This window comes from Gossypium hirsutum, chromosome A12 (genome assembly GCF_007990345.1).
Source record: "Gossypium hirsutum isolate 1008001.06 chromosome A12, Gossypium_hirsutum_v2.1, whole genome shotgun sequence".
Lineage (NCBI taxonomy): Eukaryota > Viridiplantae > Streptophyta > Magnoliopsida > Malvales > Malvaceae > Gossypium > Gossypium hirsutum.
The window spans coordinates 3,040,887-3,112,975 of record NC_053435.1 but is presented as its reverse complement, the minus strand read 5'-3'; the positions used below and the strand labels follow the sequence as shown (position 1 = coordinate 3,112,975).

The 72,089-nt window shown below is 32.5% G+C and overlaps 4 protein-coding genes and 2 pseudogenes across 6 annotated transcripts; 3 read left to right on the top strand and 3 right to left on the bottom strand.

The window, feature by feature from the left end:
* Positions 1-9,670: 9,670 nt before the first annotated feature.
* Positions 9,671-11,425, top strand: LOC107938110 (scopoletin glucosyltransferase-like; annotated as a pseudogene).
* A 14,242-nt stretch (positions 11,426-25,667) lies between these two features.
* On the top strand, positions 25,668-35,693 carry LOC107922606 (low-temperature-induced cysteine proteinase-like; annotated as a pseudogene).
* A 644-nt stretch (positions 35,694-36,337) lies between these two features.
* LOC107938121 (phosphatidylinositol 3,4,5-trisphosphate 3-phosphatase and protein-tyrosine-phosphatase PTEN2A) lies at positions 36,338-42,622 on the top strand. The gene is made up of 13 exons (XM_016871191.2): positions 36,338-36,610; positions 37,417-37,844; positions 37,999-38,100; positions 38,176-38,232; positions 38,995-39,060; positions 39,611-39,787; positions 39,909-39,995; positions 40,105-40,169; positions 40,242-40,318; positions 40,850-40,896; positions 41,459-41,589; positions 41,684-41,753; positions 41,868-42,622. The coding sequence occupies exons 2-13, from the start codon at positions 37,434-37,436 to the stop codon at positions 42,414-42,416; spliced, it is 1,839 nt and encodes a 612-aa protein (XP_016726680.2). The 5' UTR covers positions 36,338-36,610; positions 37,417-37,433; the 3' UTR covers positions 42,417-42,622.
* Positions 42,623-43,103: 481 nt separating this feature from the next.
* On the bottom strand, positions 43,104-45,655 carry LOC107922611 (DNA-directed RNA polymerases II, IV and V subunit 3). Its single transcript, XM_041082492.1, has 3 exons — positions 44,833-45,655; positions 44,495-44,732; positions 43,104-43,714 (listed from the first exon to the last, which is right to left on the bottom strand). Exons 1-3 carry the CDS (start codon positions 45,276-45,278, stop codon positions 43,442-43,444), a joined length of 957 nt encoding a protein of 318 aa, XP_040938426.1. The 5' UTR covers positions 45,279-45,655; the 3' UTR covers positions 43,104-43,441.
* A 1,436-nt stretch (positions 45,656-47,091) lies between these two features.
* LOC107938132 (cyclase-like protein 2) lies at positions 47,092-49,507 on the bottom strand. Of its 3 annotated transcripts, none has more exons than XM_016871221.2 (7): positions 49,053-49,507; positions 48,865-48,909; positions 48,433-48,505; positions 48,128-48,225; positions 47,734-47,804; positions 47,506-47,644; positions 47,092-47,350 (listed from the first exon to the last, which is right to left on the bottom strand). In XM_016871221.2, the coding sequence occupies exons 1-6, from the start codon at positions 49,372-49,374 to the stop codon at positions 47,519-47,521; spliced, it is 735 nt and encodes a 244-aa protein (XP_016726710.1). In that variant the 5' UTR covers positions 49,375-49,507; the 3' UTR covers positions 47,092-47,350; positions 47,506-47,518. The 3 variants fall into 3 exon arrangements, with proteins under 3 accessions (XP_016726710.1, XP_016726693.1, XP_016726689.1); XM_016871204.2 differs by having other exon boundaries at positions 47,092-47,358; positions 47,480-47,644; positions 49,053-49,500; XM_016871200.2 differs by having other exon boundaries at positions 47,092-47,358; positions 49,053-49,485.
* Positions 49,508-49,910: 403 nt separating this feature from the next.
* On the bottom strand, positions 49,911-53,499 carry LOC107938153 (D-3-phosphoglycerate dehydrogenase 1, chloroplastic). Its single transcript, XM_016871229.2, has 4 exons — positions 52,631-53,499; positions 51,063-51,550; positions 50,879-50,974; positions 49,911-50,757 (listed from the first exon to the last, which is right to left on the bottom strand). The coding sequence occupies exons 1-4, from the start codon at positions 53,181-53,183 to the stop codon at positions 50,086-50,088; spliced, it is 1,809 nt and encodes a 602-aa protein (XP_016726718.2). The 5' UTR covers positions 53,184-53,499; the 3' UTR covers positions 49,911-50,085.
* Positions 53,500-72,089: the final 18,590 nt, after the last annotated feature.

Genomic DNA, 72,089 nt, shown 5'->3' with positions numbered 1-72,089 from the left:
AGTATTTTTGATGGTTTATATATATTTTAAAATTATATAAAAAATAATATAAAAATTAATATGGGCGGGCCGGGTAGGTCCCGAATTTTAATATTTTTATTCGGGTCGAGCTTGGATAAAATTTTAGGCCTATTTTTCGAGTCGAGTCGAGCCCAGGCCTAACAAATGGGCCTAAAATTTTAATTGGACCCGACCCGGCCTGACCCATGCACACCTCTATTATACACTTAAGAAGCAACCTTTCATTTCGTTAATTAATAAATTACAATTCTTCGAATTGTTAGTAGAGTGTTAATCAGACTCGAGGAATAGTCGGGAATTTAAGCAAAAAGTTTCTTTTAATAATTTTAAATATTGAACTATTAACTTGAAAATAGTTGCAATTGAATATTAATTGCTAATTTAATTTCCCAATTTATTTTTCGCTTACTGCATTTAATATAATGGAGAAATTATTTGAGTAATTTGATTTTTGTTGATTATGAAGATAGGTTTCGAAAAAAATAATTGTAGTTATTTTTATATTGTTTATTTGTTAAGTCAATAATTAAAATTTTAATTGTTTGTACAGATATCGAAATGAGTTCTTTAATTATTGTAGAGGAGCACACAGTAAGGGCAATCCATTTTCTAGTAAAAAAATGTTCTAATGTTGCACTTAATTTTTTTTAATTGTGAGATATTAACCAATTTTGCAATTTAATATGATTAGGGTGCGTACCGCACATTGAGGTCACGAGACCATGGTCCAAGTTATCGGCCGGATGAACAAATTATGGCCTATGTAGATGTCTCGGGATTTGGATCAATGACATTAATCTGTGTGTTCGAGTTGAGGGCCGACTTAATATCGGCAATGGTTGAGCGGTGGCGCCCAGAGACGCACACCTTTCATTTCCCGTGTGGCGAATGCACCATCATACTAGAATTAAGGCTCCCTATGGACGATGATGTGGTAACCAGTTCAAGCCACGTAGTAGATCCTACGGCGCTCTACTATGACTTGTTTGGTTGCTCTCTCGGTGATGGTACAACTAAATTTATAAGTTTAATACTTTCGTGGTTAAAGGTCAATTTTGAAACAACATTGAATTATGCGACTGAGATAGAGAAGATGTCCGCTGCTCTGGCCTATATACTGTAGCTTAAAGGGGGTACTTATGTTGGATTCCAATAATAATAGAGTCAACTTGATGTACCTACCCTTACTAACTGATTTGCAAGGTGCCCGTTTTTACAGTTGCGTCTCAACAATACTAACGACTCTGTATCGTGAGTTTTGTCGAGGGACAAAGCATAGAACATAAGATATAGGAGGTTGCCTGATACTGCTGCAATCCTAGGCGCTATACAGGATGTCATTTCTGGCATCAATGGTTCACCAAGTATATGTGTTCCCACTTGTGAATAGGTGAAAAAATTTGAAATTTTGATCAAGATTTTTTTAATGAAAATATCTTCTTACAAGTTTGGTTTATTTTTTTAGATGGTATACATGTTTGAATATCGAAAAGTCAAAAACACTCATTGTATATCGATAGATGATTGAGTATTACACCGACAATGGGGTAATTTATTCTCATAAAATAAGATTATAGTAATGCCACTTAATTACTTTATTTATTTCATTATGTTGTTATAAATATTTTAATAATGTTACTGTAATCATTTTATTAATTATGCAGTTCGTGTAGATGTCATATAACGCGCCGAATGTTGTTTTAATTATTCCTTCGTCTATTAACGCCCACGCACTCGTGAGGTGTATTAATACACCTGTGATCAATTTTCAAACGGTGGAGTGGTACGCTATGGATCAGGTGCTTCGTCAATCCGGGTACCGTCAACATATTTTAGACGTTCCTATACATTTTCCTGATAACGTCCATAGAATTGACAAGAAGGGGAAACATGCAAAGAATTGGGCATTAGAGCATCAACCGTATATTGTGTTGTGGAACGCCTAGTTGAAGAGAAAACTTTATTTGGAATCATGTTTGCCTGATTTCACTTCCATGAGGGAATACATGTAGTGGTACATACGGAATAGGCTGCCCTACTTATATAGTGGAGAATTGATGGTAGTCCCTCCACACATGGAATGACGAGTTACCCTACAAAGACGACTTCGTCAACCGTCTCCTCTTCCCCCACCTGAGCCGGAGCCCAAGCTGGAGTTTGAGCCTGAGCGGACACCTTCATTGTCATATACGCAATCGATCGGTAGCTCCTATCATTCAGAGTCGGGGGTTGCAGTTTTGCCCCGGAGTACTCGGGTTTCGCAATACACTCGAAAATGGGCAATTACAGTTCTTCTTATCAGCAACCGAACTCACTAATGATGTTTGACATATTTAGCCCATTGCCGCCCCAGATGTAGTTAGTTGGTTGTCCCCACCGCTACAAAGTTCTTTTCCCTAGATGGGGTTGGTTATCCCAGTCGTAATAAGGCAGCGTATACAACTCAACGATAGTCCCTGAAACATACTCTTGCATTGCGGCTATCCACTATTAGAGTTCGTTCTATGATATATTCCAATCTTTGTACAACTGATCTATAGCCATTTGTTTAGCCAACCATGCCTTCTAATATAAAACTCGATACTGGAATTGTTCTTGCATTTCAACAATTAGCATCAATATAGGAATGGTGTGCATGTCTTTAACCATTTCCAATATGTAGTTGCAGATGGTTTTGAATCAAACTTGCCATGGTCTTGCGTTATACATACAAAAGTGCATGTATGAGACCTAACTTATTTTCATATCTTCCACTATTGGAACCTCTAGATAAATACAGCTCGTACCTGCCACCTGCACCCTTCTGTCAACTTCCAACACTCACCAACATAGGTCGTCGGTTTAGAGTCAACCATCCTGTAGTTGATAAACACCTTCATACTATAGCGCTTGATGACACCGAGACATTTGTCTTTGCTCGTGAATGTTTGAACCACGGATAACTTTTCTAATTCAAGATCTAGTAACATCAAGTGAGCAAGTATTATGTTCAGGTACTTAGGGAACTCGGAAGCATGCGCTGCATCAGGATCAACAATCGACATATGGGCTCTAGGATATTTGTGTATGACGATGCCACGACTCAGATTTTCGACTGAAAGGGCATTACTATTTCCATCATCTGGTCTTTCGTCGTCGATATCATTTGGGACATCGTCTAAATAGGGTCACTAAAATCTATACATTTGTGATCAGAACAACCATTACTATCGAATCCATCTTCACCAAACAAATAGGCTTGTTATTCAAACTAGATGTATCTGTAATCCACCACCGTACTGATCTGAACATCCAATGTTGAGATCAATGTCAAAACCGCACACAAACAACCTCCTATCAATGGACGCTCTGGGAACCTCTGTACGCGGTTCTTCAACTCCATATTGTTGACTTAACTAAGTTACATTTTCAACGGGCTCCGCATTTGCTAACTCAGTAACTAACTGAACCGTTTCAGTGTTCACCTTTCGTGATTGGCAATATAATGCGACTATTGTGTCGATGTTGTCATCGTCTAAAAGTTCCATTTCGGTAAATTTGATAGGATTTGACGAAACTGGAAATTTGTAGAATAGTTTCGTTATCCTCCTTCCACAACGTTGGGAATTTTTTCACTGACCTTCTCTTTCATATCAACTATGAACACATTCTTATCGAATCTTATTTTCTAGCAAGTTTCAAAAATACAACAAACAATTATTTCTAAAATAACACTATCGAAATGAATGGTTGCAAAAAAATGATTCTCCATTTTTTTTGAAATTGCAAAACTAAAACCAAAGATCTTAATAAACAAACAATACAAAGAAAACATACACAATTATAATAATTTTCATAATTAACATACATTAATACTAAATAAAATAAACTTTTAACACAAATAAACTACTACTAAAAAAATAACCTTAATAATACTAATTAACTAATTATACAACCTTTAGTTGGATCTTTTTTTTTTCCTTTGGTGTGGTGATTGATTTGTGGAGAATAATTAGCATTAACCTTTTTTTTAACAAAATAACATGCCTTAATACTAAACTACTACTAATATAACTAATTATACTAAGAAAAAATTAAAACGCATACCTTCCTTTTGATTTTCGAGGTGGGACGGACCTTCAGCAACTCTTAATATTTTTCCTTTCGATTCATATTTGTGGGGGGTTGAGGATCAAACCAACCCCCTTTTACAATAAAAGAAAATAATATAATAATAAAACTATTTTTTTAAGTTGGAAAAAACTGGTATATTAAATTTCAGGTATTGGTACTTGGACCCGTGATTGACGGGTCATATCGGTTGCATGCCATCAACCACGGGTCTAGATTTCAATACTCAAAATTTAATATAACAATTTTTTCAGCTTTAAAAAAATTATAATAAAATAATTAAGTGTTGCCTGACACATCGACGACACCAATAAAAAATATTGTTTTCCTTATACATGTACAAAAAAAGGTGCATTTTTTGTGTGAAATATGGGTTCCACCGATTGATCAGGTTACACCCAATTTTTTTAAAAAAAATTAGTGATTCAAGTGGCAGGGGAGAGGGGTGCTGTTGATTGGTCAAACGACATCGATTTTCACTGTTAAGTTTGCCTAGATTGGTAAATATTAAGGCCCTTACCTATTTCAATATATATTTTATTTTTTTATATTATTTAGGTAAAAACCCCCCATTTTTACCATAATTTTAGAAGGTTATTTTTTTTATAAATAAGTTGTTATAAAAAAATTATAATATTTTTTATGAATAAGTATATTGTTTCTATAATATATAATACAGATGCATAAATAAGTTATGTCCATACTTCTTAACTATAACTTTTTATAAATAAATATATTATAATATTTTTATAATGTATAAATAAATTTTTATAATAAATTTTTTTGGTATGACTTTAGATTTTTTTATAATTTAAATAATATATTTTTTAAAAATTTATATTATAAGAAATTTTTTGCCATAATCATCCCAAGCATTCATACAAGTTCATGCTTATAATATAATTTTTATAATTTGTATAAAAAATTTAAAATTGAATTTGGGTGTAATTACTACATTCTCACCCTCCTAAAAATTGAAAAATGTAATTGTGGAGCTCTAATTACACTCAATTTAGTTGGACCCACCAATTACAATGGTTATTCAAACATACCTGTACAAGCCCAATTTAGCCCGGGGCCCATAAATAGAAATAAACTAAACTAACAAGCTCAAAACTAAAGCCCAAATTTTAGACCCAACTACCTTAGCCTAATACAGCCCAAACCTTAACAAAAAATAAAACCCTAGCCCCCCTAACACAAGCGGCGCCGCAACTTACCCTAGCCACTGCCTCTGCCATGCCGCCGACGTCAGCACCTCTGCCACCACCTGCAAGATTTAATGAAGAAGAGACAAAAAATAATAATAAAAAGTATTCAAAATGGCTTTAAAAAGCCAAGCCAAAATCATTTGTAACATTCGGCAATTTTATAAATACAAGCAGTAGACATTTTTAAGAAAAAAAAAACAACAAGCATTGAAGAAAAAAAGCAAACTCAAACGTGCCAAGTTCCTTTTTTTTCCTTTTATTTTCATTTTTCAAAACTATACATACATATAAAGATTTCATTTTTTTATTTTCGGTTACATATATATATAACATAAAAAGGGGAGAGAGATCGTACCTATTTTGGATAGCCTAAAAGTGGGCATTTTTTTGGGCTCCGACCCTCGAGTACAGTAGTCGCCGGAAGTGGAGCCCACGGCGGCGACTTGCCGGAGTTTGGACGGAGGGAGAGAGGCTTCAAAGAAAAGGGAGAGGGAGAAGTTTTTTTTTTTTTTAAAAAGGGTGCTGAAGTGAAAATTTTTTGGGAAAATTTGCTTAAATAGAGGGCTAAAACGATGTCGTTTTGGCCTGGGTCCTTAAACCCTAAAATGGAGTCGTTTTGAGCCTTAACCCACGACCCGACTCACTCCAGGCCTAGGATCCGTGTGTTTTCAATGGAAGGGCTAATTGCACTTTTAGCCCTTCTGCTTTTTTATTGTTCTGCAATTAAGTTTTTTTATTTTTTATTTTTACCCTGTGATTTATTTCAATTACATTTGGTCCATATTTAAATGACGCCGTTTTGGTGGGTAGGGATTATTTTCCTTTTGGACCTTCCTTGTTATTCACGTGTTCAAATTAACCCATTTCCTTTTTATTTATTTCAGATTTGCCCCAAAACTTTATTTTTAGATTCAATTTTGTCCTTTTCATTACTTTTGTTGTTTTATTATATTATTACTATTATTATTATACTTGTATTTATATTTATTTTATTCTAATACCATTATTATTACTACTTCTATTATTATTATTATTATTATTTTACTATTATTATTTTTCGTACATATATATTATTATTTGTATTTTTATTAGAATTAACGCTCTTATTATTACTATTATTATTCCTTTTACTATTACTATTATTATTACTATTATTACTATTTTTTTATGTTCATTTTTATTATTAATATTATTATTATAATCTTATTTTATTACTATTATCATTTTTTTAAATTATTGTTACTATTATTCTTTTACCATTTAATACATTATTACTATTTTTGTTATTGTTATTATTACTATTTATTATTACCATTATTATTACTATTACTTTTACTTTTATTTACTATTATTATATTATTATATTATTATATTATTTTTATTTTCTATTACTATTATCATTATTATTACTAATATTAATATTCTTATTATTACTATTATTATTATCATTAGTATTATTATTTTTTACTATTATTGTTATTATTATTAATATTATTATTATTGTTCTCATTATCATTGTCATGTTTTTATATTTTTTATGTGTTTGCTTATTTCATTTTCCTTATGCATTTGTTTTATATTTTTATATTACTAGCCTTGCTTTTATTTCATCTTTTTAAAATTGCTCATATTATTGTTATTGACACTGTCGCACCTATTATTATGCTATTATACGTATTAGTACCATAATTTGCTTTTATATTTCACTATAAATCACGTCATATTTTTACTCGATACATTAAAATGTTGTTTTAAATAAGAAATATTTCGTATTTCGAGATTCGAGAAAATCGTGCCCTAACTTACTGGGTTTCAATTTTTCTCATTTAACCTAAATAGCGGAATATGCTTTTAAAATAGCAATACGAGTTTTGAATAAAATACTTATTCTCAGAAATATGAAGTGTTGTGCCCTAACTTACTGGATATGACATCTTGTTACCTCGGGATAATATTTTTTTTATATAAAGGCAATTCGATATTTGGAAGTTCGAGAGATCGTGCCCTAACTTACTGGGTTTTGATTTTCCTCGTTTACTCTAAATAATCAAATATCCTTTTAAAAAGTTAAAATACACGGATTTTAAATAAAAGGCAAGCTCACTCTCAAAAGTTCGAGATGTCATGTCCTAACTTACTGGATGTGACATTTTATTACTTCGAGACGAGAAAGTCTTTAACATTCAAATTTTTTTTTACAAAAAGAGGGATCGTATTTTAAAGTCTTTCAAATTTTCAATTTTCGACACTAAGACACTAATTAATCAACTAGGTACCAATTTTTGGGCGTTACGAGGGTGCTAATCCTTCTTTGTGCGTAACAGACTTCCGAACCCGTCTTTCTGAATTCCGTGAACCAAAATCGTTGTTTAAATAAATCAAACCATTTATTAAAAACAACCACTTTTACGAGGTGACCCGATCACACATCATCAAAAAGGATTGGTGGCGACTTCTATGTTTGTTTTCTTTTTCAAAACCAAGTCGACCCCTTTTTTTCAAAATTTAAAATGGTTTCGACAATACCATCTTTGTGTAATTATTACACTCAAATTCAATTATTAGCGACTTTTGAAACACTAGCTTAATATCCGAAATGCAATGAAGCTCTATCTAGTTTCTTTTTTAAAACTAATCCATTATAATTGCCATATTAAGATTTTCACATAACTTAAGTATAATACAGTGTAATTTTCAAAAATAATAACCAAGTTATGATTTAAAAATTATTCAAATAAAATTATGAAAAAACAATCCTAAAATATTTATGAAATATACTATATATCTTTTGAAATTACCTTATGAGTAAAAAATACCATATTAAAAGAGTCCTCTAAAATAAAAGAATAAGATTTAATAAATGTAATAATCAAAATATAAATAATATTACCTTAATTTTAGACAAATTCATTCTATAATTCAAAATAGATGTCAAATTATAATTGAGAATCCAATTTTAATATATATATATCATATTTTATATATATAACAAAGCAAGAATTTATTGTCTTTTTTGAAATATTAAATTCTGGACTAAGGTAATATGGTATTTTACAGTATTAAAATATAATATATTTAGAATATATTATTTAATATTATTTGTTAAGAGTACTGATTTTTTTTAGATAAAAATAAAACATAAAATAAAGATATAAATTGTTTCCAGATTTGTGAAATTCCATAAAAGAGTTTAAGAGACTTTCAAAAGAATTTAATATTTATAATCAAAGCATTATAATATCTAATTACAAAAAATACTTAAAATGCGTATTAAATCATTCAACTTAATCTAAATTAAAAAAGTTATTAAATACAAATTAAGACATTAAAACCTAACTTAATTATTATTAATTTAATCTTGATCCTAGATAGGGGCGGATTTAGGAGACAGGTAAGTCCAACCTCTATTAAAATAAAAAAACTTTTTATTTAAATTTTTTATAATTTATAAAATTTTAAATTAATAATAATAAAATCATATTTTCACCAAAACACTTAAACTTATCTCTTCTTCTTGAACTGTCAAAAGTAAAATAATTAACAAGACACAAAGGACAAAGATATGAGTTGATGGCAAAGATACGTTTTCTTCTTTTTTTTTTATTCCTTTTGGCCAGGACTGACAGAGATTTTGTTTTGGAAACGACAAATAGTAAGAAATGGACCTTTTTTCTTTTTTTAAAAGATTTGATGATTATCTAATCCATACCTAAAAGTTTGGGCTCCAATTTGAGCATTTAGCTCTTTCTTTTTTCTTTTTCCCTTTTTGTCATAAGTAGATAATTATTTTAGGGTAAATTTTTCAGTTAGTCACTTAATTTTTAGGACGCTTTCATTTTAGTCACCTAAATTTTAAACCTCTAATGACATTATTTGATTGTACACATCGCATCATGTTCACACTTTTATTTTGGTTACCTAATTTCCATATCACTTTTATTTTGGTCACAAAAAAATCTTTTTAAAGTATTGGTCGGGGTAAAAAAATAAAAGCGAGTTAATTAAGTTGATTTCATTAAGGATAATATGAAAATATAATATTAAATATTAAATTTTATAAGGAGATTAAATTAATTAATTTTAATATTATAGTAACAAATTGGCTGAATTATCAAGTGATAATTTTTTTCAATAATTTATTTAATTAATTTTGATGTTTTAAAATTTAAATTTGAAATATTGAAAAAGAAAGAAATTTAGAACTTTCAACAATGGGATAATAAACAAGTACAATTTGAAAATATTTAATGCATTATTTTAGGTTTTACCGTTTTTTCACTTTAATCCTTAATTTTTTTTTACCTCGACCAATACTTAAAAAAGATTTTTTTTAGTGACCAAAATGAAAACGCTGTAAAAGTTAGGTGACTAAATTACAAGGAGCTAAACTTGGGGGACAAAGTGGGTAGTTTACCCTTTTTTTAGTGAAAAAGATGATGAACCTAAAGTTCCATAAGTTCCATACCCATATCTGGTCTCTTCATCAGTTTCTTACAATCCGACTTTTCTCTGTGTGCTGAATATGGATGTTGACGCGACTGAGAATCCTAAGCTTCATGTTTTGTTCTTTCCTTTCATGGGCCACGGCCATATGATACCCATGGTTGATATGACCAAGCTGTTCGCTATGAGAGGTGTAAAGACAACCATCGTCACCACTCCACTCAATGTTCCTTTCATCTCCACCACCATCGAAAGAAGCAAGAATTCAGGCTTCGATATCCACCTCAAAGTCCTCAACTTTCCTTGTGTTGAAGCTGGATTGCCCGAGGGCTGTGAAAAACCTTGATTCCGTCCCAAGTTCCCAAGGAGTCAACTTGGATATGATTGCCAAATTTTTCAAGGCCGCAGATCTGTTTCAACAACCCTTTGAGCAGCTCATACAATAATGTAAACCAGATTGCTTGATCGTCGATATGTTTTTCACTTGGGCCTCTGATATTGCAAACAAGTACGACATCCCCAGGTTGATGTTTAATGGTAGCAGTTTCTTGTCGTTGTGTATATCAGATTCTGTTAATGTATATGAGCCACAGAAGAAAGTCAAATCAGGTTCTGAACCTTTTGTGTTTCCTAACGTTCCTGGTGATATTAAAAGCACAAGAGATCAGATGGCTGTTATTTATACACAAAATGAAGACGATAAACTTACCAGGTCGGTTAAAAAATGGAGAGAAGCAGAGCTGAAAAGCTATGGGTTTATCGTCAACAGTTTCTATGAGCTAGAAGCCGCTTATGTCGATCACTACAGGAACGTTTTAGGAAGAAAGGCATGGCATGTTGGCCCTGTTTCACTGTGCAATAGGGCCATTGAAGATAAAGTAGATAGAGGGAAGAAACCATCGGTCGATGAACAAAAATGTTTAAACTGGCTTGATTCTAAACAACCCAAATCGGTGGTTTACATATGTTTTGGAAGTGCAGTCGATTTCAATGCTGCTCAGTTAACGGAGATAGCTTTTGCCATTGAAGCCACAGGGCAGCACTTCATTTGGGTAGTGAAGAAAGAAAAGAGCAACAATGAAGAGGATTGGTTGCCTGAAGGGTTTGAGGAGAGAACGGAAGGCAAGGGGCTTATTATAAGAGGATGGGCACCACAAGTGTTGATTCTTGACCATGAAGCAGTTGGAGCTTTTGTGACTCATTGCGGATGGAATTCAACACTGGAATGCGTCTCAGCCGGTTTGCCGATGGTGACGTGGCCAGTGTTCGCGGAGCAGTTCTACAATGAAAAACTGGTGACACAGGTTCTGAAGATTGGGGTGGGAGTTGGAATGAAAAAATGGGTAGAAGTGGTGGGGGATTTTGTGAAAAGAGATGCGATAGAGAAGGCGGTGAAGGAGATAATGGTGGGTGAAAAAGCAGTGGAAATGAGAAGCAGAGCCAAGGCAATAGGAGAAATGGCTAAAAGAGCTGTTGAAGAAGGAGGTTCATCCTTCCGTGATTTGAATGATCTGATTCAACAACTCAGCTCCCGACGCCGTTAAATGAATCATGAGTCACGCATATCACATTTGTAGTTCCAGGTTTAGTTGTCATTTCCTTCACCATTATGAATAAAGCTCTCAGAACGTTCAGATGAATTGAATAGGACTCTAATGAAATAGAATTGTAATCAATAATCTAATTATTTAGTTGAATGGGATGGAATAGAACTCTAATCTTATTTTTGAGTTTGGTTGAATGGAATAGATTTGTATTAGCATAAAGAAAAAATTGAAATGACCAAAATACCCTTAGCATGTAATATCCCGAAATAGGGCCTAAATGGAATAGTGGTTGCGAAACCACAAATCTGAGGTAGAAAAATTTATTTTATTATTATTTTGAGGTTCATGGTATGATTGCATGATTGTGTGAAAATTTCGTGATGAAATTCTATGCATAAAGTGCTTAAGTTGAGGTTAGGGATTAAATCGAATAATTTACAAAACTTGCATTCTAGAAGTTTTTAGTATGAAATTACTTTGGAATATTAATTAGGAGGGTTTAAATAAGAATTTGACCAATTTTAAGTTCATGGACAAAAATTAGGACAAGGAAGGAATTTTTGAAAGTTTAGTAAGGAGGGGTAATTTGGTCATTTGGATATTAAATGAATTAAAAGGGGAAAAATAACACAAAAATGGTCATCTTCTCAATTAGTTTCTGCTGATTTTTGCCCTCCTCCATAGCTGAGGTTTCTTCAACTTTCAAGCTTCATAGTAAGTGATTCCAAGCCCCGTTTTTAATGATCTTTACGTTTTTGGAGTCCCGGTAACTTGATTAAGCTTATTCTAGCAATAATTCAACCTAGGGTTCATATTTGAAAAAATACTCATGGCTGAAATTTGTGTATTTTGGTGTTTTATGATAGAATATGAGGTTTTAAATTATGTTAAACAACTTATGCTACTCGGTTCTAAGTGAAAACGAGTAAAAGGGCTTAAATTGGAAAAAAATACCAATAGTCATAAGTATATGTTAGAGTGTGATTTTGATATTGCCATAGAAGGGAAAAATGATCAACATGTCATAAAACATAAGAAAATAGGATGAAGTTTAATTTACGAGCCTTGGGGCAAAAGTGCAAATATGTGAAAGTTTAGGGGTAAAAATATAATTTTGCCAAAGTTTGGGTCAAGGACTGTTTTAATAAATGTGAATATTAAATAAGTTAAATTTTCTATTATAGATCAAGAAGAACGAAATTTGGGAGTAGATCAGGGAAAAGAAAAAGTAAAGGACTAAATTGTAAAGTTTAGTCACATTTTGTATCAAGGTAAGTTACAGTAAATAAATGCAATATTCTTTTATTTTACACTATTATTGTCAATTTCCAGCATTTATAAATTTATGTTATGAAAATATTTAAAGTCGAATTTAAGGTGAAGTGACAGAGGAAAAGTGTTAAAAAGCCCCGGTTGAACCCTAGGAATGTTAGGATATTAGGGTTGACAGGACAGAACAGAAATGAGCCATGTAAGTCCATATTAGAAATATGGCTTTGGAGACAGGATTGAGCCATGTAAGTCCATATTATATATGGCATTGGAGACAGGAATAATTTATGTAAGTCCATGTCAAAGACATGGCATTGGCAGGATATTGATAGACAGGAACGACCTTAGTATCCTTAGTATTTCGAGTGGTTCAACGGGTCAAGATACGAGTTAAATTACAGTGAATTAACAGCAAAGGAAAATTAGATTATACTTATGAAAAAGGAAAGGTCAGGTAAGAAAGAAGGTAAGGGAATAAAGAAGAAGATAGAAATTGAGAAGTAAAGAAATTTATGATGTTAGATGATATTATGCATAATTATCCATTATGTTGAATGTTGTAATTTATTTGCTTGTAAGCTTACTAAGCCTAGTGCTTAATCTCTTTATTTTCTTCTTCTTATAGTACTTATCTAGTCACTCGGGGATCGAAGGAAACGTCGGAGGCCGATCACACTATCAAAGAAATAACTCGGTATAATTAGACGTTTGGGTATGGCATGTATAGAAACTTAGCTACTTTTGGTATAATATGAACAATGAATGATGTGTAAATACTTGCTAGTGATTAGCTAATAAAATAGCCGATGATATACATGTTTAATAATATGTATGATTGAATGGTGATTATCACATGAAAATGAAAATTATGAAAAATGTGAAAGTAACCTAAAAACAGATTCAAGTAACAGAAATGACGTAACTTTGAAAAATCACTAAAAATTTTAGAAACATAGTTTGAAGATGAATAATATATGAAATTAAAGCTTATATGTATATTTTCTTATGGAATAAGCAAAACAGGTAAAGGTATTATATTTTATGAGATATCTGAGTTTTAGTGAAACAGGGTCAGAGCGATTTCTGGATCCTCTGTTTCAACTTTGGAAATTCACCATAAATTGTAAAAAACTAATCAGAAGGTGTACTTTATATGGTTAGAATCCTTGTTGAATCTAGTTTTATAAAAACAAACAGTTAGTCATGTGAATTTTGTACAGGAAGAAACATGGTTCGTAGTAAGAAGAGGTCAGTGCAGTCGAGTTTTGAAACAGGGGAAACTTTAACTAATAAACTGTACTAATTGGCCAAGTCAAAAATTCTAGAAAAACATTAGTAGATAGATATATGAGTCTAGTTTCAGGAAAAATTTACGGATCTTAATTTTGAGTTTTGAAACTCGAGAAATGAATTTTTAAGCAACCATGACGCAGAAAAACAATTTATTCCGAAAATTAAAATAAGTGGTTTAGAGTTGTTTAAAAGGTAAGATAAGTTTAGTAACACCTCAAGCTTGACTCCGGTGACGGTTTCGGGCGTGGGGGTGTTACATAGCAACCCTTGTTACTATTATTTTGTTAAATGGAATGGAATAGAGCTGTAATCTTATCCAAAACATTTTTTAAATTGTGCTTTGAACTCGGCATTGGCAAAATGACTAGCAAGATGTTGTTTAGCATTATTTGAAATGTGCCACATGCATAATCTATGAGAAGATTTTGGGAGGACAATCTCTACTACTTCATCATTGCTTGATCTTGATCAGTAAAAATACTTTTCGGTTATCGATTGTCCATGGCTTCTAAAAATGTTTCAAACAATCAAGTAAATGACTCAGTGGTTTCATCCGATAAAAAAGCACAACCGAACAAAACATTATTCCAATGATTGTTGATTCCAACAAATAGAGCACAAACCAAATTATACTTATTGGTTCTATACGTGCTATCAAACATAAGAACATCTCCAAAACAATCATAATCCAAATTTGATCTTCCATCTCTCTAAAAAAATTAGCTAGTCAATTATTCTGGTCCACTTGCATTAAATAGAAAAACATAGGGTCTTTAGCTTGCTTATATTTGAAAAAATTGATAATGCTCTGTGCATTCCCAGGTTCAATCAGTTTCTCTCTTTCAATTCGCAAGAAATTATGATAATCTCGTTTAGTAAATGTAATATTTTCAAACCCAATCTCCTTCCTAAGAAACGAATATAAACTTGTTTGTTTAATTCCTGTAGAAACCATTGAACGAATAACATCTCCATGTCCTTCCAAAATTTTTCTTACTGATCTTAAATTAATTCTTTTTTCTGAAGTTGCTAAGTGGTGATTATGATAATCATTTAAGTAAGAGACAACCCAAACACCTTTTTCTATTGTAAAATGAATTTTAGCTTGACAGCCTGTCTTTGTCTCTAGACGATTAAATTTTTCCACTTTGCCAACATCTTCGTGTTCATGATACCCAGATTTCGAGAATAAAAATTCACGTTGTCTTATAGGTTCAGTCATACTTCGTCTCTTATTTCCTTTTCGAATACTAAACCCCTTACTCAAAGCAAACTGATTATAAAGATTATAAACTTCTTCTTCGGAATGCACTTTTAGTCCCACTTTTATTTCTTCAACGGAATTATTTTTTTTCTCGACAAGATGAACTATTTCATCTTGATTTGTCTCTATAAAGGAAAATTATAAATTAACAAAACCTGAGAATAAATTTTAATGTATAAAAAAATCATGATAATACAAGAAATCGTTAAAAAATTTAAAAGAACAATTAAAATTTAATAAAAACACGGCTCGAAAATCATAACAAAAAATTTCAGTACAGTAAGTCATTATTATTAAAAATCACAATTATTTCAAAGATTCTAAATAGAACTATATTTCAAACAAATGAAAATCAAGTGGAAATACTTAACATCCCAAACTAAATCACCCAATCAGCCTTGAATAACCTACCATATTGATCCAGTTGAGCATAATGCTAGAATTCACTAATTTTATCTAAAACTATTTAATTATATTATATTACATGAAAATCTGCCTAAAGATTAGATCTTTGTTTTCTGCTCAAGAATAGTTTAACCTATTCATTTAATTGTTAGGAACTAGCATTGACTTTCTTGCTCTCCTATCTATTTTAGCATAATAGAAAAAAATAACCTCACTTGTAAAATCAATTGCAACAGCCACATCGAAAATACAAAGCAAATCAGTAGGGGTTGCAGAAAGACGTGAAGAGGCAGCAAAGTAGTTGCCGAAAAAAATATAATAGCAGCAGGGGTTGCAGAGATACGTGAAGAGGCAGCAAAGCAGTTGCAAAAAAAAAATAATAGCAGCAAGGGTTGCAAAGAGACGTGAAGAGACAGCAAAACAGTTACCCAAAAAAAATAATAGCGGTAGGGCAGAGATGTAAATGACATGTAAAAATTAGCTGACATGTCATTAAATGATTAAAAAATCTAATTAAATGAGGTGTAAATGATATGTAAACATTAGCTAACATGTCATTAATTGGTTGGGAAGGGACACGGATGACATGGCGTAACTGTTTCATACAATCCTTTCCTCACCCTCAAATTCTCTCCCCCTTGCACCTTGAAAGATGAACTGTTAATCTTTTTTCCAAAAAATCATCTTGTTTCCTTTTTTTTTAAAATTCAAACTCTCCCTTTTCCTTTTGAAAGATAAACCGTTCATCTTTGTTTTCAAAAAATCATCTTCTCTAGTTTCCTTTTTTTAATTCAAACGAAATGTTCATTGTTTGGCAGAAAACATTTTATTAAAATCCAGATTCTGGCAACGATCGCCATCGCCTCTGCCACCACCCCGATTGATCACAATCCAGAAGAATCATCCAACTCTCCTCTTTTTCTTTCCCATCTTAGTTTTTTCTTCCCTAAAATTCATCACAAAAGTTTAGATCTACAGAACTTACTTGTGGCTTTCACCACTCTTTTTTGCCGTCATCTGCTGCTTTTATGTCGAAAATTTCTTCTTGCATGTTGTCATATGTTGCCATCAATTGCCAATGTTCACTCTCCTCTCTCAAGTCTCATTCCATCAAAAACCCAAAAAATAGAAATTCTTTTTTCAGTTTCTGGTAGTCAACCACCATGCTCATCGTTTCCATCCACCATTCACCACCAATCGAATACCCAGAAATTTAAAGAACTTCCATCTGCAATGACTATGGATTAACTCAATCAGAGTTTTTCTTCAATTTGCTGCAAGTTTCCCTCGTGGGGATGTGTTGAATGATTTTTGTTATTACCATTTTTTCTTTTCCCTTCTGGGTTTTGGTTGGGTTAAAATGGAAATAATAAAAATATATATATTCTGAGTTGCTTGAAATAGCCATTCAGAGGATGAAGTAAAGAATGACTATTCAGGGGCATTTGGCCAACCAAACTAACGGAGAACAATTGCCCTCAAAATAGACACGGAACCGGTTGGCTGTTACAGCCAACCAAACGTGCTATTAATTTTATAATATTATCTCATTTATAATTAAATATACAAAATTTAAAATATTAAATAACTTTATAACTACTTTTTACATAATATTAAAGACAGCCCCTTTAACCTCTCGAGCAAATCAACTAATTAATATATTTTCACAGCTTTTAATAATTATAATCATTGTATTAATTGATTTCAATATTATCTCTAAATTGGGTAATTCATCTTAATTCCATATTCTCATCCTTTTCTCTACATATAAATAAAATACATTCAAATGATATATATATATCATAAGATAGTGGCTAAATAAAAAAAAATGTTCATGTTCACATTACAATTTTTTGACATATAATACACTGTATTTCAAGTATTTATTTTTAAATTGAATAAATTATTCTTTTACTCATTGCCTTCTAATTTTTTAAGTTATTTCACTTTTTAAATTTATTTTTTAGCATTTTTATATATTAAATATAAAGTTTATTTTAAATATATTATCTCTTGCCGATTGGGTTTTTTTGTAATATATAATTTTTTTATGCCGATTGGGTATTAGTTTAATTGGTATGGGCATTGTTACCAATGCAGGAGGACGTGGGTTCAAGTGTGCTAAAACATTGTGTCAAAAAAATTATTAATTTTAAGATATAGTTTTAAAAGGACATATATTAATAGCATTTACCAAAGATAATTATAAAATATCAAATTTTAACATTAAAACAAATTCCCCTATCCCCTATCTTCAATGTTGTATAAAAACATTAAAATAAATTAATTTACCAATATATATAAAATAAATAACCAATAAAAATATTAATAATATTATTTACATTATATTGAATTATATTATTATTCAAACCATAATAAAATTTTGTATTATTTTAATATTAAATATTTTAAAGATTAAATAACATTAATATAAAAGATTCTAAATTAGTTATATATATTTAAAATATTCTGTAATTAAATTAATTTCTCAATTTATTAATAATTTTTTTTGAATACATTCATTAATGATGTTAAACAAAATTTAATGTTAAATAATTATAAAATTAATATGCACAATTAAATCGTGCACCGCACAGAAATAAAAATTAATTAAATTTATTTCAATAATAATATGGTTAATCTAAATGGGATAATGGCTTCCACATCAAACCTATACATAAATGAAAGCATTGAATGAAACCTTATCCAAGTATAATAATATGAAAAAAGCGCTTTCAAAATATAGGTGGTCATGGGTGGGTGGTAGATTTGTCCATGGGTGGGTGGTAAATCTATTCATGTCCGTGAGAAGGTTTAAAAAAAAATATAGGCCCAAAAAATAGGCTTGAGTTTAAGAATAAGGCCTATTTTAAAAATGAGTCAGGCTTAGGGTAATCATTTTTTAGCCTGGGCTCGGCCTATTTTAATAACCTGAAATTTTTACCTTTATTCCCACTTCCTAGTAGACCCCGTCCGGATATTCCCCTTTACCTTTCCAATCCTTATTTCCCCCTAATCATTGATCCTTAATTTTTTTGTTACTTCTTGCTTGTTTCTTGCTTCTCCTTCTTTTGCTGCTTTTCACTTGTTTTTTCGCCACTGTCGTCATTGTTGCTTCTCTTCCTTTTATTGTTTTTGCTTATTGCCTCTTCACCAGTCATTGTTGTTGGTTTTCACTTCTCTGCCTTTGCAACTTTGTTGCTGCTCATTTGACTCCAATTATCATAAAAACATCATTTTTAAAATTTAAATACAGTGAAAATACTTTTTGTATCATTATCAACATTGTTAAGAATATCACGATTCCATTCACATTTAAACACTTTCAGTCATTGTTTATCTTTATTTATTTATTTATTTATTTCCAGAGTCTTTTTATTAATTCATAAAATTATATAATTTTTCCTTTTTTTCACAAGCTAATTTCCAACTTTAATTCCAGATTGAAAAAAATTATTTGGTTGATGCTTGTATTGAACTACATCAATCATGGTATTATGCTTAGATGCTTGTATTAAACATTTGAATTGCATTAATTATGTTTTTTTTTACTTAAATCCTTTATGCTAACTCATTTTGCATCGATTATGATATTATGCTTAAATGCTTGTATTGAACATTTGAACTGCATCAATTATGTTTTCTTTACATAGATGCCTTTGTGGTAACTCATTTGCATCAATTATTCTATTATGCTTAGATGCTTGTATTGAACATTTGAGCTGCATTAATTATGTTTTTTTTTACTTAGATGCCTTTGTGGTAACTCATTTGCCTCTTTTTAATAAGTTCTCATCCAATTTTTAATATTTGTTAATACAATTTAATAATTTTTAGGAATTATTTGTTTTAATTTTCTAGTTTATTTGATATGTTGTTTTTTAAATTTATTTTATGTAATAAAATATTTTTTAAAAAATGGGTCAAACCGGACATGGGTTAAGCATATATAATATAGGTCGGGCTTGGACAAAGATATCAACCCATTTTTCAGGCCTGGCCTACCAGTTGAGCCTAAAACTTTAGTTGGACCCGGCCCAAACCTTACCTAAAATCGGCTCGACTCGATCCATAGACACCTCTAGTGGGTGGATAACGTTGTGCTACTGCCAAATCATGACAGATACAAAACTCAATACTCCATTTTCAACACAATTTCCTTCTATTTCTTTCCACTCTTTTCTCATAAATAGATTATAAATAATCCTTATCTACCTCAACCCAAACCCTAACCTTAACCATGGCTCTTCTCCATAAACTTTCTTGTATTTTTCATTTTCTTTCTAATAACCCCATCATCTGCGTTGGAAATTTCCATAATTGACTATATTCTTGGACATGGTGGACAACAATGGCAAAGAACTGAGGTTCAAAAAAGGGGAATGTATGAAACCTAGCTGATGAAACATAGCAAGGTTTACTACGCCTTCCGAGAGAAGGAAAAATGTTTCAAGATTTTCAAAGATAATTCCAATTTAAGAAACGAATAAGTAAAACAATGAAGAAATTGAAAAGATTGAACCCAAATATTTTATGTGGAAAAACCCCTCCGAAAAAGATAAAAAACCACGGGTAAAGGTAATTTCACTAAAATGACATAAACGAAGAGTACAAAAGATGGAGATAAAACTAAACTTCGAAACCTGGAATAAGAACCCTCAAAACATAAATACAAAATTCTTTGAAAGCTTGTAAAACTTAATACCTAAATGTGTAATGAGTTATTTTTCTAGGTGGAAAAAGGGCATATTTATAAGCTAAATTTGTAGGTCAAATAATATTAAAATAACCTACATTAATCAGGGTTTAAGTGGGAAACTAATATTAAAATAACTTACACTAATTAGAGTTTAAGTGGAAAACTAAAAACAGAGTTTAATTAGGAGAAGAAAAGTTGAAAAATACGAGGTATAACTCCACAAATCTCCATCTTGACTCATATTCCACAATGTCTTCTTTACCAAAGTCTGCCACGGGCTTATCTCGAACTATACAGGATATTAATTGAGTCGAAGTTGTTCTTAGAAGCTGAAAGACTTCTAGTCTTCGACTTGTGCACTGTTAAATCAAAACTGACCCGGGTCTGATTTCCACGAACGTAGTGCCCTATCTTTTCAAAACCTGCACCCAAAAGAGAACCTCTCTTATATGAAATGGTCATACTTTTTCCTTCTTATGACCAAGTTGTCTCTACTTCAAACGAGTCAACTTCAATTCCTTAACAAACAAGGGATGCCCTATTTCACCGGTCACCGTTGATCCTTCCAGAACATAAAGACTGTCAATCCTGTTACTTTTCATCAAAATGAGAGCTCCATGTGATACCTTAATGCCGTTCGACTTGATGTTAACTCTATTACCCTTCAAGTATGAAATTTCCTAGGAGATGAGATTTTTCTTTAAGTCAGGCACATGCCTGACATCTTACAGTGTCCTAATTACCCCGTCATGCATCCTAATCTGAACAGTACTAATACCGGTTACCTTTCTGGGTGAACCATTCCCCATGTGCACAACCCCACCTTCAATTGAACTATATATAGAAAACCAGTCCCTGTCAAGATACATATGGAAAGAACACCCTGAATTCAGGATCCACTTGGATGTAAGCTCGAAGCTTTTACTTGTTAACACCAACAAGAAATCATCACCCTTGTCATTAGCCAAATTAGCACTAGCTAAATCTTTCTCGTTGTTCTCAATAGCCCTTTTATTTCACAGTTTGTAACAATCTACCTTGACATGACCTAACTTCTTATAATAGCAATATCTCTAGTCTCGCTTCCTTGATGCTACCAAAATCGAGGTTTGCCTATCTGAACCAAATTCATTGTCGAGTTTGTCTTTACTCAACAAATGACCCTTCACATCATTGAATGAGAGATTATCTCTGCCATAAATCAGAGTCTCCCTGAAAAACTTGTATGAAGAGGGTAAAAAGCACAATAATAGCATAGTCTAATCTTCATTGTCAATTTGAACACCAACATTCTTTAAATCATTCAAAATAGTAATAAATTAATTGATGTGACCTCTAAAGTGTTCACTTTCGTCCATGCGAAATGTGTATAGATGTTGTTTCAACACCAATAAGTTAGCTAGAGACTTTGTCACGTAGAGGGTTTCTAACATTTTCCATAAGATGAATTTCGTTTTCTCCATTAAAACCTCTTGCAGTAAATTATTTGTTAGAAATAATTGAATCATTAATAGAGTTTTTTTATCTAACCTATCTCATTTTAATTTATCCATGTTTGCAAGCTTCTTCTCTATAAAGACCTTCTCAAGATCGCTTTGAATCAGAATTGTTGTCATCCGGACTTGCCACAGATTGAAATTTGTGATGCCATCAAACTTATCAATATCAAACATTATTATTGCCATCTCTGAATAAGTTGATTGCAGAAATCGAACTAGCTCTGATACTAACTTGTTGGGGATAAATATGATTTAAGCAACGAACAAGTAAAATAACAAAGAAATTAAAAAGATTGAACATAAATATTTTACGTGAAAAAAAAACCCTCCGAAGAGGATAAAAAATCACGGGTAAAGATAATTTCACTAAAATGGCATCAACGAAGAATACAAAAGATGGAGATAAAAATAAACCCCAAAACTTGAAATAAAAACCCTCAAAATGTAAATACAAAATTCTCTAAAAGCTTGTAAAAGCTAATACCTAAATGTGTAATGAGTAATTTTTCTAGGGTGAAAAAGGGCCTATTTATAAGCTAAATTTATAGGTCAAAAAATATTAAAATAACCTACACTAATAAGAGTTAAAGTGGGAAACTACAAACAGAGTTTAACTGGGAGAAGAAAAGCTGAAAAATACGATGCATAACTCTACAAAATATATGTAATACCCCTAACCCTCTCCGTTATCGGATTAGGGTCACGAGCATTACTAACAAATCAAAACAAATAATCAATTATAATTAAACATGTAAGCTAGCCATTAGCATTATAATATACGGGGCAGGTCACAACAATCTAATACTTTCATACTGGAATATTATACCATCGTATAACGAGTCATGCTATGCAATGCTAATTGGTCTTCCACTATCTACACTCTTATCACTATTTATCCTTTCTTGAATGCTAGAAGTTGGTCACATAACAAGAGTATTCCAATTATTAGCATTAGAGTATTGGTCCATACTCCGACTTTTTTTCCTCTTTGATGATGTTAGTAGAATGCACTTAATTTAGGTTTGCTAATCCATCATAATCCAGAGTAAAAATTACTCTTACAGCCCCTATTTCGAGTCTACAGGACCCTAAACATAGTTTAAAAATATGCAGGGACTAATTTGAAATAATTTTAAAAGTTTAGGGTCATTTTCAAAAATTCCTAAAAATAAGGAACACATAGTCGTGTCGTCAAGCCGTGTGGAATGCCTCAGGTCATGTGACTCTCGAAGTTAAGACACACGGCCATGTCCCAGCCTGTGTAACTCACTAACTTGGGTCACACACATGTGTGTGACACACGGCCGTGTGGTAGACCATGTGCTCCAAAATGTACCTTAAAACTCAAGTTTACTATTTCCTACTTACTTGGGCACTAAACAACTCAATTACCAATCATTTAACCTTCTCAAAGCATGACTAAATATGCTCAAAATATACCAAAACCATCATCTAATTTGCCTAACCAATGTACCATCATTGGTACCACATTTCATATATTCAAACATTTCTACAATGCATCAATCATTCAAGACTTTCATCCATACCAAATTTGCCAATATTGAACTAACATCTAGCTACTTAGGATATCAACCTTTAAAACTTATACACATACAAAAACATTAACTAAACTACATACCAAAACATAGCTTAAACCACAACTATATATACAAGTGACCATCAATTCACCTTAAACCAAAATAACATCTCATTAACAAACCAACTATCAATCAAGACTTCCTAGGTACATGCCATTACAAAATAAGATATCAACACACTTGAGCTCGGGATTTCTTGTTTTGATGCTGAGTAGGCGATAAGTCGAAAAGTACCTAGCTTGCAAACGGAAAACAAAACCGCACGCTGAGTATAACTCAGTGGTATTTCTATAATCCGAACAATTTAACTTAATATGAGTAATCAAAATGTGAGAATGCAATAAGAAATATTATGCACTTATGGTTCGAATCAATAATATGAAATTTCTCATTCTTTATTACATCCTCTAAATTCCACATATTCATATATATATATCAAAGGCATTTCATATAGCATTTGAATATTTCAACTCATGCAATGGCATGATTCATCTCTTTGATCATTATTTGAATTCATTTCAAGTTTCACATCTCATTTCATCATTTCATCATTTCATATTACATTTCTCATCTCATATTCATTTCTCATTTTTGCCATTTCAATATTTTCTCATCTCGTATTCATTTCTCATCTTTACCATTTCAATATCAATCATATATTTTATTATTTAATTTTCCCCTGTTAACATGACTCGGAATCAAACGGATACACGGATCCAACCAACACACCAGTTTGATACCCAGTGCCTTATTGAATAAATCCGGAGTAATAACTGCTCCCAGCCTATATAAATTGACACCCAGTGTCTCATTGGTTAATCCGAAGCAAATTGGCACCTAGTGCTTCATCGACTCGAGGTTGAAGAAATCTCTGAACTCTTCCTATATTATGGCATGCCATCTATATCTGACTTAGCTTGAAATAGTTAATAGGGTTCACTTTACTTTTAATACAACCAATGTTTCAATTTCATGATTGTATATCATCACATATAAGCATATATTCAATTTGATAATAATCACATTTTCTCAATACACATATATTCAATTCAACAATCATAAAACACAACATTTCACGATATTCATAATCGAGTCATTTTAATCATTTGATTTATTTTAGTCCAATGTTCAAAAGTTCTCACCTCATGTTGTACCATGCACAATAGTTCAAAATGCAACATTTTGCTAGAGTTCTGATTATAGAAATACAAACCGTGAATTCTGAGCTATTCGACGTCGATTTTATCCTTCCCATTTTTACTCGAGGATTCCGGTACGACGTTAGCTACGAAATAAAACAATTAAAATATATTAATATTGCACAACTCAATTTCACATTAAATTTCAATTTTCACACTATATGTTGCTTATTCTTCAATTTAGTCCCTAAACCTAGACTAGTTTTTAACCTTCACATTTAACTTTATATTTTTATACTAATTTCACTCTAAACTAAATTTAGCTCCCTCTTTTTCAATTCGACCCCTTAATTTAAAATTTTTCTCAATTTAGTCCCTATTGCTCAAAATCAACAATTTATTTCACAATTTAGTCATTTTCCATTTCTAACTTAAAAATCTATTTATTTAATCCTTAATACTTACAACAATGTTAATATCCAAAATCTTGAACAATACTAAAAATTACAACATGGGTCGAGAAGCCCTAGGTACCAAAATTCCAAAAATATAAAATTTACAAGAAAATAGACTAAATTGCACTAACCAATTTGAGCTCCGTTCGTTATCTTCTCCTTTTCTTTCTTTTCTAGTTTGCATGCAATCATCTTTCTTTCCACTTTCCTACTATTTCTTTTATTATGTTTCTATATATAATATAATTTACATATATTTTATACCATTTATTTATTATAACATACATATATATTAAGTAATATATACAACATACATTATTAATGCTGTCCACCGTACTAAATAAATGTTTATTTGCTATTTTAGTCCTTTTAGTTCATTTCAATTTATAATTAAACTTTTAATTCATACTTAATTTAGTCCCTGTACCTTAACAACTCTTAGTTTCAAGAAATTTGCTTAACCAAAATCTAATTCACTACTAACTGACCTCGTAAATATTTAATAGAAATATATACGGGTTTGTTTTACCGTAACAGATCCCGAATCTCACTTTCCGTCACCCTCGACTATTTTGTGTGTGTTAGAAAGATGTTTAAAAAAAATTCATGACATCATATTAACTAATTATTTTTAACACATTTTTAACACATAAATAGAACTATTTCAAAATGTTAAGTTTGAAATGATATTTTTACTCGATTAACCTTACGTATAAGGTTGGTCTTAACAGGTTTGCAGATTTGACCAACAAAGAATGCAAGGCTATGTATTTAGGTATCAAGAGTAATCGAAAAACCCAACCACATATGCTTACAGGGAAGAACAATAGTCGTAGGTACACATTTAAGATTGGTGATAATTACTTGATTTTGTAGATTGGAAGGAAAAAGGTGTCGTCATCCCACAGGATCAAGGCCAATGTGGTAATGTATCATTTTTGGCATTGTTGTTGCTGATTTGTTACATTGCTATGTTCTCCATGTTTGAATGATTAATTTTTTATTTTGAATGAAAGGAGTTGTTAGGCTTCTTAACTGTTGCTGCAGTGGAAGGGATAAGCAAGATTGTAACTGATGATCTCATCTCATTGTCGGAGCAGGAACTAGTGGACTACGATACATTGTATAACGAAGGATGCAATGGAGGTCTCATGGATAGTGACTTTGAATTCTTCATTAAAAATGGTGGCATCGACACAGAAGAGGATTACCCTTACCGTGCTTCTGAGAATTTACATATTTTTCAACTTCAAATGAGACACTTTTATGCTGGTGTCTCGTGGTGTTCTTCATTCAGATTGGTTAATCTCTTCTAGTTTATGTTCATCCTTTTAGAAAAATGCAAGTGTTGTTTCCATAGATGGATATGAAGATGTCCCTGAAAACAATGAGAATTCATTGAAAATGGCTATGGCAAATCGATCAGTTAGTGTTGGCATTGAAGCTGGTGGCAGGGCTATCCAGCTCTACCAATCGGTAAATAGTTGAAACAATGATTGTTAACTAGTGCTTGTCCCGTTACTGTTGAATTTTCAAGCTTATATAAAAAAAACACTGCACTTTTTTGGTGTGTTTTCAGGGTGTATTCTCTGGTGACTGCAAAACAAACCTAGACCATGGTGTTGTTATCGTGGGATATGGCACGGAAAATGGTGTGGATTACTGGATAGTGAGGAATTTGTGGGGTTCAAACTAGGGAAAGAATGGATGCATAAAGATGGAAATTGTAAAAAATAAAAATAAAATAAAATAAAATAAAGAACACATAAATTTTGCGTGGAAACCCTTTCGGGAAAAAACCACGGGCAGAGGAGAAGAAAATTCACTATGTCGAAAAATTTAAATTCAATACAAGAGGAATAGACTATGTCTATTTATAGGCTTGTAAAGCCATATTCTAGTAGAATTGAAACACCTTATCCTAATCAATATAAAATAGATGAAGTTTAATAAGGTTTAAAAACCTTATTCTAAAATAAAATAAAAGAAGTCTAGTTCTATATAGATTTTACTTTTATTTTATTTTCCATCGTATTTTATTTAAATAAGAATTTGGGTCACTTAATTCTAACAATATCCACCTTGACACAAATTCTCAATGAACAAGTTCTTCATCACGAACTTTCAATAAACAAGTTCTCCACATCTTCCATAAAACCCCTTAAGGGTTTAACTTCAACAATGAACACCAACCAAGTTTGAGCAATGCTCAAACTTGGTTATAGGAAGTGACTTAGTCATCATATCTGCAGGATTTTTATGAGTATTAATTTTGCTCACAACAATATCACCATGAGCAATAATATCACGAACAAAATGATACCGAACATCAATGTGTTTTGTTCTCTCATGCAACATTTGATCTTTTGTAAGAAAGATGGCACTCTGACTGTCACAAAATACTGTGCTGATTTGAAGGTCTTCTTGAGTTCACTAAAGAGTCTCTTTAACCAAATAGCTTCTTTACAAGCCTCAATAATCGCCATGTACTCAGCTTCAGTGGTAGACAAAGCGACTGTAGACTGCAAAGTGGCTTTCCAATTGATTGCACAACCTCCGATTGTAAAGACATAACCTGTGAGAGATCTTCTTTTATCAAGGTCTCCAGCAAAATCAACATCAACATAACCTATGACTCCATCTCTAGTTCTTCCAAACTGTAAGCAAACATCAGTAGTACCTCGTAAGTATCTTAGAATCCACTGAACTGCTTTCCAGTGTTCTTTACTGGGATTCGCCATGTATCTGCTAACTGCACTGACTGCATATGATAAATCTGGACGTGAACAAACCATAGCATACATGAGAGATCCCACTGCACTAGAGTATGGAACATGTGACATGTACTCAATCTCATCATCTGATTGTGGAGACAAAACTGATGAAAGTCTGAAATGGGCTGCTAAAGGAGTACTAACAGGCTTAGCACTCTGCATATTGAACCTGCAAAGAACTTTCTCAATGTACCCCTTCTAACTTAGGTACAATTTACTTGTTTTTCTATTTCTGAGAATCTCCATTCCAAGTATCTTCTTTGCTGGTCCTAAATCTTTCATCTCAAATTCTTTACTTAGTTGGGTTTTGACATTTCTTATCTCTCCTTTATCTTTTGCTGCTATCAACATGTCATCAATATAAAGAAGTAGATACACAAAAGAACCATCACTGTTTTTCTTAAAGTAAACACAACTGTCAAAACTACTTCTTTTGAAATCATGAGAAGTCATAAAGGAATCAAACCTCTTGTACCACTGTCTTGGTGACTGTTTCAAATCGTAAAGAGACTTTTTCAGCAAGCAAACATAGTCCTCTTTTTCTGAGACTATAAAACCCTCTGGTTGTTGCATGTAAGTATCCTCCTCAAGTTCTCCATGCAAAAATGCAGTTTTTACATCTAATTGCTCAAGCTCCAAATCATGCATGGCCACAATACCAAGCAAAGCTCGAATCGAACTATGCTTAACAACTAGAGAGAACACATCTGTGAAGTCCACTCCTGGAATTTGACTGTAACCCTTTGCAACAAGCCTTGCTTTATAACTGGGTTCTTCAACTCCTAGAGTCCCTTCTTTCTTTTTAAACATGTAACACCCCTACCCGTATCCATTGTCGGAATAGGTACGAGGTATTACCGGAGTTTACTGAACATTTTCAGATAATTCTGAGTCATTTATTATTCATATTTTGAAAATAATCATAACATCTCTTTATTCGGCCCTCGAAGCCCCAAACATACATTAAAAACCAATCGGAATTAAATCGGGATCATAAAAAAAAATTCGCAAAATCTTAAATTAAAATTTATTTTCATCTAAGTACTTACCATTTCAATGCTTCTTATAATTAAACATGTTACCATTCAATCAATAGCTTGACCTTTGTCTAAGCGTCAAGCCATATCATTGTTAGTATACTTGCACATATTTCATATAAATTCAACATTGATATACTTATTTTCTCGACATGTCACACTTGAGTTTAATAATTGTCTTTACTTACATAATTTCCTTGTATCAACATATCAAAGATAATCATATATGTACATGTCATGAAACATATCATTCTCTTATCGTTTCTTTATAAGCATATATCATTCATTTCATTATATCAATATTTCATGCTCCATCATTTCCATATATTTTATGTATATTTATTCCGGTAATAGCTTATATCAAACTTAACATAAATTATATTCCATGTACTTATACTTATTTCGTTTATCTATCTTCATAATTATTTCATATAACCATTCGTCATCTGATACATATTACCTGAATATCAATTGTTCAACAGATGTCATAGCGTTTCCCATCCACGGTCTTATTTATCTTTAACATGATGCCATAGTGTCTTTCAACTATGGCCTTACTCATTTTCTGTCATGTTGCCATGGTATCTTTCAACCATGGTCTTACACATTTCATATCAGGTTGCCATGGTATCTTTCAACCATGGTCTTACACATTTCATATCAGGTTGCCATAGTATCTTTCAACCATGGTCTTTTTCAACCATGGTCTTACACATTTCATATCAGGCTGCCATGGTCTCTTTCAACCATGGTCTTACACATTTCATATCAGAGAGCACACTCCCGCGAACCTCATCCTTATAATGGGATTACCAGTCTAGGCTAAATCCCCTGTAATATAAACTCATAGAGTATTGTCGGGATTACCAGTCCAGGCTAAATCTCCTGCAACGACAATTACTCTAATGAGCTTGGATCTAAATTACCAGTCCAGGCTAAATTCAAACCCTAATTTGGATTACTCGTCCGAGCTAAATCCATTTTACATGTATTCTTCGGGAGGGCTATATCAGAATAGGATCACCCGTCCGGGTTAGATCCTTTTTACCGTCAATTCCTTTTCAAAGGTCCATCGAATTTTCCTTTCATTCAACCGGGATTCCTTCTCCTTTTATCAAATCTATCAATGTTTCATAATTTTTCATACAATGAACATTCAAATCATATTCACATAAATAACATACAATCTCAAGCATTTAAGAATATAATTCAAGTTACACGAACTTACCTCATTCTTTGTTTGTGTTTATAATTTCATTAATCCGATATCTTTTCTTTTCCATGATCAAGTCTCATATTTGAGTCGTCCAGATCTTTATAAATAAATTTGATCATCATTTTCATTCATTTTATATTCTAATGCATTTAATTAATGCTCTAGGCAAAATTACCATTTTGCCCCTAAACTTTTAATTAATGACGATTTCATCCTTAGGGTCAGGAAAATAAAATTCTTGCAATTTAATCCTTATTTTCAGCTATTATTCTCATACATATTGATAGCAGTCCATGAATTCTATAAAATATCAGAATTTTCCATAATTTCAACACTTTTCAATTTAATCCCTAAAACATGTTTTCCCTCTATCTTGAACTAAATTAATAATTTTATTCAATTTTGTAATTTAAATAATAAAATAATCCATTTCATGCAATATGGTCATTTCTGACATTTTTACAAAATTTCCCATAAAGTTTTACTTTTATTCAATTTAGTCCCTGAGCCTAAAATATGCAAATTAGCCATGCTAAATGAATATTCATATATGTTTTCCTCCTCCTCCTCTCCATTCCACATCCTTAATGTATATAACACACTTGTAAGTAACATTATCTATATATATTTTTTTACTTTTATGAATATTCAAGCTGTTCATCTGTGTCATAGTCACTAAATTATTTATATCTGGAGCTATAGAGCTCCAAATTAAGATCCAAAAATTTTCCCTGAAACTAGACTCATATATCTTCTTGCCATAAAATTTTAAGAATTTTTGGTTTAGCCAATAAGTACAGTTTATTCTTTAAAGTTAGCCCTGTTCTGTTCACTGACAGTTCTGACCCTTCTTTACTAAAAATTAATTATCTCCTCGTTATAATTTGAATGGTATTCCTGTTTATTTATATTGGAAATAGACTTATTCAAGATTCTAAACATATAAATTTAAGCCCCTAATTATTTCTATCCAATTTTTTATGATTTTCCAAATTCAGAATAGGGGAACCCGAATTCATTCTGACATTGTCTCACAAAATTCATTATATTTCATGATTTACAAATCCATTAGTTACACCGTTTCTTTTATAAGAAACTATACTCAATAAGATTTAATCTCATATTTTATTAATCCTATAATTCGATTTCTAAAATTTTTGGTGATTTTTCAAAGTTAGACTACTGCTGCTGTCCATAACTGTTTTAGTGCAAGATATTAATTACCATGTTATAACACCCTTATTTTCTTTTTCTACACCATTTCTCATCACTTTCTCTTATTTTCTCTTCACTAACATATCAAGAACATAGGACCTTATGTAAGAAAACTCTACTATAACATTATTTTCATGCTTTGTTAATAATAACAAACTTAAAAACATATTGAAATATTGATGTACTTACCTTTTCTTATTGACTTCAATCTTTAACTTGATTTTTCTCTCTCCTCCAGCTTCTATTTCTTGATTCCAACTTGATATTCTTGCTCCCCATCATCTCCTTGCTATCTTTCTCTCTTGATGGCTATGGAAATTCTTTCAATTTTTAGGTGAAAATAATGATTTTTTAGAGGAAGGACTAAATTGTAAGAAAAGGAAAACTTTCTTTCTTCTTCTTCTTCTTCTCACGTTAGTTGCATGAGAATGGTGATCATCCTCCCCTTTCTTTCCTTACATATATATATTAAATAAAATAATAATAAAATAATAAAATATCATTTAAAAATCAATTTAAAGTTTTAATAAACTAATATTTATTTAATTTATCTAAAATATCTCCAACATCATCATTGTCTCTAGATTTCTCTCTCTTCCAATTGACCATTTTGCCCTTTGTGATCTTTTAAAATTCCAATCTTGAGTCATCACTTAATTTGGTAAAATTACAATTTAGTCCCTCATAATTCTTCACCTATTCAATTTGGTCCTAATTCATCAATTTTCCTTGGTTTCTAGATCATTCCACCCTTAAAATATTTGCACTATTAGTCCTTCAACTTTTCATATTTACACTTTAATCCTTCAAATTTTGAGTATTTACTCTTGGGCCACAAAACTTTTCTCACTTTTACAATTTAATCCTTTCTTGAATCAATATGTCATAATATACTTCCCAATATTGACATAACTCAAAATTTCCCTTTTTGTCACTTTATTTCCTTATTTTACTATATCACGAATAATATTTTACTATAAAAATTTTCGGGGTATTACAAAACACCCATTTACAACGAACAACCTTTTTACCTTTAGGAAGTTTCACAAGGTCCCATGTTCTGTTTTTGTGGAGTGATTCCATCTCTTATTGCATAGCAAACATCCACTTTTCTGAGTCTTCACAGCTAACCGCATTAGAATAATTAGATGGCTCTTGATTCACATCTATATCTTCAGCCACATTTAAAGCATAAGCAACTAGATCAGCCTCGACATGCTTCTTTGGAGGTTTAATTTCTCTTCTAATTCTGTTTTTGGCGATAGAGTATTCTGGTGAAGAAGCAACTCTATTCTCAATTTTTGTTCTGACTTGAGGAGTTGACTCTGTATTAATCTAATTCTCCACCTGCTTTTGATTTTCTTTATTGGAAGAGTCTTTAAGAGATAAGTTAGGTAGCATAGCAGTTTCATCAAAAACAACATCACTGCTAATCACAACTTTTCTATTTTCAGGACACCATATGTTATACCCTTTTACACCAGCTTTATAACCAAGTAAAACGCATCAAATGGATCTCGGTTCCAATTTTCCATTATCAACATGAGCATACGCAGGACACCCAAAAATCTTTAAATCAGAATAATTAGCAGGATTACCAGACCATACCTCTTGTGGAGTTTTTTTCTCAATGGCAACGGATGGAGATCGGTTGATTAAAAAATATACAGTAGAGGCTGCTTCTGCCCAAAATGACTTCGATAAGTTGGCATTTGACAACATATATCGAACCTTCTCCATGATCGTTCTGTTCATTCATTCTGCAACGCCGTTTTGCTGTGGAGTATGACGAACTGTCAAGTGTCTCATGATCCCTTCTGACTTGCACAATCTATTAAACTCATCAGAACAGAACTCTAAGTCATTGTCTGTGCGGAGGTATTTTATCTATTTTCCCTTTTGTTTTTCAATCATAATTTTCCAAGACTTAAATGCGGAAAACACATCGCTTTTCTACTTCAGGAAGAACGCCCAAACTTTTCTAAAAAAATCATCAATAAAGGTTAGCATATAATTAGCTCCACCTCTCGAAGGCACTCTGGATGGCCCCCATAGATCAGAATGAATATACTCCAATATTCCCTTCGTGTTATGGATTCCTCTAGTGAATTGAACTCTCTTTTGCTTCCCAAAAACACAGTGCTCACAGAAATTTAGTTTGCAAATTCCTTGCCCATCAAGAAGTCCTCTTTTACTCAATTCTACCATGCCATTTTCACTCATATGCCCTAGGCGCATATGCCAAAGTTTAGTAATATCATCATCTGACAAGGAAGAGGAAGTGACAGCTGCATCACCAGTAACAGTAGAACCCTGCAAAACATATAACTTGGAAGTTTTTCTTTGCCCTTTCATCACAACAAGGGAACCTTTGGAAATCATAAAATCCCACTTCCAGCTGTATATCTGTACCCTTTTGAATCAAGAGTACTCAACGAAATTAAATTTCTCTTCAATTCTGGAACATGTCGTACCTCACTAAGTGTTCTGACAACTCCATCAAACATCTTAACTTTAACTGTTCCAACACCTGCGATTTTACATTAAGCATTATTTCCCATCAAAACAACACCTTTAGATACTGTTTCGTAAGTTGTAAACCAATCCCGATTGGGACTCATGTGGAAGGTGCAGCCTGAATCAAGTATCCATTCCTCGCTTACTTTAGAATCATTGATAGAAGCAACTAGAAGTTCACCATCGCTGTAATATTCTACAATATCAGCTTCACCGGAATTTTCTGGTTGTTTTCCCTTTTGATTCGCAGCCTCCCTTTTAATCTTATTTTGTAGCTTATAGCACTCAGATTTAATGTGCCCTTTCTTCTTGCAGAAGTTACAAGTTTTACCTCTATTTGAAGACTTCGATCTACCTTTAGATTTACCACAAGGATTCCGTTCCTGTGTCCTACCACGATCATCATCAGCATTCCGATCTTGCCTCCCACGAACAATGAGACCCTCTCTCTGAGAGTCGGGTTTAACCACAAGATGTTTCATCTTATCATACGAGGTTAAAGAATCATAAAACTCATCAACTGTGAGAGACTCGCGACTATATAAAATCGTGTCTCTAAAGGTTGAATAAGACGGGGGCAACGAACAAAGTAGAATCAACCCTAGATCTTCCTTATCATACTGAACCTCCATGGCCTACAAGTTTGAGAGAATTTCTTTAAACACTGTTAAGTGTTCGTGTACAGACGCACATTTCTCCAAACGATGAGCATAAAGACGCTGCTTCATATGCAACTTGCTTGTTAGAGTTTTCGACTTACATATTTGTTCTAGCCTCTTCCATAATGCAGCGGCAGTCTTCTCTTTCATCACATCCTGAAAAATTTCGTTGGAAAAATGCAGATGTAATTGTGTTAACGCCTTTCGATCCTTACGCTTCTTCTCTTCATCTGTTAATGTCGAAGGCATCTTATCTATCCCTAGCAGAGCATCCTCCAAATCTATCTGTGCAAGAACTGCTTGTATCTTAATTTGCCACAACGCAAATCTGGTGTTGCGATTCAACAGCGGAATTTCATACTTCAAAGACGCAATTACCGTGATCGAGATGAATAACCCGGAAGCTCTGATACCAATTTGTAAAAAAAATAAAATAAAATAAAGAACACACAAATTTTACGTGGAAACCCTTTTGGGAAAAAACCACGGGCAGAGGAGAAGAAAATTCACTATGTCGAAAAATTTAAATTCAATACAAGAGGAATAGACTATGTCTATTTATAGGCTTGTAAAGCCATATTCTAGTAGAATTGAAACACCTTATCCTAATCAATATAAAATAGATGAAGTTTAATAAGGTTTAAAAACCTTATTCTAAAATAAAATAAAAGAAGTCTAGTTCTATATGGATTTTACTTTTATTTTATTTTCCATCGTATTTTATTTAAATAAGAATTTGGGTTACTTAATTCTAACAAAAATTAATGTGGTTGGAAAGCGTGGCATTGCAATGATGGCGTCGTACCCCATCAAGAAAGGACAGAACCTCCCTAAGCCAGCGCTCTCTGCACCTTCACCCGTCAAGCCCTCGACGGTTTGTGATGAATACGACACATGCTCTCCAGGATGCACTTGCTATTGCTTGTATGCCTTAGTAAATACTGCTTTGTGTGGGGCTACTGCCCAATTGAATGCTGTGATGATCACTATAGTTGCTACCCTCTGAATTACCCCATCTGCGGCCTTACAGTTAGAACCTGCCTAAAGGTAATTACAATTGCATTTATATTATAAATACTCGGACTCAGATGTAAATGTTGGCCATGGATATTTTTCTAATTCTTTCCAAATACATATATTGATATCAATATTAGAACGTGTTAAAGCCTATAATTGTTTTCCTCATGTTATTTAGTAATTTTGCTAATGAAACAGAGCAAGGAGAATCCACTGGGGGTAAAACTATTGAAGCAAGGTCCGGCTACAAGGACCAAACGATGAACCACGACAAAGTTTGTTATTGCTTGAGAAGCAAATGAAGAAGAAAAGCCAACAAAAACAACAATGGACAAATAACAGAGAGAAGTTGTTTAGATTGTGATTCGTAAATTTATGACGTTCAAAGTTGAAATAATCTAGTGATCATTTTGAAACTTTTTAAAGTTGAGTAGTTAAAACATTAACTTATTAATAATTTAGTGATTTTTTATGCAGTTTTCCTAATAAATATATTTTAAGTCGATTAAGTTATGAATTTTAGTGATTGATAATCTATTAACCTAATCACCATAATCGAGATGATAATAGACTAAACTAACAAAATTTATCCGAATTCTGCATAATAATATATTATATGAATATTTCATATAAAATAAAACAATGCAAAAAAATCGCATCTATAAGCAATATACTTTTTCTCTAAACAATAAATAAATTATAAGCAATTAGATGAGAAAAACAGATGGAAGATCGATACTTTTATATTACCAAATCTAGATTTACTTTGTTGGGGGAAGAAGAATTTTTAAGATAAGATAAGAGGTAATAATTGAGTTTATCCTAATAAAATTATAAGATTAAATATATGAATATTCGTCAGTATGGCATGGGGCCATATATTGACCAAGAAGAGAAAGTATGGGGCCATATAAAAGAATCTTGAGAGAACATATCTCATTGTAGGAACTAATACAGTTTATTCAGTAATTGTGAAACAAACCACGCACCGTCCAATTTCAAGCTTTAATACAATTTCTACCAGATCAGCGGTCCACATTCGTTGGCCACGGAGAGCGCGTGAACTGACGCAATAAAGAACCTTGAAAAATACCAAATGCCACTCCTCCCTCATCGGTCCCTTCTCTCTCTCCATCGCCGTGTTCAATTTTGAAACCCTAAGTCCTTTTTTTTTTTTTGGCAATCCCCTACTAAAGTGATTCCGTAGTCTCAATACGAGGTAAGATAATTGCCGTTGATCTTAATCTCTTTAATCAAATCTTTTGGAAGAGTCGATGATTTCATGTTATTTCACCTTTAGTTTTTGCTTTTCAACTGTTTAGGGTTTCTGAAGTTTTATTTTGATTAGATGCTGAAGACTTTAATGTAATTGAAGAGCAAATGAATATGTTCTTTTGATCTTTGGAGTGAACAATCAGTAACTATTATATGTTAATTAGCAAGTAATCAGAGTGAGAAGCTGATAATTTGTTAATCTCGCATTTGAAACAGTTGTAATAGTTGTTCTTGTACATTATTTTTCTGTATGAACGGTTGCTTGCCTAGCATGCTGCAACTCACAACCTTTTCTTAATTGTTAGTAATGGACAGCTGAAATTTCTTCTGGAAATAAATGCATAGATTAAAAGTATCTCCTAGAGTGATCGGTGCTATACCTTGCATTATTGCAATTATGTTATTTTGGCACTACTTTTGCTTTGTAAGATCATGAAAAGACTGATGTGCCATGCATTACTTGGAAGAATGTAACGTACAGAAAAGTAGAAGATTCACCTGACTATCTGCTTATGTCAGCATTTTCATCCCATTTTATACTTGCTTTGGGGCAATAAGTCAAATCAATTTGGGTATGTAGCAAATTGTGATTTTTGTTTACTTAAATGTAGGAAGACAAGAAGTCTATGTTTCTTATAGCATTTAGTATTTATTAGCTGAAATTCTACATTATGCTTGCAGTTGTAATTACTATAAACTTGTGTCTTATATGCTGGGTCTTTTAACTCTTGACGTTCAATTATTATTTAGACCTCTGGAACGGCAGAATGGATAATGTACCTGCTGACAAGCCAAGTTCGCCTCCTGCTAAAGATTCTGAGGTACAAACTCCTGCTGTCACAGATTCAGGATCTACTAATCCTACTCTTGATGCACCATCCAAGCTGTCATCATGGGCCAAAAATTTAAAAATTCCTCAGCCATTTACTACCTCGCAAGAGAACTCACCAACAGGAAATGCTGGAAAATCAACTTTTTCACGATTTACTAGTGGGTTTGGACTGCGTTCATCTCCAAAATCTCCTGCTAGTGATAGTTCTGACGGTGCTTCAGCAACCACGCAGTCTGGTTTTCTTGGAACAATTACGAAAGGTATAGTGGACTCATCTAAAAATGCAGTAAAAGCTGTACAGGTTAAGGCTCGTCATGTTGTTTCACAGAACAAACGGAGATACCAGGTGGGCTGTTTGCTCTTCTTTCCCATATCATTTTTCTCCAATATTTTAAATAATAAATAAAAGAATTTCATGTGTGATATGTCTAGTAACTGTTGTTTTGTACTCTGATTAGAATCTCAATATTTGTGACTTTACCTGTGCACCTTCACTTCAGGAAGGAGGATTTGACTTAGATATGACATACATCACTGAGAACATAATTGCTATGGGGTTCCCTGCTGGTGACTTGAGCTCTGGGTTTTTTGGATATGTTGAGGTAGCTACATAAATCGGTAGTTGAATTTGACTATCCTTTCATGCCTGCATTAAAAAATGTATAATTGTGATACAGGGTTTCTATCGTAATCACATGGAAGAAGTGATCAAGTTTTTTGAAACATATCACAAGGTAATCAAATCTCTATCAATATAACATGCATCATTATTCTTTTCTTTTCTGGCATTTCCCCTGATTAATGTTATTTTTACAATTTTTCCGTAAAATTTTGTCTTATGATTGCTTCTTGTAGTAATTTACTAAGACATATTGATTTTTGTGATGTTTCTTTGTTGGGGCTTTACCATTTATATCCTAAATAGATGGCAAGTTCGTTGTTCTGGCATCATAAGTTGAACAAAAACAAATTTCTTCCCTCGTTTGTGTTAGTTTTTTTTTCAGTATTTGAGATATATTAAACATCTTACAGGACTGTGTGCAATGATGATAAGTTGTCATTGCTGCAGAGCAGCTCATTCAAATACTGATTTATTAAATTTTGATTGGTGGTTGGGAGAGATTATTCTTGCCTCTTCTTTTAATATTCTGCTCTTTGAACATGAGAACTTTCCTCAGCCTTCACTCTGTTCTGTCTATGCCTTCTTTGGCAATCGTCTATCTTCAAATAAAAACTTCACAAGTCTATGTTCAACTTTCCGGCCTGTACCTTTTTCAAAATTTACGCCCACCTCTCTTCAGTATGAACCTTTCGGTTGAGGTTTCTGAAGCAGTTAAAGTCATTGTTCCTGAATATTTGGCTGTACCACTCAAAAGAAAGTTTTGGATTGAAGTGGCCTTTTTGTCACTAATTCATATGTATGTTACTATGTTTTCGTCCTTGGCCAGCCCCACTGCAGCTTTTGGTGCTAAACTCTATTGACTTTCTATATGCAGGACAAGTACAAAGTGTATAACCTTTGCTCTGAAAGACTATATGATGCTTCATTACTTGAAGGAAAGGTATGCTGCTATTTGTTATGGGAACTCTTATGGGAATATGTTTACTTCTAATACTTCTCCCAGGCTTATTTCTTAAATTAATTTGGTTATTTGGTGGCATTGTGCTCCACACCTATTTGTTCAGCTTTGATAGAAGAACCTTTATATCTCTTAGCCAGATAACTATATCACCCTATTTTGGCATTTGAAAATTATTTTACTTCCCATTTGGTAGGACGCGTAGGACAAATCAGATATAAAAATAAGTTCATCTTAAAACGATGAAACCAGCCACCAGTTTTCTTGTTAAACAATTTTTCAATGGAATCCATTAGGACAGGATTAAGAAGAGTGTTTTACTCAATGATGACAATCAGTCATTGATGAGGATAATTCCCGGACTAGTCAATTCCTCCTCAACTTTGACGAAAACCATTACTTTTTGTTTCCCACTCAATTCATGTATAACAGCAAATACAGCCTGTTAAAACTTACTGTAAGATGAGCAGAGTGTGAAGTGAAATTGAGTCATCTTATTATTTATGTCATTTATACCAAACTTTTTCTTCAGGTGGCTAGTTTCCCATTTGATGATCATAATTGCCCCCCAATTCAATTGATAATATCTTTCTGTCGAAGTGCTTACTCATGGTTGAAGGAGGACATTGAGAATGTTGTAGTTGTGCATTGTAAAGCTGGAATGGCAAGGACAGGGTTGATGATCTCTAGCCTTCTTCTATACTTGAAGGTTTGACTCAATGAACTAGTTGAAGAAGTGCTAGTAAATTTGGTGTAGCTTCACATTTCTTGGTCACAATGGATGATTATGTTCTTATATAACTTATTTGCTAATTGCTATCCTTCTGCAGTTCTTCCCCACTGCTGAAGAGTCCATTGACTACTACAACCAGAAAAGATGTGTTGATGGAAAGGGCCTTGTTCTGCCAAGTCAAATTGTGAGCAACTGATTTTCAGTGATATAAAATTTATACTTTCAAGATTTGTTTCTGGCAAGCTATTTATCTCATCTTATCTTTGGCATTTCCTTTTTTGCATGCTTTGTAGAGATATGTCAAATACTTCGAACGCATGTTAACATACTTCAATGGTGAAAACCCGCCTGGGCGGAGGTATTATCTGGCTATAGAATGTTTATGTTGCATTTTTGGTCTTCATTTAGTGCTGATCCACTTTTTATGCAGGTGTATGCTTAGGGGGTTCCGGCTCCATCGCTGCCCTTATTGGATCAGGCCCTCCGTCACTATCTCTGATCATAATGGTATATCTTATTTGTCTCTGCAAACAATTCCCTTTATTTGATTGCTGGCTTGTTCTTATTGTTTTATGCTGAACTTCTCATTGCATATGGATGTTTTAGATGTTCTCAACACAGACAAATGCCTTGTAGGTTTGAATACAAGATAATTGGTTCAACCTTCACGGTGCAGGCAGGCACTAGTATCTCAAACTCCTGTTTATTATGTACTGGTGGTGTTTTATGGTATAATGCTGGCGTAAATGTGTTTAAATACATAGCCATAGTCTGAAACTCCTATGTTGTATTTGAATCTTCCCAATAGCAACTAAGTAATCTCATAATTTCATTGTTGAATTAATTTGCTTCCTCATGTTTAAGGTTCAAACCTAACTCTTGATGCTATTTATCTTTTGTTACGAATACTGTACAATGGTTCTTTTTTTTTGGGGAAATTGACAGATTAAAGTGACATGCAGCCATTTTATTGTCATTTAATGCTATCTTAGCTATCATCCTAGATTAAATCATGAACTTCAATACTCCTGTGTACAGGTGTTCTCTTCTCAACAAAGAAGCATCCGCGCACCAAGGATCTCTCGGTATGTCTGTAATCTGTTTGATTGTTTTGTATAATTATTATAATCATGGTAAATGCCAAACTGGTGGTCACACCGCTTAGGTATTTTATTTTTGGTTCAATTGGGTGGTTCAACCATCTCAGGAAATATTAAAATATATATAAATTCGTAATAATTAAGGAAACCCATTAAAATATATAAATTCATAAAATATTCGAAAAGGGAAAAATACTAAAAAATCATAAAAATTAGGAAGAATTATATTTACAGAAAAAAAATGAAATGGACCAAAATATGATTAAAAAACCGAAATTTTTTTGTTAAAAAATCTAATTCTTTTTTTTTTTACCAGTTTTTTTGCTGGTTATTACTGGTTTGGCCAGTTATATATATATTTTGTTCAACTTATATGGTTAAACGATTGGAGCAACTATTTCCCAGTTCAATGGTTGAACAAGTCGGTCTGGTCCGATTTTTACAACATGATTATAACCACCACCAATATGTTTAAAAAAATGCCATTTGAAAGTCCGAGCATCAGAATACCAATTTGAAATAATGTTCACGTGCATGTTCTTCACAGCCTGAAGATTTTTGGTTTAGCGCACCAAAGAAAGGAGTTATGGTCTTTGCTTTGCCTGGGGAGCCTGGTCTAACTCAGTTGGCTGGGGACTTCAAAGTTCATTTTCATGATCGCCAAGGAGATTTCTACTGGTATGTTGGTAGCCCTCATCCCTGTAAAAGTAGTTTCAGGTTTTACTATTTTGTAACTAATCATCTTGTGATTCTGCCCCTTTTGATTTATCAGTTGGTTAAACACAACAACGATAGAAAACAGAAAAGTTCTGAATACCAGTGAGCTTGATTGGTTTGACAAGGTAAACCATGAAATGTATTGTGATGTTCCATGTTGTCTTGGATCTTCATTTCTTTCTTTCTGGCCCAAATAATTTCTTCTCTGATTTTATGAGCTTCCTTTTGTTAATATGCAGAGGAAATTGCCGTCCCCTGGTTTCCAGGTTGAGGTTGTGCTAGTAGATTATAATGGTACTGTTCCAACCACGCCCCAGACTGAAACTACTACCAATAAGCCAGATGAAAGCTCCGGGACTGGTGCTGCATCAACTGACGGAGGTGCAGCCCCAGCAAATGAAAATAAAGATCCAGGACATAATGACAAAGATTATGTGTTCTCAGACGGTGAGGCAGAAGAATCTGGTTCATTGAAGAGCAGGCAGAATAAGGCAACATCTGCAGAGGGAATAGCTCTTAATTCAGCAGCCTCCAAACCTGAAACAAATGACAAATCAGATCAAGTTGCAAGTTTGGTGCATTCTACCGGGCAAGTTTCTTTAGGAAGTGCAAGCTCTCAACCGATGCATGGTACTAGTGAGCCAAGAAAAGCTGCTGCTGCTGCTGCTGCTGCAGCTCCTCCTGCTGCAGGTGTTCAAGTGTCTAGCTCAGAAAGTGAATTCAGGGCAATGGCGGCTGATGCATCTGTTTTCAGCTTTGGAGATGATGAGGACTATGAAAGTGACTAAACCGGGGCAGAACACAACAGATGCCACTTCTTCTGTACATAAAACTGGTTTGCAAGTTATACGCGTCGGCCATATTATATCAAATCATATTCGCTTCATTTGTATCTTGTATCATCATCAGAATCTGGTTCTGCCTTCTTTATGTTGTAAATTGAAAAATACTATTACATTTGACTGTCAGAATAAACATTCCATTTAAATGTGAATCACAGTTAATGGGATTAGCAAGTAACAAAAACAGTAGTAATTGGAACTAGAAAACACTCAATCCGAGTTCTAAACATTCGTGCCAAGGAAGAAGATGATTAAACGTGTCATTGTATTATTTTGGCTTGTTTCATGTATAAGTTGATAAGAGAATTCTTGGACCGCCAAGATTTACATAAATTAGTTAAAATTTAGTTTCAACTGTATCGATCCAAATTAGATCAATTGATTCACAAATAAATTAATTGAACTGGTGATTAAAAATGGATGAACTCATTGAACTGAAAATTGATGATTTGATCAGTTTGACCGTCAATTTAGTTCTGAAAACTTCAATAAAGGCTCGAGTAGAGAAGCAAAATAAGAATGGAGTAATAAAGTTGTAACCACATAAGCTCCTACTGTAGCTGTAGTCACCATTTTTAAACCTAGATGACAACTTGACGAAGCCAAAGGGAAACTTAATCTCGACATACAATAGAGGCGAAAAGCGAAATGCTACTATACATTTCAACCAGCTAAAAGCTCACTGATGAATCACTGGTGGCAAGAACCAACTAAGCAGAAACATAAATACAAAGGCTGATAGTTTGGACAAAGTAATAAGCCACAGGCTAAATCATTTGTCAGTCCATGCTTTGCTGGCTTTTAAGTTTAAAACAGATGGCATATAGCTGACAATTTTCATCAAGGAAAACAAGTAGTCTGTTCTACCCAAAATATCTCAAGAGTTTTAAACAAAAGGAAGTTAGTTAGATGGAAACACGCCTTTTCTGAAACCTACAAATGTCAATGGCTAGTTCTTAATTACAAGCAGATCATCCTCCTCGCATATGGGCACCTAGTTCACCAAACTGATCATCAGCTTCCACAGTATCCTCAGACAGGCGAACCGCATCCAGCTTCTGTTTCAGGATTTCTATAGCATTAAGAACCAACTGAGAAGCTTTGATCGCACCAGTGGATTCAACTGTAAAGATGAAACTGTCTTCTTTGGCATATATCTCCACAAGACCTGGCTTTCCCATAGCTTCAGCTTTCTTTAGCACCTCATCGTCATAGGTATACGCCTCTGGATCAACCACCACAACCTGTTTTCAAGATAAAAATAGAATTCATAGTTAGCAGCGCCCACAGCAGCAGCAGTGAAATAGCATAACCTCCAATTTTTGGCTCACAATATAGGGACTGAAACAATGCACTCAACATACATGAAACATATGATGCTCAAGCAAGTCAGAACAGCTATCTACACAAAATATGAGGGGAAAAAAAGCACTAATCAAACGAACTAATTCCGAAATACTTCAACACTCACTGGCATAATAGTCAGTAACAACATTACAGTATCATTGGAGACTTCCTATAGAAAAAAGGTTTTCAACACAGTAATGGCAGCATAGCAAGCAGGCCCCATTTAAATGAAAGCAGAAAGAAATGTAGTTTGACACCTCGCATCTTTAGCTTTGAGATAAACACAGGGTGGTATTAACGGCCCTAATACAAGGAGAAACACTCCAATCCAGAAACCTAAACTGAAGCTCAAGTTCCATCAATATCCTCATGATTCAGAAAAGTAAAAGGCACATAAGAGGAACTTTTGTAAGAAACATATAAAGACAAAATGCTACTAAAACACATCCACATTTTAAGCTCAAGCAAACTAGAAACTCTAAAAGGAAAGACCTTGATGACGTGCAAAGCAATTCAATCCTCCTATTGGACAGATCACAGATGTAATTAATCAAAACCAGCAATTGCTTTAACAATCCAGAAGCTCTAGTGATAGCCAACACAACCCAAAGCTTAACCCCCAACAATTTCTTTGTTAGAATAGATGTAATGATGTAGAAAGTAAAGGCATAGCATACCTGTTGGGTATTTGGGTCAATGTCAAAGACTTTAGTTGGACTGCTCTCAACAAAGCTTAGCTTCTCTTCAAGCGTCAAGCTTTCCATCAAATCCTCATTAATATGAATCTCAGGTTCATACATAAAAGTCACTGTCGCAGCAGGTGACCATTTGGCGTGATCTTTCCCTATCCCTTTCCTCGCAATTGCCCTCAGCCTCAGCTCTTGCCCTCGCCGTAACTTCACAATAATAATCCCTCTGAAAAGAAACAATTTCAGTTGTACGAACGTCGAATCCTAAAGCCCTAATGCAATTTAAAAACAAATCAGGAGTAATTTACAAATTTAACCCTAAGTACCTAGGCTCAGTGGAATCGTAGCCAGCGTTATCGGTGAAATCGACGGGAACAACAGTATGGTCGGAACTATAGAGATCCTTGCTGGTAACGTCGAGGGTTTGATCGGAAATGCATTTGGCGCGAAGATGGAACTCAACGGAGCAGAACTCGCACTGACCGTCACCGTCGCAAGCGTCACAGTCACGGGAGAAGCGCATAGACATGGCGCGTTCGCTGGTGAGAGGGATGAGACCGAGGCGATGGGCAATGAACTCGTCGTTAAGGACGGAGGAGTTGACTTCGATTTCGACGAGGTCAATAGCGATGGTGGGGACCTCGGAGATCATAACACGACGGAGGGCATTGGCCATGGAGGCATCGGTATCGCGAAGCTCAAATTTAGCGTAGTCATCCTTCAGCTCTCGGATTTTAACCTTAGGGAATCGCTGGTACGATATTCCCTCCATTTTTATTTTTTTTTTAAATGGATTTGAGGTCTTCGGGTCTGCAATGGAAGGAAGCTAAAGGGGAGGGCTTGAGTCTGCGTTCCTTAAAACCCGACTGGGGGGTTTTGGTTGCTTGTCGTGTCCGCTTCTTATTGGTTATTCATTTCATACCGCAACGATGTCGTTTTCTTTTTCCTAATAAATGTACCGGCCTCACCAATGATAAAAGAGACATCGAGAACATTAACGGATTGCGTGAAAGTAGAAATTTTTAAATATAATTTGAGGAGCCAAAGCATCTGCCTATGCCCTTAGCGATTTGCTGACGCCTTTAATCGGAGTTGATGGGAGGAAAGGTGTAAATACATTTCTCAAGACTATTTCATGAATTACAAGTTGCTTTATCATAAAAAATATGTTATAATCTTGAGCTAAAATTGTTCATAAGTTACAACTAAACGAATAATTGCAAAAAAAAAATATAAACAGAGATGAATACTAGAGTTGATTATACAATTCAAAAGATCTTTCGATGTTCACAAGTTTTGCACAAATAGTAACTCACTATGAATAAACCGTATAAAATGCGATTTAGCTTCAACTCATTCACTTAATTACAACTTCATTCTTATACATCATCTAGATCACGTTTTCCATAATAATTTCTCCTTAAAAACTTAGTCACAAATTAAACATGGTAATTGTACTAAAACCAATTTCTTCACATTGAACAAGTAAGTGTTCTCTTATATTCATCAAGAAGTCATAACATAAGTCTTTGAACAGCCGTTGTAGTACTTTGTAAATGAGCTAGTTTGATTAAGAATGAATCTTTTAAATTTCTCCCAAATTAAATCACTCATTCTTTAGTATAAATATATCTTTAAATAATCTAATTATATCATTCTGGGACTCTTGAAAATTGTCGTTGCTTGATTAAATTTCTTCTAAAATTGTAATAACAATATCAATTACTCAAAATCCTCAAAAAGAGTTATGTAAATAATTAAAATACATATGTCAAAACATGCCAACAAATAAAGTAAGTTACACACGTAGTTATAACATTGTATATGGGATATGCGACTGATGCTACCATTTTCATTTAAAATTATTTTTGATCTTATTTCTGTAAACTTAAAAAGAACAATATCAATTGTGTTCTACCTTCCTCAATCAGGTGTACGAATTTAGAAGCACTATATTTTTCAATTACATCAATAAAGGCAAAATTACTTCTAGGACAGTAGTTCTCCATAGCACAGTATTTATTTATTTTTCATTATTATTTATACTTACCGTCTTTGTTTTGCAATAATAATTATCCAACAGAAAATAGAGTTTCCAATGCAACAAAATGTATCCATCAACCAAATAAAAATAATAGTAATAGCAACAAGGACTAGCAACACCAGCATTATCAAGTTGCTGCTCCTCTCTCAAACTCATCACATCCTAGAAAATTTCTTTGATTTGTTCTAAAATTTTGAAGTTATTATTGATGAAATGGTATTTTGTTCTTTTTGTTCAATGATATTTTGTTATTTACTTGAATGAATTGTGGTGGAACTTAATTTAGGTCTAAACTAGGGGACAAATTTCCTTAAATAATGGAAATTTGGTATTGACTGCCACTCTTTTGTATCAGTATAAATTTTACAGAAGAAATGAAAAATGTGTTCCCTTTCACATTTTCTTTAATCATCTTCTTCCCTGTATATCTTCATACCAAAATTTCCAACACAAACATGTAATATATAATTTTGGTTCAGTTGCTCTAAGTATAAACATGAAATCAGTTAACAGTGAATGAAAAAAGAAAAACTTGATGATCTAAAAATAAACAAAAATATAGATTGATGATGTTGCTGGAGATGAAGATTTTCCTGAGACACTGTTTCAACTTACTTTTACAACTATGCAATACTTTAGCTTAGTCTGTTCTCTGATAATTAACATAGTTAAGCAAAATTATCTGTCATGACTCATGAGACTTCAATGTCAGCATTTTATTACTTTTCAATTCAAGGTTGGTTACACAAGGTCCATAAAGAGAACTTCTATTGATACTTCAAACCATTCCTCTCAATATCCTACTCTCCTGCACCAAATTTAAGGCTTAATGAGCATATGCTTGAAGTAGTCAAACCACTATAAAAGAAAAGTTTCAATCATGTAAAACCCATCCCTACTAGTTGTTTTTAGAGTGAATATAACATTACCGGTTTTAATGGTGAAAGAACCTTACTAGGAGAAACGTTTTATGCAATGAGAATGCATCTTGTTGGGCAACCATCTGCACCTACCATCCTCAAAGGTAAGCAATGGACAGTATACTTCCCTGGCTTTATGTCATCAAGGTTTAGACCTTCAACAAGAACAATTTCCTGCAAAAAAAGAAAAAAAAGAGCAGTTCAGTAATGCACAACAACACTTTTTCTCTCAGATTCACAAGGGAAACTTCTGAATTCTTTACCCTCTTCCTTAGAAATATATGATGAGTTGGGGCAGCATCAACATAAGCAGAAACTGATAGGTAATCAAGTCCTACAGTTAATACAGATAGATGGGTTGGTAAAACTATAAGCTCTGCCAACAATGAAGGCATAGAAATGGTTATATTTTCTGTTTAAGAAGATTATATTGAACTTCATTGATTGCCTGCAATTAAATCAGATCAGTCATCTGTGTCACTTTCAGAAGTCAGAGGCCTTGTTCCATTAGTTACTAAGACATTTTCTTGAAGTGACTCATTAACTGAAGTAATGATGGGACCTGACATTTGTGTAATCTTCAAGCCAGAATTGAAGCACTGAATCTATGGCACAAAAAGGTTCCTCTAGTTAACGAGGAAAAATGTAAAATCTTACCTACAAGTTTGATGTCTGTGTTATCAACCAACCATTGTGCCCCATCTTTCTTAAATCCTGTGAAGTCTGAAGCAAACTCCGTTTTATGCATCAGCCTCCTGAAAATGAAAACATATCAACAATTTTAAGCCATTTCTGTAGAACAATACAAAAGTCAATCCTATCAAGGAGCATCACCATTATTAATGACATCTGATCTTGTCATGCTTCAAAAATACTCCTGATAGGAGCCCACTCAACTATATTCGCTTTATGCATATGTAAATGCAGACAAATGAATAGGTGGTAAGTTCATATTGAGTTACCTGTCAGTGTTAAGTGTTTTGAAAAGCACACGATGTACTCCTCTGGGAATTTTCAAGGACTTCATAACTTCAGCTGTAGGAAGCATATTTTAGTTGCCTACTTACTAGAGAACAACACAAAAAGAAAGATCAAACACGATAAACGAGTGTTTTTAACTTGTATATTTTTTCATATATTTGGAAGTTCATACCCCACATTCATGTACTATGTGTTGAACATGCATACTTCAGAGGAAAATGAAAAGTCCGGGTAACATAGTTTATCATCACAAGAAGGGAAAAATTATAAGAGAGAACGTTTATTGCAATAGTCAACCAACATCGGCATCTTGATGCAGGGACTAGAAAATAAAGCATCAGAGCAGGTCTTTCGTTGAAACCAGTTATCTCTACTTTATACTGATATGATATTATCATAAATAACAGGCATACCAGTAATGTTCTTATTTCTTTGAACATCAACTACTAGAACAGGACCTACACAAACAATAAAACAAACATGTGAGGTCATCAATGATATCCCAAGCAAAAACTACTTGGAAACACCTACCAGGTCTAAGGAGAAAAGAACTGGAAAAAGGAAACAATTAGTGGCAGGCTTATGATATAAACCAATTTACCATTAAGAGTTTGAAGGCTAAGGGTTGAAACATCAAATCCTTGTTCATAGTACTTCTGAAAGAAGTGACTAGGAGCATCAACGTGAGTGCCAGTGTGGGTTCCCAATTTGAACTCCGACACATTCACTGTGGACCCATTTTTGATGCTGGAAAGAAGCCAAATGAATTGACCAAGACCCTTCTGTGATCCAAAAGTTGGCAACTGAGAAGTGATTTTGTGAGTTATGTCAAAGATTTTGTCACTACCATAAGCACCATTGGAGAGGATGCTTAAAGTAAATATCCCTGCACAAAGTTGCAGCTGGAGCTTGCTTTTGTTCATGGTGAAGTTGTAAGTTTCAGAGAAAGAACAATCTGCTTACTTGTTTGAGTATATCTTGCCAATATATATCAGATATTGAAATCAATAGGACAACAAAGAGATTGATTATATATGATAATTATTTTCCTTGAATCATGGTGATGACTTGCATTGATTTATCATGAAAATTATTGTAAAATTTTTATATGGCATTGCGACAAACACTGAAAGCTGAAAACTAGCTTCCACCATATCCAGTCTCCATGAAATCTGCCAGCAAACACGCAAGACTAGTCAAGCTGCAAAATTATGGTAATAAAAAATAAACTTGTGCTTGATTGCATTTAGTTAGATTGATTATAATACTACTAAACGTGGAATTTGGTGATTTCTTTTCTTGTATAAAAAGCAAAACTTTTGGAGCACATGAGTTTTAGTCAAAATTTGAAACTTCGGCCGGCCTCGTACGTTTTGAGTATTAACAAACCGCCCAACCCCAAAATTAATCACAAATGAATCACTTAAAGTTCATCAAAAATACATATTTGATCACAATCTGAATCACTTAAGTTCATCTGAAAATATATATTAATCACAATCTGAATCACTCAAGTTCAACGAAATTATTCTTTCTTATCCGAGACAGAACACAATCAATGACAGATTTTCAAAATTTTTTAGTACTACAGGGTTGTAACCCAAGAAAAGGATATGCCAAATGGTACTGTCAACCTACAACTTGAGGAAAACAAACTCTTCAATGGCAGGAACCTCGCCGATCCTCTGTAAAGATCCTTTGCTGGGCTGATCATCAACCCCTATGGCCATCACTGCTTGCTTCCTAGGCGCAATCCTCCCAACGCTCATGAAACTCACATTCACATTCTCCTGCCCCAAAATACTTCCCACCTTACCAATAATGCCAGGCTGATCAACCTGTCTGCAAAGGATAATGCTACCCTCCAAGCTTACATCCACTTGGAATGACCCTACCTTTGTCAAATGGGGAATTCCATCTTTCACCTGTCCTTCGACCTTAATCTCACCCAACTCTGATATCGCGCCGGCAAATTTTGATTCCACGTTGGCAATCTGAACTTGGATGGACTCTAGTGGACACTCAGGTGAACCATCTATAACAATGCGTTCCTCCGTAATCCGCAGTCCTCTTTGTTTAGCGGTGTAATCAGCATTAACTAGGTTCACATAAACACTGGAAATAGGCTCAATAAGCCCCTTGGTGATCATCGCACGGAGCAGCCTTGTGTCAAGGTCATCAGGAGCTCTAGAGGAAGCATACGACACTTTCACATTTTTTACACCACTTACACCTGCTACCAATTGGACAGCCAGCCTCCCAAGTTTTTCAGCAAGCTCGACATATGGTTTCAACTCTATTAGAACCTGCAGTGAAAGTGAAGCACATAAGTAAAACATTAATCCTAAATAACTAGAACATGAAGAAAAGTAAGGCCACATCAACAAGAAAGTACTCAAGGCAAAACTAAATGAAGTCATTGTGTACCTCAGCAGGAACCATTGGTGCATTGACTGCAGTCGCAGCAAGTTCCCCTTTCAAGGCTCCAACAACAGCTTCGGCTATTTCAATAGCCACTCCTTCCTGCAAAACATAACAATGCTTAATTCAATAACATCATTCAGAGACAAATAAATATGGACATAATTCATTGATTAAAGAATCAACTCACTTGAGCTTCTATTGTACTGGCACCAAGATGTGGAGTCACCGTAACTCTCTCGTGCTGAACCAATTTGCTGTCCTGTTTCGGTGGCTCCTCAGTGAAGACATCAAGTGCAGCCTGAGCTACAATTCCAGCATCCAATGCCCTCACAAGAGCATCTTCATCAATCACTCCCCCACGGGCAACATTAACAATGCGAACACCTTTCCTCATCTTAGCAAATGTCTCATCATTGAGCATTTTATTAGTAGCAGCGGTGAGAGGCATGTGCAGAGAAATAAAATCTGCAGTGGATATGGCTTCCTCAAAGCTCACCAGCTCCACACCTATAGCACGAGCTCGATCAGCTGAGGCATAAGGATCGTGGGCAATAACATGCATGCCAAGCCCCTTGGCTCGCCGAGCTACCTCTGATCCAACCTTTCCGAAACCCAAGACAGCAAGTGTCTTTCCAACAAGGGATACACCTACATATTTGTTTCGCTGCCACTTCCCTGCATCACAAAAGATACGGACAAGTTGAAATTTGTTTCCAGAAACATCTATCATGAAATCACTTAAGCAGCCAATCCTAAACCCTTAAAACTATATTACCAAAATCAGGACAAAATATCTACATCAAATCACTTAAACAACTTGCTTGTTTATTAAACTATGAAAATGATTACATTGAAAACTTGTAAATGTGGTGATGTCATCTCACTTGTGTCACGTAAATATGAACAAACATTCTCGTGATTGGTGAAAACCAATGTCAATTCCTATAAATCTCAACTTAATCACTCATTTATTTTAACAACTCTATAATTTAATTACATAAATAAAATTATTCAAAATTACAGACTTTTTGTTTTTAAATTTTAATTTTTTTTCAACTGTTTAATTAATTTTTCACACCAACTCAGCATTTTATAAGTTAAATAGATAATAGTTATATGGTTAAAATATGCTTCAAGTCCTTGTACTCTTTACAATTTCAAACTTAGTCATCCTATTTTTACTTTTATTTTTAAAAATTTAGTCCATCTACTTTTTAAATTTAAAAATTCAGATTTAATTTTTAACTCCATTAAAATTATTTTACTAAAATCGTTGATGTGACACTTTAAAATATAAATTAAAAAAACTCTAACTAATAAAATGATGTAATAATAAACAAAAATTTAATAGAAGGCTTTTAACCATGCTAACGACTTGCATGTTTAAATCTGAAAAAATAGAAATACTAAATTCTTAAAAATAAAAGTAAAATGATTAAATTCCAAATGTACTAAGAATTAAAGGACTTGAACATAATTTAACCTAATTATATTTATATTCCATTAATTCAATCAAAGCATTGAAGATTGAACCCAAAACATCAAAGCACGGAAGGAAACATTATTATATGCTTTGAGATGGTGTTAGCAAAATTATTAAGATAAATCCATAATTACCCTCCAATCTAAATATTTCCAATATTTAAGGATGGCACTGAATTAGTAGCTTAGAAAATCTAAACACAAACGACAGATCTAAGCAACCCAAAAAGATTATAAGCACTGCAGAAAAAAAAACCACGAAATCATTCTCACCAGCCTTCATGGAAGCATCGGCTTGAGCTACGTTCCTAGCCATGGCAGACAAAAGCGCGATCCCATGCTCAGCCGCCGCCACAGTGTTAGCAGTAGGCGCATTGACGACCAAACAGCCATGTTCGGTGGCGGCGGCCAGATCCACATTATCGATCCCAACACCAGCTCTCCCAACAACTTTCAATCTCCCGCCAGCTGATTCAAAGACCTCGCGGCTGACTTTGGTTCCGCTGCGCACAATCAAGGCATCGCAAAGCGAGATCTTGGTGCAGAGCTCTTCGGGAGAGAGGCTGTAAGAACAGTCCACGTTGGCGAACTCCTTGAGCAGCGTCAAACCCGCTTCGCCAAGTTTCTCGGCGACGAGTACGGTAGGTTTGCTAGAGATAGATGCAGCGGAAGCTGTTATGATTAAGAAACGGCGTTGCGGTCTAGAGGAGGGGCGCGAAAACCGCAGGTTGTCACGGAAGGAGACGGAAAATGCAGAAGGAAGTCGGGGTTTAGAGGAAAGGGAAAGGGATGGGTTTTTGAGGGCTGGGGTTTTGAAAGAAGCCATGATCGATGCTTGAAGAGAAGGGATTTCCAAAAGAGATGGAGGATCGGCAGAGGACGGAAGTGGATGCAGCGAGGAAAGGCCAAGGAAAGTGGGTAATTTATATTTTGGTGGGATTCGGTGAAGAGAGTGCGAAGGGTAGGAGCGTGTAAACACGCGAATGAGATGAGAGGGGGGAGAAATGATGGTCTTTTTCCACTGAAAATGCCAAAATGGTTTAGAAGAATTTTGGTAAATTTTGGAAATTTATTTCCGGTATTTCTCTTGCATTCCAAGTGTTGAGGAAAGGAACACATGAAAACTTTTTCAGTAATTTTGTTACTCAAAACACAGTGTTGGCTTCTCACGCTTCACAAGGAAAAGTTTAGTTTCCAAAGATGAAAAGTTTAAAAGTAAACGATGATTATTATTGAAATAATTTAATAATTTTCTATTATTAAAGCGCCCCTATTCCTAACCATTTTGGCAGTTTCGTTGATGCCAAATTAGGCTATGGTTAAACCATTTTATTAGTCCCTATACTTTGATAGACTTTGAGATTTAGTCTCTATACAATTCAAAAGTTAAAAATTCTATCCTCCTATTTTTTAAATTTAAAAATTCTAGTCTAATTGGTAATTTATATGAGAATTTTTCAACTTTAACATGTTTATTTTTTGTCAAATCATATGAAAATAGTTTAATCAATGTGCCAAGTTGATAAATTTTGATGGAAGATACTAACTGTGTTAATTATTGGACTGAAATTTTTAAATCAGAAAAATATGAGGAATTAACTCTTGACTTTTTAAGTATAGATATTAAATCTCAAATTTTGTCAAAGTATAAGTACTAACAACATATTTTAACATTTATTCTCTTAGGTTTTCTAAATCAGTTTCGATACTTTGGATCTTTCTTTGTGTGGAATTTTGATCGGGTCATTACTTGATGCTTTGATCAAATCTTGCTGTTGTCTTTTTCTTAACGTTTCTTTTAGTGGAAGGTCCAAAAATATGATTTAGAGGGGCCGAGGTGAAGTGAAGAAATTTTTTGGGGGCCGGAATTAAATTATATATTTTTATGATAGTAAAAATATAATTTCTCCATTCTAATTGCCTATATATTTATAATTTTTAGAGGATTAAATTAAATTTTTATCATTTTTAAGGAAGTCAAAGTGTAATTTTATCATTACTAATTTAAAATTTTATAAATTATAAAAGACTTAAATAAAAAAATTTCATTTTAGGGGTAATGGACAGCCCGTAGATCCACCCTCGACTCTTTAATTTGACTTCAATAATTTCGTGTTTTATAAGTCGAAGTAGAAATTTATCCTTTTTACTTTTTGGTATCTTATAAATACTAACCACTTATTATCAAGCTTAGGATATCTAATTTACCTAATCAAAATTTTATTTCAAGTTTATGATTATGAGTCAACAATCTGGCAAAAGCAATATTATATTATAAGAATAAGAGTAACAAGTATTAAAAAAAATAAAATTGTAATTATGAAATTAAAGTGTTATGGTTTAAAGAGTGAGAACAATCTCCTTTTGTATTGGTCTATGTTATGTTGGAATTATTTTATTTTTAAGTGACCAAAGCACTTTTCTAGTGAATGAAGTATGGTTTTCTTTTTAAAACTAGACGAAATATGAAAAGGAAAGGTGGGGTGGGGTGGGGTGGGGTGGGGATGGGATGGGATGGAGGAATCTATATACAGTTTAATCATTCTTTACTTTTCTCTATTTAATATTATCTCCTTACTGTAAGCAGATACTTTCACCGTTGAGATTCCACAGTTTTCTCATCATCAATAATTGCCACTTAAAAAAAATCATTTTTTATGTTTTTTTAAGTTTAGCATGTAATAGTTTAATTTTCAGTGGTATCGGAACAGTGATTCGATATCATTAAATCCGAAAAATGAGTAGGAAATATTATTAATTTAGTGAGTATAAGTTAAATGTGAAGTTAAGAAAAATTTTGAAATAGTGAAATGTACTAAAAATATATATATTAAAATAATTAAAATTGAAAACGAGGTATCGAGACCTCGGGAATTTTAAATCGAGCCATAAATATTTTTATAAATATTTATGGAGTGTTAATAAGTTAGTATTAAAGTTTCGTCAAGAAATTTTAAAGTACTGATAGCTAATTGAACAAAAAGGACTAAATTGTATCAAATGCAAAATTATGGGAAATGATTAAATAGCTTAAATGATAAAAGAAAGAGGGTTTAAAAAGAAAATAGACCCAAGGTCTATTTGGGCTGGACAGCAAGAGCATGAAATCACCAAGAAAATAAGGGTAAAATTGGAAAATTGCAAAATTTACTTAATAAAACTAGGACTAAAGTGGAATTATCTAGATTTCTCTTTATTTTTCTGCATTCTCATCAGAAAAAACACCATGGAAGAGTTCCTTTAAGCTGGTTTTTCATATTTTTACTGCAAGAAAGTCCAATTATTGATTATTTCTTGAAATTTTTGTGTTTTTGTGACTTTTACAACTAGGTCCATTTGTTGAATTAATTAGTTCTTGATTCTATGAAAGAAATTGAAAGTTTCTATGAATATGTGCTGGAAGTATATGATGATTTGACATAGAATTAGAGCTTTAAATTGTTTATATGATGATTTTATTGAAAGAATTGAATAGAAAGTGAATGTTTGGGACCTAAATTGTAAAAGAGTTTGAAGTTAGAGTTTTATGTGGAAATTATAAATTTCAATAGTTATGAAATAACTTATAATGTCTAGGAAAAGTATTAATTGAGAAATTTAGTTTAATTGAGGGGTTAATTAAGTAAGGACTGAATTGTATGAACTGTGAAATTTGGGACAAAATGAAAATCAACATTTTGCACTAAAACAGTTTTGGACAGCAGCAATAGTCTAACTTTGAAAAATCTCCAAAAATTGTATAAATCTAATTAGAGAATGAATAAAATATGAAATTAAAGCTTATTGAGTCTAGTTTCTTATAGAAGAAACAGTGTAAGTAATGGAATTATAAATCATGAGATATAATAAGTTTTGTGAGACAATGTCAGAATGATTTCGGGTTCCCCTGTTCTGACTTTGGAAAATCATCAAAAATTGGATAAAAATAATTAAGGGATTAAATTTATATGTTTAAAATCCTTAAAGAGTCTATTTTCAATAGAAATAAGCGGGAACATCATCTAAATCTCGTACGATGAGATAATTAATTCTTAGTGAAGAAGGGTCGGAACTGTCAGACAGCAGAACAGGGGCAACTTTAAAGAATAAACTGTACTTATTGGCTAAACCAAAAATTCTGAAAATTTTATGGTAATAACATAAGTAAGTCTAGTTTTAGGAAAAATTAGCGGATCTTAATTTCGAGTTCTTTAGCTTAAGATATAAATAATTTAGTGACTATGACGCAAATGGACAGTTTTGAATATATATAAGTAAATAGTGAAATTATTGATAATGTTACTTGTTGCATGTTATATAAATTAAGGATGTGGAATGGAGAGGAGGAGGAGGAAAATATGTATGAATATTCAGCTAGCATGGCTAATTTGTATGTTTTAGGCTCATGGACTAAATTGAATAAAAGTAAAATTTTATGGGTAATTTTGTAAAAAAATGTTAGAAATGACCAATTTGCATGAAATGGATTATTTTATTATTTAAATTACAAAATTGAATGAAATTATTAATTTAGCTCAAGATCAGGGAAAAACATGTTTTAAGGATTAAATTGAAAAGTGTTGAAATTATAGAAATTCTGACATTTTATAGAATTCATAGGTTGTTATCAATTTGTGTGAGAATAACGGCTGGAAATAAGGATTAAATTATAATAATTTTATTTTATTTTAACCTAAGGATGAAATCGTCATTAATTAAAGTTTAGGGGCAAAATGATAATTTTGTTTAGAGCATTAGTTGAATGTATTATAACATGAGATAAATGAAAACGACGATCAAATTTCTTTATAAAGATCCGGATGACTTGAATACGAGACTTGAACGTGGAAAAGAAAAGATATCGAATTAATGAAATATCTGATAAATGAATCGGTAACTCCGGTAATGTTCCGTAACTCTATTCCGGTGACGGATTCAGGTTAGGGGCGTTACATAGCCATTTTAATTTTCCGTTTAAAATTTTGTTAATTTTTCAGATTTTTTTTTAAAAAAATTGCGCTTTTTTATCTCATCATTCAACTATTAAAATTTTTAATTTAAATACTAAAGTTTTTAAAGAAAATTTAGTCACTTTGGTGTTAAATCTTTAACATCGTGATGATGTGGCATTTTATTTTCTGAAGTGGTATTTATTTCTTTTCTTCCATTTTTTCCATGCACAAAAAAAAAATTGGTTTTTTTTTCCATGTTATGTCGTTGTTGCCACTAGAAACGTTGTTCCCCTGCATCTTTTTTGGTCACTTTAAATATCGACGAACTCGCCTCATCATCCTCTACCACTCTATTGGTTTAGATTTTTCGAAACTCTCTTTAAAACTTATGAAACTTCAACCTAAAGAAAAATAACTTTGATCAACATGGACTGAGTTATATTGCTTTTCTCGTTATCAACCTCCCCACTATTGGGATTTAGAGGAATATGTGCTAGTGTCAAGAATCAAGGAGTCTGAAAATGGGTAGCCTTCTTTATTTTTTTGTTTTGAAGGTTTATCAAAATTTAGGGGTCTGAAGTGTCTCTCGAAGAATCCCAAAAGTAAGAAGCATTCTTTCAAGATGAATAATGACCTATATCAAAACCAACCCCATTAGACGGCCACCAGCAAAGATCAAACCAAGATAAGTACGAAGCTTTGGCTTGATTTTTATCATTTTTTAGTATGTTTCAAAAGAAACCAAACCAAGAAGAAGAGAGAGGGAGAAGGGGAAATGTTTTGGTGCTAGTTATGTCATGAACAACGATCAACAATCGAAAACAATCAAACGGCAATAGAGGAAAGCTTCAAGGTTTTTGGGGAGGAAATGCCACGTCATCACGGTATTAAAGATTTAACACCAGGGTGACTAAAAAAAATTTGAAAACTTTAATGATTAAATTGAAAATTATGATAATTAGGTGACCAAGATAAAAACATACTAAAAATTGAGTAACTAAGAGGTGGTAGCTTCACCGATGAGATTTGAGAATTTCCTTTATCATAAAAAATTGCGGATTTTTTTAGAGTTTTTTTTTTAAAAAAGCCACTATTTCAAAAAAAATAATCATTTTTAGATTTTTTTTTGAAGTTTAGGCATTTTAAATTATCTTTTTATAATTTTGTTACTTTTTCAAAATTTCTTTCATGATTATAATTTTTAAAAATATTTTTATAATTTCAAAAAATAAATTATTAACTTTTTAAGTTTTGTTATAAGTTTATGATATATTTTTTTTCTTGAATTTAACCATTAAAAAAAATTCTAAAAGAACTAAATTGATATTTAATTTAAAGACCAAATTAACTATTAAGCCTATCAGTTAACATGCCACATCATCAGTTAGCCATTGAATCAACAAACAAGTGACCAAAATGTTAGAAGTAGATAATATGAAGATCATTTTAGAACTTTTTATAGTTAGGTGATCAAAATAAAGAGTTAATAATAATTAGGTGGCCAACAATGTAGTTTACCCTTTATTTAAAATTTAAATATAAAGTTTGTCTAATATGAAAACCTTTTGAATAGGTTTGCCTTGTCCTTTATTTGTAACATCCCTCACTCATCTCGATGTATGACATGAGTGGGAGGTGCCATTGGATCACTTTCTTAACTTGTACAAAAAAACCATAAAATATATCGTTTTGCAACATTTTAATATTCTTTAAATCGATTTAACAAAGTTTAGAAAGATACAAATATGATTGGAAACTAATTTGAGTCATTAAATACCCTTATGTCCAAATCATAAATCAAGTGTTTGAAGTTGTTTAACTTAAATTGAGGTCTTTCGGGTTGAGATAGATAGAAGTTTTACAATAACTTAAAACAATTTAAATAAAATTATAGACATAAGATGAAATCATTTTGAAGGCTGTAAAATCATGTTAGAACCAGTTAGAATCAATTTATAGGTGTTTGGGATCAAATACGAATCTCCGAAGGCTCAAAAACTCCAAAATAGTGCAGTGGCACTATTTAGAGACCTATGTATCGATACCTAGGGCCTTAGGTATCAGAACTTAGTCTTTGTACTATTGAATTTTACATTCTACCAAGTTGGATATCGATACGCATGGCAAGATACCAAAATCTAGGCCCGTAAAACTAAAAAATGATCACAAAACACTTAAAAGCACCTTCAAGCAACCCATATGTACAACTAAATCCCAAATCATTTAGAACACAATAAAATAACTCATAAAACTTATATTCATTTATAAAATATACTCAACAAGAATTAGAGGAAAACTTACACATAATCAAAGTTAAATTTATGGCCACATATCAACATGAATCAAATAATCACAACTCTTTATATGGGACTAAGTATTTATGTACTCTCATTTTGCTACATATTCTATACAATATTATAAGTTCAACCTTTTTCTATTTTGGAGTGGTGATGTGATGCCACCAAATCACTAATTCAACCTTCTTAGAAACGATTTTCATTTACGTGTTTAGAGCTATTAATTTGTTAAGTTCAAAAATTTAGTGAACACTCATGAATATCCTACTTTACCATTAATTACACTCGGTGTTGAGTCTTTTACTAATCACGGGGTTTTCACTTTGAATGTTCCACTTGTTAATAAGGGTTTAGTTTTTTTAGGGTGAGCATTTAATCGAGTCGAGTCGAGTCGAATTGAATCAAGTTAAAAAATTTTGTGTTAATCAAGTATCCTATTTTAACAACTAAACTCAATTTGAAATTTTTACGAATTGAGTCAAAAAATTTTGAGTTAAGTTGAGTGAAGTTAACGAATCTTATTATTTTTACTCAATGTTGCATTTACATGAAGTGATTATTTAACTGGTAGACGAATTACAAGATTATTTAACTACATAAGTAATGTTGATGAGTAAACATTTATCAAAACGATGTAGTTTTGCCTTTTAACTTAATGATTTTGACTTTTGACTTTTAACTTTAGAAATGGTAAACATTTATCAAAACGACATAGTTTTACCTTTTCTTATTCGGATTTTCAGATAACTTAAATTGTGTAATTCATATTCGAGTTAAATCAAAAAATTTGATTTTTTTATTTGAATTGATCCGAATAACTCAATTAACTCGAATAATTCGAACTATTTATTTCAAAATTTGAATTTTTCGAATTTTTTTTATTTCAAAGTTTAGATAGCAATATAAATCCATAAAAAAAGTATAGTTACTAATTATGTAAAATTTAGAAAAATAAACTTGATGGAATTCGAACATAAAATATCAAAATTTTAATATCGTGATTTTACCATTTTAACCAAAAAATTATTTATTAATATTATTAAATTTTTTTATAAACACATTTGTTATATATATTGCACTCATCATCTCATGAGTTTGCCCTAATCTAATTTAAATATGAAACACATCCAGTAAGTTAATCTAATACTTCATAAGATAAAATATATTCAAACAAAAGTTAATTAATATAACCCAACAGAAAGGTTGGTGAAGAAAAATAGCGAGAAAGCGAAAGAAAAAGAACGAGGTTGAGGACGCTCTTTAAAGTCGCGTGTGGAAAAACTTGCAACCTTTCAAACTTGCTAGAATATTCGCTGATGATGCTATTGGCTATTGCTATGGTAGATCTCTTTTTAGTAAAAAAAGAACAAACGTGGCAGAATCTAGGGCCGGTTTGATGAGTCCCCCACTCCAGTCCGTTTGCCAGTTGAGTTGCTGAGTGACATGGTGAATCGGTCCGCTCCGTCCTCGATCAAGAATTTTTATTTTTATTAGGTTTAATATATTATCTGCATTATTCGATTCAATACTTATTTTTTTTAATTTAGTACATAAGTTTAGCTTTATTGTTTAATTTGGTACCTAAACTAAACAACATCATGTAGTCTAATAAATATTTAACATGTATGCTATAGAGATGTTCATGGGCTTGGTCGAGCTGGGCCTAACTAAAATTTTAGGCCCGTTTGTTAGGCCGGAGCCTAGCTCAAAAAATGGGCCTAAAATTTTGTCCAAGCATGGCCTGATAAAAATGCTAAAACTCGGGCTGGGCCCTACCGTGTTAAATTTTTTTAATATTATTATTTTATATTATTTTTAAAAAAAATATAATACTTAAAAAGATTAAAAAAATTAAAATAAATGTTTCTTAACAAATTGAAAATAAATTTTTTAAAAATATGTATACTTAAAATAACACTAACATAGGTGCAACTTAACAAGTAAATACCTCTAAAATAGTAATAAAATTAACAATAAAACAAGAGTTATTCAATATCCAAACAATAACAACAACAACATAGTAGCAATATAATAGTGAAAACAACAAGAAAATAGCAAAAACAACAATAAGAAAACAGTAAAAAAATTATTTTTTTTGCATATTCGGGCCGAGCTAGGGCAAAACAAAGCCTTACCCGAAGCCCAACCCGATTTCTAAACGGGCCTAATTTTTTGCTCAAGCCCATTTTTCGGGCCTATATTTTTACTCAATCCCCACTTTTTGGGCAGGCTTTCAGGTCTGGCCACCCAGCCCAACCCATGAACAGGTCTAGTATGCTCTAATAAAAAAACATAGGTACTTAATTGGGACAAAAGAAAAACTCAAGTGCCAAATTGAACATTTAAACCAAATATAAGCCATCTAATAGCATGTGCAAAAAGAAAGAAAAGGATAAGGGCAAATTGCGCCTTCAATCCCTAAAGTTAGTATTTAACTAGACAATTTGTGCTATGTCAAACTTTCGTTACATTTATAATGTCAGGTAGACCTCATTATAGACCGAGCAACCCGCCCAGGCTAGAAGGTTCGCCTGAAAAGTGAGAGGCTCAAAAAATGGCCTTGGACAAAAACTAAAGTTTATTTTTTAAAATGGGTCGAGCATTGGGTAAGATTTTTTGACTCGGCTTGGTCCAACCTGAATCTAGCTAAAATAATATTTCTATTGTTGTTTTGCTGTCACTTTGCTATCATATTGCTACTATTTTATTGTTATTGTTTGGATATTATATAACTCTTATTTTATTGTTAATTTTGCTACTATTTTAGAAACATTTGATTGTTAAATTGCACATATCTTAGTGTTATTTAAGTATAAATATTTTTTTAATGTATTTTCAATTTGTTGGAAAGCATTTATTTTAATGCTTTTAGTGCATTTTGTTAAATTGCACATATTTTAGTGTTATTTAAGTATAAATATTTTTTATGTATTTTCAATTTGTTGGAAAGCATTTATTTTAATGCTTTTAGTGCATTTAATGTATTATATTTTTTAAATTTATTTTTATATAAAAATAATATAAAAAATTTAATACAGGCAGACCAAGTCAAGTTTGGGTTTAACATTTTTTTTATATAGGTCGAGTTTGAGCAAATTTTAAGCCTATTTTTCAGGTCGAGTCTAGACTTATAAAGAGGACTTAAAATTTTACATCAACCCAGCTCAAACCTAACCTGACCCATGATCAGGTCTATGATAATAACATAGTGGCTAAAATGTTACAAATTAATAATGTTAATGACCAAATCACCAAAATATAATTTAAATTATATATAAGTATCTATTTTTATAATTTACCTTGATATTAATTATAATTTAAAAAAGTGACACGATGTGAAAGATAATATAAAAATATGAAAAAATAAAAATATTATACAGCGTATCAATAAAATATTTAAATATAAATAAAAAAATAGATTGAAATCTCAACACTAAAAAAGAATCTAAAAATTCAACCAAACCGACACAATTAAAACTTCATTGACAATTCAGTGCTTTATTGCGAAAAAAGAAGGTACAGTATGAGATGCACGTGAAAATGATTCTTATCGCCGCATAAGCAAATCAAGGAAAGATCCCTGCTGTATGAAACAAACTACTGAAAAGAGTTTAGTCTTTGTTTTTTTTAGAAATACAAAAAAAAAAAAGAGAACAGAGTATTAACTAATAATAAATCAAAAACTTAAAACACACTAACAATGGTATTTGCTCAACCTTTTTTTTTTTTAATTTTCTAACTATTTTTCCTTCCAAACAAGTATCCAATTTATTTAACCTCTTCTTTTCTTCTTATCCAACGTAATGCCAAAGGAGAAACAAAATGCATGATGTTGTAATAGTCGGATCGATGATTTAACAAATTTAATCAGTCAAATATTAAGTTTTAATTAAAAAAATTGCCATATTGAGGAGGTCGATTCTTTTGAGAGAAGTCTCTAAAATATTGTTTGCAAGCTAGTCAATCGATCTTTCAACAATTAAAGGTGTTATCATTTGGTAGGGGTTTTGTCTCTTATACTCTACCAAGAGCTAGCGTACCTTGAGAGGGCACCTCATAGGCTCACAAAGTTAGAGTGCCTTAATTGGACCTACAAATCTCAAGAGAAAGGAGTCAGGATAGGGCGTGGGAAGAATTATGTATTATATTTAGGGGCGAAGCTAGAACAATTTTTTATGGGGTCGAATGAAATTTTAAATTTTTTATAGTCTATATGTCTATAATTTTTAAAAGACTAAATCGAATTTTTATAATTTTAGGGGGTCAAAATATAATTTTATCTTTACTAATTTAAAATTTTTTAAAAAATTTAAAGGGCCTAAAAATAATTTTCCATTTTAGCGGGACCAGGGCCCATGCCAGCCCCCTAAATTTGCCTTTGCTAATATTGACCTCTCCCTTAAACTTTGTACATCCACCAATTGAGGCGTTCTCGGATCTATGAATCAAGCCCACCCGATAGCCTCTTAAGGCACATTGGTTCTCGGTAGAGTATAAGAGACAAAACTCCCAACAAGGAATAATACCTTTAGTTGTTGGGGGATGGATCAATTGTCCAATAGACGACACTTCAAAGGTTTCTCCTGAAAGAATTGACCCCTTCAACAGTCATATAACAAGTTTCATTTTAATCTGTCCAACAAATTTAACCATTTGTTCAAGCATAAAAAATTTCATAAAAATAAAAAAACAATAATCCCAAATAAATAATAATAGAAACATAAGTATAAATTACAACAACAAACATAAATTATGAAAATTGATTTAATTCAATTCTTTAATTTTTTTAATAGATATTTTTATTTCTTCAATTTTATGGTACTAACTGAACCAATGGGATCTTCAATTTTGCATTTCATCAATCAATTTAGTCTGGTTTTGACAACAATTAATAAAAAATTAAATTCTACTATTAGTCCATGTGCTATGTATAAGTTGTATATTTAGTCCTTATGTTTTAATTTGGTCATTTTAGTCCCTATACTTTTGAATTTTAATCCTAACCAAATGGTAGTTGTTAAATTCATTAGGTTCTGTTACTCTAAAAAACTTATACATCATACATATTATCACATGTGTAATATCATGTCAGCTTGATATTTCAGCATATTACTAAAAAGATCAATTGATGAATTGGATGGCCATCGATTATGTGAAGACTAAAATTTTGAAAATTGAAAAATATAAGGACCAAGAATGATCCAATTGGAAAACATGAATTAAATTTGCAATTTGATGGATAGTACAAAACTAGTAACAAACTTTAACCAAATGAATTTAAGTACTACCATTTGGATCAGTATTAAAATTTCAAAATTTTAAAAATAAAAAGACTAAAATTGACCGAATCTAAAAATAAAATGACTAATATTACCCAAACTAAAATACCAAGTAGAAGACTTGCCCTCTATAGAGATAATACAAAATAAAATATTCAACAAAAATAAAATAAATATCCTAAATTAACTAAATCACCTAATAATAAAATATATTTTAAGGAAAAAAATTAATAAAATAACCACTTATTTATAATTAAGTTCGGCAAAGTTGACTTTGTACCAAACCTATCAAGACACCATAATCAAATATAGCTCACAACCATAAATAATCTTTTATTCCTTTTCTTTCTTTCTTCTTCTTCTCAACTTAAGTATCTTATTGACTCGTCTAAAGTGTCATTAGATCTTTTAACGCGAAGAAGAGAGATGAGACCCAAGCATTTCACTTCAATTACTACTCTAAATAACTACTAGCTCTAATCATAAATATAATAATCAACAAAGTAATTGAATTACTTAGAATGCCACTCGAACTATTAACACAAAGATAGATTACAACTCAAGTAACTGACCTCGATTACTCAATCAATCACATTTCTAAACTTTACTCATGATTTAAATAAATAGCAGAGTATATGTAGCTTTATTTTTCTTCTTTTTCTTTTTTTGTAATTATTTGTGGAAGCAAACAACTTATTTATTTTAAATAAAGTGTCTAAATAGTTTTAGCAAAACACAAACTATCATGAGGATAAAGTGTTTCTTGCAAGGACTAAATTATAGAATACTTTCTACCTAATGTCTAAATACTTAAAGTGCCGAGAAAGAAAATTTTGAACTACTATCAGACAACAAAAGCATGCAAGGAAGGCGAAAATACAAATTATGCATTAAGGACAAGACAAGTTTATTGACCTTTACTAAGCCTTGGGCACCACTCAGCCCAACCAGAAGAAAAAGAAAATTATCGACATAATTAACAAACTTCATCACAAGCAGGAACAATTGTGCAACAAATCTTAATTTTAGATCTCCCCCGCTTAATCTCACATTATCTACATGTGATGAAAATTGCAAAAACAAAGAGAAATAAAAGGAAAGAAAGGTAAAGAAGTTCCGCACATGCGATGATGGGACTCTACCGTAATTGCCAACGTCTTGGGGGTTGTGTTCATTAGGAAAAACACATTGGGTTAATGGAATCAAGGTGCCAGGAGCAACTAGTAATAAAATAAAATAAATTTGGTAAAAGATATGGCATGAAAATGTCTTACTCATGCATTGCCTCCCATAAGCGTCTTTGTTTGGTGACGTTGGCTCACATTGCCCATTGGTTCAGTTCATGTTAGATTCTTGAAGTTACAGCTTTCACTGTTTTTCTTTGCCTAGAAAGAGATAATTGAGATGGTTTAATAACGAGTTTAGCTCGAAGGGCAATAGTATAGAATGAGCGGATGGTAACTTCAAATTATTAGCACTATATTCTAAATGCTTTATTTCCCCATATTAGTGGTGTGTTTGGTTGCACGAAAAAGTGAAAAAATAAAAAAAAAAAAATTTTAAGTTTGTTTGGTTGGGAAGAAAAGTGAAGAAAAAAAATAGGAGGGATGATTATTTTCCATCATAATACATAAAAATTAACCATTCCAAGTTAAAATGATAAAATAAGAGAGATATGTATATTAGTTCAAAATTATACAATCCTCAAATGTTTTCTATCAAGCAATGAATAGAAAGAGAATATAAATTTCTTCTATTTTTTCCGTCTCTCTTAAGAAGTACGCTTATGAAAAAAGATTTATATTTTTCATCATTCTAGTTTTTCACCCCTTTAATTTTTCATAAAATAAATTTATGATTAAATTTTAGTATATATATTCATAAACATATTTATAAAAAGAAATACTTAATGACTCTTTAAAAAAAAATTCAACATATATCGAAATCGTAAATAAACATAATCATAAAAGAATATGTATATGTAGGCCCACATGTGGTATGTGCACATGGTGCTCAGAAAAAAAAATTCAATTTTAATTTACCTTTTAAAAATATAATATATTTTTGTTTATAAACAACAATCATATAAATATAAATTTAAAATCAGAAAAATGAAAATAAAAGGCTCAACAATGGTTTTATGATTATGATTGTGAAAATTTGAGCTTCTAGGTTCAAATTATATGAATTTCATTGAATTTGAGGTTATTAGTTGAATCAGTTAAATTAAAAAATATATTAAAATTTTAAAAAATAAAAAATCAATTCAATTGTTAGTTTAACCAGTTCGTACTACTTCAATACCATTCTCCGGACAAATACCTTAGTCGATTTCTGATTCAATTGGTCCAGTTTAAAAATAATTAATTTTCACATTTATTTTGATTTAATCTAATGTATTCGGTTATTGTAAGATAGTTCATCTTGATTATAGTTATTCGAATTATATTTATTATAATTTTATTTATAAATTCTTTAAAAAAATTAGTCGTTGTGGTTATAAAAATTAAGTTTTTAATATAAAAAATAGTTCGAGCCACGTAAATCTTACAAAACCTATACTTTATAGCTATAATAATAATTAAAGTTTGTTAAAACATGAAATAGGGGGTGGTTTGTTATCGCGATTCACATCGTAGGGGTTCGACGAGTTACACGTATAAAGGTGGTTTACACTATGAAAGGTGTGGAGAGTCCCTAAACTTGGAGGTTACAAGGAGTCTCATAAACTTAGATAGTTACTTGGGAGAGATTTGGCAAAGCTTAAGTAGGCCTCCTGGAGCTCCTTTTGTTCTTGTAATGGAAAGGGTTTTTATAGAACAGGGGAAGCTTTGACGTTGGTCTTGCTGAAATGATGCTCTATTATATATACGGTGGCTATAAGAGCATGGTCATTTCATTAGGATGTGAAGGTAGTGTGTGGAATGAGTATAACAATTATGCCCCACTTGAGAGTGAGATCATAAAGTGATTTTCTTTGGGCGATGCTTTTTAGTAAGGTGTTTAGGTTATTTTATTGTTGTGGAAGATATTCATAGGCTTTAGGGGCGAGTTTGGTGAATCACACCTGTCATTTTGGTGATAATATGCAATAGTATTATGCTTAAGAAATACATGAGAAGCAAATTTGGCGAATTAGAAGGGTGCGTTTAAGTAGATAATGTGGAAATATAATGATATCCTCCTTTAGAAAGGAATGCTTGAATAAATGAGATAGATATATAATGAACTCTTCAATGAAGGGGTTCACCTGAGTGAGTTAACTCCGTAATAATAGATATATAATAAACTCTCTAATGAAGGGGTTCATGTAACACCCCTAACCCATATTCGTCGCCGAAACAAGGCTATAGAGTATTACCAGAGTTTACAGATAAATCGAGCCAAAAATTAGTATTCACATTTGATAATAATCATATAGTCCCTTAAATGGACCCTCGAAGTCCAATATGAACAGTAGAAACGATTCAGGACTAAATCGAAAACCCTAAGAATTTTTCGCAAATTTACAAAATTTTCCTTATATACAATGTCCACACACCCATTTGGTCTAGAGGCACGCCCATGTGATTAGGTGGTATGGCTCACACGACCGTGTCCCTAACCCGTGTAACTCTCTGACTTATAAAGCATGAAGAAATTTAGGTCAAACGGTCAAATCACACGCCCGTGTGCTAGGCCGTGTGGTTAATTTAATTTTCATAAATTAGGTACAATTTTCACACGGTCATGTAACACGCCCGTGTCCAAGGCCGTGTCACCCACACGGCTAAGACACACGTCTGTGTCTCTGCTCGTGTACTCAATTCTGAGCATTCTGTTTCTCATTTTTAAGGTGTAGGGGACACACGGCCTAGACACACGCCCGTGTGTCTACCTGTGTAGACGAAAATAAGCTATTTTAAGGCCACTTTTCTCACCCTTACGCAACCAACCTGCATCAAACACATTCATACAATAATATATCTCACCAAACAATCAATTCAAGCCAAAATCAAGTTTTATAACTATCATAAGCAATCACAAAATTCAATTTTCATAAATTAACTATTTTAACTTTATTCATTAATTATTATAAACTACTAGTTCTTATATGCATAAAACATATACTTATGTATCATTTATAACCTTGTTTCAAAATTTAACTCTTTCAATTCTTATACATGCCATATAAAACTTTAAATACATAACAAGGTCTACCGGAGATGATCTGGATAGTATGCCTCGTTGTGATGATCCGATCTTCCAAATGCACTTCAATCTACAAAAGACATTAACACACACAAGTAAGCTTACAAAAGCTTAGTCAGTTCATAAGTCTAAAGTAAATCTTACCAAATATGATATATTTCAAAAATATAATAGAAAATTTCACTAATATTTCCTGCCAATCAAATCTCAAATGATTAACTCACTTGATTAAGCTCAATATCAAAACTAATTAATTTCTATCACTTTAATTCATTTATCACTTACCATTTATTATCAAATTTAGGAAATATCTTATGGAATTGAGTATGTTGTTCACTTGATGCTTCATTTCACTTTGATCTTGCACACTTTCAATCATGGTCTTGCCATGATTGCATACTTTATCACTTTGCCATAGCTTAGCTATGGTCTTACACTTGCACACACTTATATAACTGCTATGATTTAATCATGGTCTTACGTTCACTTTCACTGTGCCATATCTCAGTTATGGTCTTTCACACTATGCCATAGATCCATTATGGTCTTACATTTCACACTTTGCCATGATTTAACCATGGTCTTATCCTTCAATTTGTCACTGATCGCTGATTGAATGTACTCAATTCTACGTTTCCTTTAATTTGAATTTCCACTTCAACTTTCACACTATCACAATTTTCATAATCCAATAGCAAATTTATATAAATAAAACATTATATCATTTATATATTAACAATTAATCATAAAAGTTCAACCATATGAACTTACTTGGCTAATATCGTTGAAGTTAAAGCAATTCAGGGACTATTCAACAATTTTCTCCTTTCCACGTTCGTTTTTGGATTCTTGATCTATAATATAGAATTTTTTCCATTCATTAGCATTTATTTCACTTCTATACTTCACAATTTATGCCCTTCAATTTTTTAAATTACACTTTTACCCTAAAATTTATAATTTTTACAATTTAGTCCCTGATCAATTAACTCATCATTTGAGCTAATTTTTCTCAATTAAAACTTTAGTCCATCATTAAAACTACTATATACTCTTTGGTAATAAGAATTTCAACATCAAATCCTAATTATAAAATTTTTCACAATTAGGTCCTAAAAGTCATTTTCTATTAACATCACTTAATAAAATCATCATATAATGAAATTAAAGTTTCAAATCCATGGTAATTTATCATAAATATTCATCACTTATCCATGGGAACTTTCAATTTCACCCATAAAATCAAAAACTAATGAATTCAATAGTTGGTCCTAATTGTAAAAGTCACAAAAACATAAAAATTACAAAGAAAAAGCAAGAATTGAACTCACATGGTGCAAAAATATGAAAAACCAACTTGTTTCAGACCTTCTATGGCGTTTTGGCTGATGAATTATGAAGAGATCTCTAAAATTTTCAATTTAGTCACTTGTTTTATATTTAATTTTAACCAAATTACCATTTTGTCTTTAGTTCACATTGTTTTCTTGTCCATTTGTATACCCATACCGTCCTGATAAAATGATTTGGGTCTAATTGCTTTTTAAATCCTTCCTCATTAGACACTTAAGCTATTTAATCACTTTTGCAAGTTTTACACCTTTTACAATTTAGTCCTTTTTAATTAATTAACTATTAAAACATTAAAATTTTCTAACGAAACTTTAATACTAACTCAATAACACTCCATAAAAATTTCTAAAAATATTTATGGCTCGGTTTATAGATTAAAGGTCCCGATACCTCGTGTTTGACCCATTTGACCTAATAAATTCTTTTAAATTCATATAATTCTCTAAATAAAAAACATTTCTAAATTCACACTTGACTCATTAATATCAATCTATTAAATTTTCAAACTTACTCATCGAATTTATTGATCTCGAATCACTGTTCCCGACACCACTGAAATTTAAGCTGTTACAGTTTGTATCAGTGAGTGAACTCCATAAGGGTAGATATAAAATGAACTCTCCAATGTTGTCTTTATTTATTTATTTATTTTGTTTTTACTTATTTACCATTGCTCCTACCTACATAGATAAACTTATTGTAATCCTATGATTTGTTTAAAATACTCCTATCTTACCTAATGTGTTGTAATGTTAGCCATTGAATCCTTAAAAGGCTATCCCTAATAGTACTAGTAGTCACGTTTTAAAAAGTTGAATTTAAGAGGCCACACCTAATATGGCATTGGAGCATTAAAAGGCTTCACTGAAAATGGAATTGGGGCCCTCAAAAGGCCTACATTGGAAATGGCACTAGGTCCTTAAGAGGCCTTGCTTGATGAGGCACTAGAGCTTTAAAAGGCTTCACCAAAAATCACACTAGGGCCTTGGTAGGTTATTGTTGTTAGATAATTGCTTCGTTGGTAGTCACTTTTTAGCTAGTTGGGGCCTAAAGAGGCTTTGTTGAAAACAATATTCAGGCACTCAAAAGGCATACGCCAGAAGTCACTCTAGGGCCTTGAGAGGCCTTACTTGGCGGAGCACTAGAGCCTTAAAAGGCTTTACCAAAAACAACATTAGGGTCTTTGGAAGACTATTATTGTTGGGTAATTCCTTCATTGGTAGTGCTTTTTAGTGAGTTCGAGTGTAATAGCCCGATTTAGGCTTAGTCGGAACAGTGGTTTCGGGACCACAAATCCGACGAAAAAAAAATGTAATGGCTTGAATTTTCAGAGGTGTCGGAACGGTGATTCGAGATCACTAAATTCGACAAATGGGTTGAAAATATTATTAATTTAGTAAGTATAAGTTAAATATGAAGTTAGGAAAATTTTTGAAATAGTGAATAGTGCACTATAAATAAATATTAAAATAAATAGAATCGAAATGAGGTATCAAGACCTCGGGGATTTTAAACTGAGCCATAAATATTTTTATAAATATTTATGGAGTGTTAAAAAATTAGTATTAAAGTTTCGTTAAGAAATTTTAAAGTTCCGATAATTAATTGAACTAAAAGGACTAAATTGTAACAAATGCAAAATTTTGGGAAATGATTAAATAGCTTAAATGATAAAAGGAAG

What these genes read in the sequence shown, in the direction of transcription:
- LOC107938121 (XM_016871191.2), top strand. Translation starts at nt 37,434, where the DNA reads ATGGATAATGTACCTGCTGACAAGCCAAGTTCGCCTCCTGCTAAAGAT. An exon ending in AGAACAAACGGAGATACCAG is followed by an intron (nt 37,845 to 37,998) that starts GTGGGCTGTTTG and finishes CCTTCACTTCAG; the next exon opens with GAAGGAGGATTTGACTTAGA. An exon ending in CGCCAAGGAGATTTCTACTG is followed by an intron (nt 41,590 to 41,683) that starts GTATGTTGGTAG and finishes TTGATTTATCAG; the next exon opens with TTGGTTAAACACAACAACGA.
- LOC107922611 (XM_041082492.1), bottom strand. Translation starts at nt 45,278, where the DNA reads ATGGAGGGAATATCGTACCAGCGATTCCCTAAGGTTAAAATCCGAGAG. An exon ending in TACGATTCCACTGAGCCTAG is followed by an intron (nt 44,733 to 44,832) that starts GTACTTAGGGTT and finishes GTTTCTTTTCAG; the next exon opens with AGGGATTATTATTGTGAAGT. An exon ending in TTGACCCAAATACCCAACAG is followed by an intron (nt 43,715 to 44,494) that starts GTATGCTATGCC and finishes TCTTGAAAACAG; the next exon opens with GTTGTGGTGGTTGATCCAGA.
- LOC107938132 (XM_016871221.2), bottom strand. Translation starts at nt 49,374, where the DNA reads ATGAACAAAAGCAAGCTCCAGCTGCAACTTTGTGCAGGGATATTTACT. An exon ending in CACAGACATCAAACTTGTAG is followed by an intron (nt 47,805 to 48,127) that starts GTAAGATTTTAC and finishes TATTAACTGTAG; the next exon opens with GACTTGATTACCTATCAGTT. An exon ending in ATATATTTCTAAGGAAGAGG is followed by an intron (nt 47,645 to 47,733) that starts GTAAAGAATTCA and finishes CTTTTTTTGCAG; the next exon opens with GAAATTGTTCTTGTTGAAGG.
- LOC107938153 (XM_016871229.2), bottom strand. Translation starts at nt 53,183, where the DNA reads ATGGCTTCTTTCAAAACCCCAGCCCTCAAAAACCCATCCCTTTCCCTT. An exon ending in CGATGCTTCCATGAAGGCTG is followed by an intron (nt 51,551 to 52,630) that starts GTGAGAATGATT and finishes TTTGTGATGCAG; the next exon opens with GGAAGTGGCAGCGAAACAAA. An exon ending in CACCAATGGTTCCTGCTGAG is followed by an intron (nt 50,758 to 50,878) that starts GTACACAATGAC and finishes CTTTCACTGCAG; the next exon opens with GTTCTAATAGAGTTGAAACC.